General features: G+C 48.5%; 1 protein-coding gene across 3 annotated transcripts; it reads right to left on the bottom strand.

The window, feature by feature from the left end:
* Window positions 1–11,277: 11,277 nt before the first annotated feature.
* LOC311622198 (integrin alpha-M-like) lies at window positions 11,278–53,361 on the bottom strand. Of its 3 annotated transcripts, none has more exons than XM_084883100.1 (30): window positions 53,279–53,355; window positions 51,657–51,762; window positions 48,136–48,239; window positions 47,797–47,867; window positions 47,551–47,668; window positions 40,242–40,372; window positions 39,643–39,788; window positions 37,328–37,481; window positions 36,352–36,502; window positions 32,907–32,980; window positions 30,662–30,791; window positions 30,290–30,432; window positions 23,844–23,984; window positions 23,548–23,757; window positions 21,772–21,902; window positions 21,526–21,689; window positions 18,595–18,756; window positions 18,380–18,511; window positions 18,145–18,235; window positions 17,809–17,950; window positions 17,596–17,715; window positions 16,754–16,833; window positions 15,888–15,971; window positions 15,400–15,475; window positions 14,490–14,597; window positions 14,277–14,360; window positions 13,627–13,743; window positions 13,412–13,513; window positions 13,103–13,213; window positions 11,278–12,470 (listed from the first exon to the last, which is right to left on the bottom strand). In XM_084883100.1, exons 1-30 carry the CDS (start codon window positions 53,340–53,342, stop codon window positions 12,399–12,401), a joined length of 3,519 nt encoding a protein of 1,172 aa, XP_084739226.1. In that variant the 5' UTR covers window positions 53,343–53,355; the 3' UTR covers window positions 11,278–12,398. The 3 variants fall into 3 exon arrangements, with proteins under 3 accessions (XP_084739226.1, XP_084739228.1, XP_084739227.1); XM_084883102.1 differs by having other exon boundaries at window positions 11,279–12,470; window positions 37,328–37,460; window positions 39,705–39,788; window positions 53,279–53,361; XM_084883101.1 differs by having other exon boundaries at window positions 11,279–12,470; window positions 18,145–18,218; window positions 18,602–18,756.
* Window positions 53,362–70,829: the final 17,468 nt, after the last annotated feature.

Below are 70,829 nucleotides of genomic sequence, written 5' to 3'. Positions count from 1 at the left end.
GCTCCTAAGGGAGGCGGGAGGACAAGCGGGAGATGACCCCCGAGTAGCTCCTCGCCGGCCTCGCATTCTCCGTCCAGGAAGCTCGCAGGCTTTCTGCTGAGACTCGGGGAGCTGTGGTTCAGGCTGCTGCCTGGGTGACCAATGTGGCAGTGCCAGGAGCCAGGGCACCATGGGGGAGCTGTTCTCCCACATTCAGTGGCAATAGTGTCCTTCCAATGACTCAGACCAAAAGTCATCAGGAAATCCTATGCTGTCTTTGAATGTGTCCAAAATATGACCACTACTCACCAACTCCCATTACCAAAACAGTGGGAGCCACCAGCATCCATCTGGATGATGGAAGTGGCCTTTCCTGTGCCCCCCCTGCTTCTCTATCCCCCTTCACCAGAGTCAGTTTTCTTTTTTTTTTTTAAATAAATCTTTATTGTTCAGATTATTACAAATGTGTTCCTCTTACCCCCCCCCTCAATTGCTCCCCTCCACCACGTTCCCATCCCACCCTCTATCCTTTCCCCATCCCCCATTGTCCTCATCCATAGGTGCACAGTTTTTGTTCAGTCTCTTCCTGCACCCCCACTCCCCTTTTCCCCAAGAATTCTTAGTCCACTCCCCTTCCATATCTCTGATTCTATTATATTCACCAGTTAATATTGTTTATCAACTTTTTTAATTCCCTTGGCTTTTAGTTTCACTTGTTGATAGTTACGTATTTGATGTTCATAATTTTTATCTTTATCTTCGTCCTCTTCCTAAAGAACCCCCTCCAGCTGAAACCGGTTTGGCTCAGTGGATAGAGCATCGGTCTGAGGACTGAAAGGTCCCAGGGTGGGGAGAGGGGGGGATTCGATTCCGACCAAGGGCATGTACATTGGTTGCAGGCACATCCCCTTAGGTGGTGTATAGGAGGCAACTGGTCGATGTCTCTCTCATCAAAGTTTCTAGCTCTCTGTCTCTCTCTCTCCCTTGCGGAAAATCAATAAAATATATATTTTTAAAAATAAATAAAATAAAAAAATTTAAAACAAACCCTCCAGCAATTCATCTAATTCTGGTTTGGCGGTGATGAACTCCTTTAGCTTTTTTTTTTATTTGTGAAGCTCTTTATCTGGCCTTCGATTCTGAGTGATAGCTTTGCTGAATAGATTATCTTTGGCTGTAGGTTCTTGCTATCCATCACCTTGAATATCTCTTGCCATTCCCGTCTGGTCTGCATGGTTTCTGTTGAGAAATCAGCTGACAACCGTATGGATGCTCCTTTATAGATAACTACCTGCTTTTCTCTTGCTGCTTTTAATATTCTCTCTTTGTCTTTTGCTCTTGGAATTTTAATTATTATGTGTCTTGGTGTGGTCCTCTTTGGATTCCTTTTGTTTGGGGTTCTGTGTGCTTCCTGGACTTGTAAGTCTATTTCTTTCCCCAGGTGGAGAAAGTTTTCTGTCACTATTTCTTCCAGTATTCTTTCGGTATCTTGCTCTCTCTCTTCTTCTGGGACCCCCATAATTCTGATGTTGGTTCGTACACTATCTTCAACTTTCTGGATTCTCTTGTCTTCTTGCTTCTGTGGAGGAGTGTCCTCTGGCTCTTTGTGTTCTAAATCTTTGACTTGATTCTTGCTATCTTCCATTCTGTTTTTAGGATTCTGTATTATATTTTTTATTTCAGACAATGTATTCTTTATTTCTAGTTGATCCCTTTTTCATATCCTCATAGGTCTCATTTATTTTATTGGCTTTTTCTAGGAAATTCTTGATAAACCTTATAAGCGTGGTTTTGAACTCTATATCCAGTCGCTTCTTGTCCTCCATTTCTTTTGTTTGTGGTCTGTTTCCTTGTCTCGGCATTTCCACAGCTTCCCTGGGTTGGTAGGGTCGTTTTGTGTGTTAACATGTCCTATATGGTTCCGTGGGTCAGCCTCCCAGTTACCTGAGGTGGACAGTGTTGGTGTAGCCCTTTGTGGGCTGTGTGTGCAGACTTGTTATTAAGCCTTGCTTGTTGTTGGTATCACTGGAGAAGAGTTTATCTCCAAGCCAATTGGCTATGAGGATCAGAAATGTCTCATCTAGGAGGGATTCTGTATTCCGCTTGGATGGGGCGGAGTCTCGGGGTGGCACAGACAAGCCTTGGTGAGTCCCACAAGGTCCCAGGCATGCACACCTCTTTGGTCTAGGCACAGACTAGCTTTGGATTCCTGTCTGTCCCTCCCTAGGAGAGTCCTATTCGCGGAAAACAAGAAATCTAGCCACTAGAACGGCTTCTGTGCTCTGTTTGGATGGGGCGGAGTCTTGGGGTAGTGCAGACAAGATTAGGTCAACCCCTCCCTACGAGGGTCTGGTATTTGAGACCTGCAGTAATGGCCGCTGGCTTCACACACCTCCAAGAGATCTCTACCCTGCATGACAGTCTGGCCTCTCCCTGACCGGGGCCGTCTATCAGAGCAATAGGGTGGTTCTGTTTTCCTCCTGAACAAGAAAGCCAGCCGCGCATCAGCTGTCCGCCCTCTCTGAGCTTAGGGAGGAAGCCAGCAGCGAACTCGGCCCGCCCTCTCCATGCTCCACAATCAAGCCAGCAGCAAGCTCTGCAGCTGCCTTTTCGCGTGCGCAGTTCTCCGTACCTTCACAGTTCCTGAGGTTCAGCGTGCCTTCTCTCTCCTTCCCAGATGGTAGAGTCTCCTCACAGCCAGCCGTCCAGCGCTTCAGGGTGATGTTTCCCCATTTTCCAGTTCTAAATTCAAATTTGTTGTGGCAGGCTGCATTCAGGTCTCTGTATTCCACTTGGATGGGGCGCCATCTTGGTTTCTCCTCTAAGTTGGGAAGTTTTAATACTTTACTACTTTAGTCAATAATTTTCTACATACAACCTTTTGCTTCTTTGGAATTCTTTCCTCCAGATACAATTTTTTAAATGAAACGACTGGGGCAACTGAGATGCACATTTTGGGACCCTTCACACCCACTGCCAAATGGCTCTCCACGTGGGTGTGCCACGTGCATTCTATCATGAAGCCACTTGTATAACGTGCTTTGTGCTTTCAAACCATTTTAGACGTTTCAGCTCAACCATCTGAGCAGGTTGGTCAAACTCCAACCTCCTGAGGCAGATACTTGAGCAGATTAACTCCAGCCCCCGATCCTGTGCCTCTTTCTGATAGAGACTGGAAAAGCTACCCACAGGCTTTCCCAGCTGGCTTTGCAGCTAGGCGTGGCCATGTGACTCCATTATCACCAATGAGACGTCTGGGAAAGCCCTGATGGACAGAGGAGCTGACACCTCCCCTCCCTGAACCTCTTTCCTAGAAGGTGGAGTGACGACTAGAGCAAACAAACTAAGTTATGAAGGAGCAGAGGGGACAGGAAGGGGGTGGAACTCTTCACAGAGGAGCATTGATGCTGGGTAGGAGCCGGGAAGGGGGGAGCGGGAGGAGAGGAGAGAAACGGGGGGGGGGGGGGAGAGAGGGAGAGAGAGAGGTGCTTTCCAGTTTAGGCCCGCCCACACACCTGAGCCCTCCTATCTTCACCTCAAACCGCAGTTTCTTGTAAGACTTTGGGCAGGTGTCTGTTCCTTGCAGACAATTAAGCCTTCAGGGATCACAACTGTTACTCTCACAGTTTGTATTCTAGTTGGTGGAGTCAAAGGATCGGGGCCACAGGGGAGCGGAGGTGTCATGCACCGGGGCCACGGACCGCTGTCTGAACCATGTGTTGCAGGGCAGAGTGCAGGACGAGGCAGCCTGCAAGGAGGACAGCCACATACTGATTCTCCAACAAACCCAACTACAGTTTTTGTCCTGTTGTCCAAAAGGCCCCAAATTTGTAATCAAAGAATCACCAGGGAAACCCTCTTCGAAGCAGCCCCGGTTAGCAGAGAGCAGATTGGGCACAGGGTTGCTCTGTGAGACATACACACAATGCACCAGCTGTGAGTTTGGAAAGCTAGAGATCACCTCAGAGCCCAGGACCAAGAGCAAGAGCTGGCCCAGCCTGCCCCTGGGCGACCGGGCACTGGAGGAACTCTGCCATCTCTCCTGTTCTTCCCTGAGACTATCCTCTTAACAAACATTTACTGAGTGTCTGCTGTGTGCCAGGCGCTATTCCAGGTTCTAGTGATCTCTAGCTTTCCAAACTCACAGCCCGTGCATTTATGTGTGTGTCTCCACAGAGCAGCTGTGAATAGGAGAGGAAAAATCCCATGGACTTTTCAGTTATATGAGCCAATAAATTCTTTTTATTATTTAACTAGAGGCCCAGTGCACAAGGCTTATGCACAGCCAGGCCTGTGCCCTTTTGCAGTCCAGGAGCCCTCGGGGGATGTCCGACTGATGGCCTACAGGGAGTGGGCCTAAGCTGGAGTCAGACATCCTAGGACTACCATGGAGGCAGGCTGCTGCACTCACCAGCAGTCAGCCTGGCTTCTGGCTGAATAGCACTCCCCCTGTGGGAGCGCACTGACCACCAGGGGGCAGCTCCTATGTTGAGCATCTGCCCCCTGGTGGCCAGTGTGCATCATAGCAACCGGTCATTCTGCGGTCCAGTCAATTTGCCTTTTATTATATAGGTTTCGTTTTGAGTTAAACTTTATTTGCAACCAAAAGTCTCCAAACCGATAGAGATATTAAGTCCCACATATTGGAAGAGTGTTCAAGCTGACATATAATGCAAACTAACAGGTTCCAAAAACAGTTCAACACAAATGACAGAACGGGATATGTATAAGTCTACCTGAGGTTTCACACACCCCAAAGAAAAAGCAGAGAACATCAAGGGTCTTGCTTAAACATATTGGATGGCTTTTGCTGACAAATTTGGGTAATAAGAGACAGTTCAACCCCCTAAGTGCCTTCTTAAAAACCTCTCAACAGTTCCCTATTGATTAAAAGCCAACAGTTAAAAGCCTAACTCCTTAGCTCCTGACAAGTTAGCCCACAGATAACTTTCAGCTTTATGTCTAATCACTTAGAGTCCAAGGGCACTACATCAGTTTCATTTCACATGCCCTATGTGGAGGCCAGCATCAAGGATGGCCCCCAATGATATTCCTCTCCAAATATTCATACCCTTGTGTATCCACCTTCCTCACTAATCACGTCTGGCCTGTGTGACCAATAAAATACAGGGGAGCTGAAGGCGTGTCACTTCCAAGACTAGATTCTGAAAGGCTTTGCAGCTTCTGCCTCCTCCTTTGGAGTACTCTCCCTGGAGGCTGGAGGAAGCCACTCAGCATGCTGCGAGGATGCTCAAGCTGGTGGAGAAGAACTGAGGCTGCCCACCAGCAGCCGGAACCCCTCACCCTCCGAGTGAGTGAGCTGCTCTGGAAGCAGGTCCTTCAGCCCAAGTCAAGCCTTCAGGTGACGGTAGCCCCAGCTGACATCTGACCATGAAAGACTGCTCAGCCGCACCATCCCCGATTTCCTGACCCAGAGAACACATGGGAGATAAGAAATAGTTATTGTTGGGGTTTGTTCACCTGAGCTTTTTAAGCATAGACGTCATTTTTTAGAGCAGTTTTAAGTTTACAGCAAACGTGAGGGGAGAATTCCCCATATACTTCCTATCCCCACAAAACCCAGCAATTTTTAACCTTTTTCATTTGTAAACACATAAACTAATTACTGAAATTTTGTGGCACATCAAAAAATATATGCTTTAGAGAGAAACCAAGATGGTGGCATAGCTAAACAACTGGTCTGCTGCTCGCACAACAGTTTAAAAATTAAAATTAATATAAAGGACATCTATCATACAAAACCACGGATGGCTGGCTGAAACAGAAAGGAGCGCAAGCACTGAAAAGCTGAGGAGCCTGGGTACGGAGGCACGAGAATCAGGCTGGTGGCGGGCGACTGGGCGCACAGCTTTTCTTTTCAACCCTGAAAGGAAACAAGCTCCCGATCACTTTGAAATCCAGTTTCTGGGGTCACGTGGGGGTCCCAGACGACTATGGAGAGAAGCTGGTCTGTCGGCCATCAGGTCCAAAGTGAGGGCGACTCTTGCAGAGGTGCACGCAGCAATCATTGTTTACTGCGCTGGATCGCAGGGATGTGGGGCACTTGGAAACACAGAAGGTCAGGGACTGCTGAAGGCAGCCATCGCTGTGAGTCACACCCCAACCTAGTGCCATCCTGAGACCCCGCCCCCTGAGGCCCCGCCCACACATTCTACAGACCCGCGCAGGCACCACACAGCTGCTTTTACATATGAATGGCATGTATTGTGGCAGCTTAGCCCTATATAAACTGCAGCTCCAGCAACAAAACCCCCAAGTCCCAAGCAAACAGGAGAAAACTGTAGTTCTCGCTGTAGCACCTGCAGAGTGGCTTCAGACAGTAGCTGAACTGAATCCCATTGGAGATCCAGAAGCCAGTGTTCCTAATGGTCAATTTCAACCACTCACACCCATGAGTGACACATTCGGGAGACAGACTCAGTGAGCACCAAAGCCCCACTGAAACAAACCGTGTCTCCAGCGCAGCAGTTCTTCCTTTCTAGACAGAGCGGGTCCTCACAGACAATTGGCCTGGAGGTCAATTCCTCCCAGAATACCAACAGCAAACAAGGCTTAATTACACCAAGACTTTGCACTCAGCCCACAAAGGGATATACCAAAATCGACCACCCCAGATGATTGGGGAAGCTGATAGGTCACCTACCACACAAAGCCACTCCATCAACACAGGGAGGAGACACAGAAACATGTCACGAATGGGAGAGATGGAGGAAAGTAAACTACTGGACCCCACAGAGTTCAGAATTACATTTATAAGATTACTCAAGAATCTTCTAAAAACCTTTGGGGAACTTGATGAGACCTCCAAGAAGCTTGGTGAGATCTTCAAGGACCTTAAAGAGAATAGCAAAAAAATGGAAAAGTACCAGTCAGAAATTAAGCATACAATCTCTGAAATAAAGAATATACAGAAACTCAACTATAGATCAACATACACCAAGAATCAAACCAAAGATCTGGAATATAAGGAAGAAAAAAAATCACCCAACCAGAGAGGCAGAAAGAAAGAAGAATCCAAAAGTGTGAGGATAGTGTAAGGAGCCTCCAGGACTGCTTAAATCATACCAATATCCGGATTTTTGGGGTGCCAGAGGAGAGCGACGAGGATATTGAAGGCCTATTGAAGGAAATAATGATAGAAAACTTTCCCTACCTGGTAAAAGAAATAGACTTACAAGTCCAGGAAGCATACAGAACCCCAAACAAGAGGAATCCAAAGAGGAACACACCAAGACACATCATAATTTAAATGCCAAGGACAAAAGACAAAGAGAGAATCTTACAAGCAGCAAGAGAAAAACAGCTAGTTACCTACAAGGGAGCACCCATACAACTGTCAGCTGATTTCTCAACAGAAACTATTCAGGCCAGAAGGGAGTGGCAAGAAATATTCAAAATGATGAACAGCAGGAACCTACAACCAAGATTACTCTACCCAGCAAAGCTATCATTCAGAATTGAAGGTCAGATAAAGAGCTTCACAGATAAGAAAATGTTAAAGGAGTTCATCAATGCCAAACCAGGATTACATGAAATGCTGAAGGGTATTCTTTAAGGAGAGGAAGAAGAAGAAGAAAAGTAAAGGTAAAAACTATGAACAACAAAAAGACAAAAAATGCATACCTACCAACAAGTGAATCTAAAAATCAAGTGAATAAAAAATCTGAAGAACAAAATGGACTGTTGAACATAATAGAATCAGGGACATAGAAAGGGATTGGACTGACAATTCTCAGGGGGAAGAGAGTCTGAGGGGTGAGGGAAGGGATTGGACAAAAATCTTACACGTATGGAGGAAGACAGGGGGCGGGGGTAAGGACATGGGGTGGAGTTGGGAATCAGGTGGAGGGGAGCTATAGGGGAAGAGGGAGAAAGAGGAATACCTGAAATAATCTGAACAATAAAGATTTACTATAAAAAAAATAAATAAAGTTGAATAATAAGTAAAGCTTAAAAAAAAAAAAAAAAAAAAAAGAGCCAACACAACAATAGCCAGCCATCCGGTGTGAATGAGTCACAATCATACCCAAATTGTCACATGGGCAAAGAATTTATTTTGGGGAGCCACAGAATGTGAGTGACGCGTTTCCGTGTGCGTGAGGTGAAAAGGTGAGACTTTGCGGGGCTGACGGGCTCCGGGCAGCGTTCCGGGTTGTGAGAGGCCGCAGTGCTTCTGAGGGTGTGGGCCTCAGGTCGTCCCTCCTGCTGTGTCCTACCCTACGGGTCAGGGCTGCCAGGAGCTCACCACGGTGCAGGGCAGACAGGCCCACCACCTGAGGGAGGAATCGCAAAGGGGCGGGTGCAGGGAGGCGGATTCTCTGGGTCACTGGCTGTGACAATCTGCCACGGTGGCCAGAGGAGAACCCTATTTTAAGTGAGAAAAGAGACTGGACCCTGAAGGGATTTATTCTTTCTGAAGCCAGAGACCCCACTATGTGAAACCAAGCCCACTGGCCCGGGGTTTGGCTGCTCATCAGCAGAGACTTGCAGCCTTGTGAGTGCCTGTGAGGTCATCGGGTAATTTGTCACTAAAAGGATCTTCTGTGCTTCCTGAATTTGTATGTTTTTTTCTTTCATCAAATTAGGAAAGTTTTCAGTCATTTCTTCAAATTGCTCCCTTACCCTCTCTCTTCTCCTTCTGGTACTCTATGATGCGGATGTTGTTCGACTTCATTTTGTTTCTAAGGTCCCTTAAATTATCCTTTTTTTTTTTTCTCCTCTTGTTTGCTTCTTTTATTCTTTCTTCTTTTTTTAAATTAAGATATTATATGTGTACATATCTTACCATTTCCCCCCTCCCCCGCTTCTTTTTTTCTATCCTATCTTACAAATTGCTGATTTTATCCTCTCCTCATCCAACTTACTATTTATTCCTTCTGGTTTATACTTCATTTCAAATATTGTATTCTCATTTCTGACTTGTTCTTTTTTACAGTTTCTATGTCCTTTTTTATGCTTGCTATCTCTTTTCTTTAAAAAATATTTTTTATTAATTTCAGAGAGGAAAGGAGAAGAGAAAGATAGAAACATCAATGATGAAGAGGAATCATTGATGGTTGGCCTCCTGCTTGCCACCACGGGGGAACTGAGCCTACCACCCGGGCATGTATCCTGATCAGGAGTCAAACTGTGACCTACTAGTTTCAATTTTCAACCACTTAGCCACACTGACTGGGCTTGCTATCTCTTTGCTGAAGTTCTCACTGAGTTCCTTGAGAATCCTTATAAACATTTTTAACTTTATATCTGGTAATTGCTTGCCTCTATTTCATTTAGCTCTTTTGCTGGAGATTTCTCATGTTCTTTCATTCGGGGCATGTTTCTTTATCTCCCCATTTTGTCTGCCTCTTTGTGTTTATTTCTATCTATTAGCTATGTCTAATGTGACTCCCAGTCTGGGGAGAGTGTCCTTATGTAGTAGATGTCCTGTGAGACCCAGTAGCACTGTCTCCTTGATTACCTGATCTGGGTGCTCCAGAAATGTCTCTTGTGTAGGTTTTGTGGTGAGTCTTGATTGCTATTGACCCTCAGACTGGCTTATATGTGAGCTGCTATGCAGGTGCTGACCACATGAAGAGCAATCCGCCTCAGCAAGGTCTGATCCCATCCAATATCTCCATAGGATGAGCTGCTTGTGCAGCTAACTGGATCCTGCCATGATATTTTCTGAAGCTGGCCACTTGGGTGTGTTCTTTCTGGGGCCTTTGGAAGGTACTCTGGTGTAGGCCCATGCATGTGACTGACCCTGGGCAACCTGTTTGGAGCTACAAAGTAATCCACAGTTTGCTGACGGCCTCAGCGGAGGCTAAATGTGCAAGGGAGGGACCAAGCTATGCACCAAAGCCGGCTTTTACCAGCACAGGCCCGGGGCAGCTCAGCAAAAGTCCCAAGTCTCCCTGAGATCCGCCTCTGCCTGCTGGTTGCCTCTTAGGCTCAGTCACTGAAAGAGCCTCTGGCAATATTCCAGTTGCATGGGGTAGGTTCTCAGTGAGTCCCGAGTAAGGGGTGAGTGGTCTTCATCAGATTGATACAGGTTCAAACTCTGTACCCGTGCTGGTCCGAGGCCACTCAGCAAAAGCCCCAGGGTACACCTAGTCTAGCTGCCCCTGCCAGGCGTCTGCAGACCTGGGCTGTGTGGTGGGGACTCAGGAAGTTGTCAGAGTGAGGCCAGCAGAGTTTATCAGGGGCAAACAAAACAGGATGTGGCCATGTGAAGTTGCATGAGGTAAGCTCTCAGTAATCAGGTTCTACACTGGGTGGGCTTGGGGAGGTGTGTGCGGGGGGGGGGGAGAAATAGCCCCTGTCCTAGAGCCACACAACTCAGTCTGTCTGAGACTCTGCCCAGACCGTGGCAGAGTGGTGCCACCAGATGTTGAGAGGGTGGGCCAACTGGAGCCTGGAGGGTGGAGCATGAAGGGGAGGCACCAGTCAGGCTTGTGGGAAAGTGGGAGGAGAATGGCCCCTAACCCAAAGCCACACCACTTGGGCACTGACACCCCCCGAATCTACCCAGACAGCCACACCCAGCCCAGGCAGCTGACTACTCAACAGGGTGCAAGCTCTGCAGGGTGAGGTGAGAGGGAGTCCAGAGGGTGGGCCTGTTGCTTTCCCCCAGGCTAATGCCCTATGGAGGGGAGTGCTCCACCCAAGAAAGATCTACTGTATCTGAGGTGCAGTACAGGGACTCAGCACAGGGTTCCCAACAGCCGTCCCTTCAGCTCTCTCCCAGAGCCACAAACTCCAGGCTCTCCTCACATGATTCCAGTCTGCTGTACCCTCCCACTGCTAGAGCCCATGGAAGGATGGAGTGGGGGGGGGGGGGGCAGAGCTGCAAATGAGATTTTGTGCATTGGCCCTTTAAGAGGGCACCTGTGTCTCCAGCAGACTCCCATCTCTCCCTGGCAGACAGAACCCCTGCTGATGTTCACAGCCCGATGTTATGAATGAACCCCTGTGTCTGAGAGGGCGCCTGGCTCTGCTGTTCTGGGCTGGGAGCCTGGCTGGGGGTGAGAACCTGGGCCCCTCAGGGGACCTCTGCAGCTGAGCTAGGATTTCGGCTGCCACTCATGGAAGCAGGGCCAGTGCTTTCTGTGTCTCTGCCCTTCGTAGCAATCTCAATGCAGCTTCCTTTGCAAGTCCCCAGTTACAGGCTTTCTGCCCTCTATTGGTATTTCCTGATAACACTCTGAGATGAAATTCCTTCACTTAAATTCTTATCTTGGGTTTGCTTTTGGGAGAATACAAAGCTCTGGGAATATATCCTTTAAATTATCTTTACACATATGCAAAAGTGACATATATTCAATTTATTAGTTCACCATCATTTTAATCACAAGAGATTGGAAATAGTATATCAAAAGGAGACTGGTTACCTCAGAGGGAGAGTAGGGATGGTGGGGGTAAAGGGGAGAGATCAACCAAAGCACTTGTGTGCATGCATATGGGCCTAGCCAGTGGCCATGGACAACAGGGGGTGGAGGCATATGTGGGGAGGGGTTTGGGATGGGAATGGGGGGATGAGGACAATTATGTGATACCATAATCAACAAAATTTAAAAAAAAAAGGAGACTGGCTAAGTAGTTCATCATGACACAATGAACTACTGTTGAGCTGTATAAAAGAATGAAAGAGTACTTTATGTCTTATATGAAACAATGGCTGAGCTATATTAATGAAAAAGACCTGATGCAGAAGAGGATAAATAGCCTGTGCTATCATTTGTGTGAAAAGGTGTGTGTGTGTGTGTGTGTGTGTGTGTGTGTGTGTTGGCATATGCCTAGAGTCCTCGGGAAGGAGACCCGAAAACACGTGGCCTTGACTGGCCTTTAGAAGTGACTTAAATGGTGGGCGATCGGGCTGGAAGGAAAACTGTTGACTTACACTATGAACAGGTTTACCAATTCAAAAACTAAAGTGACATTGGGACAGTCAGAAAATGGTAAAGGGAGGTGTCATTGCCTTTCGGACGTTCTTAGCTCTGTGTGGAGGGGGTTGGGCAGGCTCCTGTCGGCTGGCCAGGTCTTGGCCTTAACGTGGATCCCGTGCGGCCTGGGTGGTGGCTGTCCAGCTGCTGCAGGTGTCCTCGCCCCGAAGGGAGGCCTCCCTTCCTTCAGCAGGGCCTGCCTTCACCACTCTCCTGGAGGAAGGCTGAACGGCGCCTTCAGCCCAAGCATTCCTCCTGAGAGGGTTTGCCAAAGCGTCTGGCCCCCGTGCAGAGACATCTGAGACACACAACCCACACACTCACACACAAGAATGGAAATGGAAGCCTAAGCAGGTCTTTTCTGAGTGAGACATCACCACAGTCTCCGGGTGGATGGACGGACGGGCGGACGTGTCTGTCCAGAGTCTGTGCGCTGGTCTACCCACAGGAGACGCCACGCAGCGGGAGGAGCGGCTACTGGGGCGGGGCGGCCTCAGGAGCGGCTTCACTCATCATGTCCTTGTACTGCCGCTTGAAGAAGCCGAGCTGTGGGCAGGAACACGGCTGAGCTGGATCAATGAGACACCACGGCCAGGGCCATGCAGGCCCCGAGTGGGGACAGAGGGACCAAGAGTGCAACGAATAAGTTGTCGGAGTATGGAAGGGACCTGGGGAAAGTGGGGCATGGAGCAAGGTGGCATCAATATTGGGGCCTTAGCTGGTTTGGCTCAGTGGCTAGAGCATCAGCCTGCAGACTGAAGGGTCCCAGGTTCCAATCCTGTCAAGGGCACGTGCCTGGGTTGTGGGCTCGATCCCCAGTAGGGGATGTGCAGAAGGCAGCAGATCAATGATTCTCTCATCACTGATGTCGCTATCTCCCTCTCCCTCTCCCTTCCTCACTGAAATCAATAAAATATATATTTAAAAAACACTGAGGGCAGGAAAGAAAGAAAATGAAATAGAAGGAGGAGAACTGCTCCTGATGTGGTGGTCATTCTGTCCTGGGCACTCTGGATTCTCCGCACGAATTAACTCAGTTCCCTTCGCCAAACGGGTATTTGTGCTCCGGTTTCACAGCTGAAGAAGCTGAGGCCCTGGGACTGGCCATGGTCACCCAGCGGCTGCCCTGGGCAGGCAAACCCAGAGGACGCAGCGAGGGGGCGGGAGGGCGGAAGTACCTTGTACATCGCCGCGGTGATGAGGGCGAGGAGCACCAGCCCCCCCACGGAGCTGCCCACGATGAGCGGCACCGGGTCGTGCACCACAAACGGCTCCACCTTGGTCTCTGTCTGGGGCAGGGCGGGGAGGACAGGGACACAGGCTCTGGTTTCTGGGGTTTCTGCAGACCTTGCACCCTGGACCCAATAACTAAGCCCTCCCAGTTCCCCCAACCCAGCCCTCCTTCCCCCTACCTCCCCCTCTTTACCAGACAGCCCCAAAGCCAGCCCCCTCCCCTCCCAGGAGCCTCCTGTGCCCCAGGCAGGTACCTGGGCCCTCACGAGGGCCTCCTGTCCGGGCAGCTGGACAAACCCCGGGTCGTCCAGCAGGATCTCCGCGGTGCTCACCACCTGGAGGTGCTTGTGCGGCGTCTGGGGGGAGAGGCGGCGCTGGGCCCGGGCCTGGGCGGCATGCAGACCCGCTGGGCCCGGGCCTTGGTGCCTCAGCGGCCCCGTGTGCAGCCCCGCTGGCTGGGCCCGCTTACCTCGATGTACCAGCCGAAGGACAGGCTGCCTGTGAGGTTGACGCTGAACCCCTCCTGGCTGCCGAAGGGCTCGTCCAGGGCACACCGGATGCGCAGGCACACAGCGACTGAGCAGTTCTGGGGGGCAGAGGGGCTGGGGGAGCAGTTCTGGGGACAGAGGGGCTGGGGGGCAGTTCTGGGGACAGAGGGGCTGGGGGGCAGTTCTGGGGGCGGAGGGGCTGGAGGGGCAGTTCTGGGGACAGAGGGGCTGGGGGGCAATTCTGGGGGCGGAGGGGCTGGGGGAGCAGTTCTGGGGATGAAGGGGCTGGGGGGCAGTTCTGGGGGCGGAGGGACTGGGGGGCAGTTATGGGGGCGAAGGGGCTGGGGGGCAGTTCTGGGGGCGGAGGGGCTGGGGAGCAGTTCTGGGGACAGAGGGGCTGGGGGGCAGTTCTGGGGGCGGAGGGGCAGGGGGGAAGTTCTGGGGGCGGAGGGGCTGGAGGGGCAGTTCTGGGGACAGAGGGGCTGGGGGGCAGTTCTGGGGGAGGAGGGGCAGTTCTGGGGACAGAGGGGCTGGGGGGCAGTTCTGGGGGCGGAGGGGCTGGAAGGGCAGTTCTGGGGACAGAGGGGCTGGGGCAGTTCTGGGGGGCGGAGGGGCTGGGACCCATTCTTACCAGCACCGGGGCCTTGCTCAGCTCAGCGCGGAAGCTGGAGATTGGGGGCTCCCGCTCCTCCTGGCGGCACATCCTGTTCAGGTCCTGCGGGAAGACGGGCCCTATGAGCGCTCCTGGGTGCACCCCAAGGAGGGGCGGTGTCCCAGGTCCAGGAGAAGGTCAGAGGAGACAGCTGAGGGGAGACCGGCTGTGGAGGGCGGCCCGCGGGCTTACCGGGGAGAAGACAGCGGCGGGGTCGCCCCACACGGGCTCCTGGTCCAGCCGGATGGGGATCCAGAGCACCACGCTGACGCGGGGGCCCCTCTGGCCCATGTTGTTGAACTGCAGGCAGTGGGCGGGTGTGAGGACCCGGCCTGGCTGCTCTCACCCCACCTGCCCAGGACCTGGGCCTGGCTGCACTCACCCTACCTGCCCAGGACCTGGGCCTGGCTGCTCTGCTATCACCCCACCTGCCCAGCACCCGGCCTGGCTGCTCTCACCCCACCTGCCCGGGACCCGAGGACCAGGCCCACGGGGACTAGGCACCTCCCGCCTGCGCCCTCTGGGGGGCAGGCAGCGGCCAGAGGGGGGGCCGGGGTGCTGTGAGCCCCACTGTGAGCGGGCCCTGCCCCCCCCCCCCCCGCAGTCACTGTGAAGGTAACAGGAGGGGACTGTGTGCGTGTGTCCAGCCGCCCTCTGCACCCAAGGGTGGGCGTGGAAAACACTCAGAGCAAAGGGTCAGTTGTTGCTGACGTGTGCCATGTAGCTAGGCTACGGCGGGGCCTGGCCTGTGCCGACTTCTTTGTCCTGTCGTTATTCCCGGGCAGCACAGAGCAGCCCTGTCCGCACCGCTTCCCCACCGCACCGGGTTCTCGGCGATCCGGGTGTGCGTGGTCATGTGCAAACGGCACCATTTATCCCCGGGCGTGAGCATCACCGATTTGGTAAAGTCCCGCGGACACCGAGGGGTGAGTGTGTGCACATACGTGCGTGCACGCCTGTGTGTGTGTGTGTGTGTGTGTGTGTGTGTGTGTGTGTGTGTGTTTGTGGAGTGAGAGCGAGCGTGGACAGAGCCTGGCACACAGCAGCCCCACGCCCCCTTCCCCTCACTATTCTGCACCCCAGCCCGGCCTCGGGGCCCCACCTGATACTGATGGCTTATGACCTGGCTGGTCTTCGTGGAAGCTGGGAAGCTGAGGAATTTGATGGAGCTCTCACGGCTGATGGTGGAAAGAAGAAGGAGCAGGTGAGAACATCAGGAAAGTTCTGGAAGGGGAGTCTCGGGCTACGTGTGTAAGGGGTCAATAGGCACATGGGTAATGCAGGCCTGAGAGGGTGTGAGCAGGATGGAGTGCAGGGGGTGATGTGTGTGGCTGGGCCTCACACACATGTGAACAGACATGCACATGCACACACACATACACCACGCACAGACACTATGCAAACACATGCTCATGCACACACAAGTTCTCTTGCACATACACACACACACACACCATGCACACGCACATGCTCGTGCACACACACTCGTTTATCCTCAGAGCACACAAGCACTCGTGTGCAGACTGACACACACAGGTGCTCAGTGGCCCGTCCAGCCCGTGTGCAGTGGGAGGGGCTCTGGGCATATACCTGGCCACCACCATGTACACGGCGTACTTCACAGGCAGTGCCAGCTGGGCCTCCGACTGGTTGGTTCTCGGCGAGTTGTTCTCACTGAAGAGAGACAGAGCTTTCCCTCTCCCTCCCCATTTCCCTCCCCCTCTCCCTCTCCCCTCCCTCCACCTCAAACCAACCACCCAGTTAGTTCTTTCTGCATCCCAACCACCACTGTTCTCCACCCCTGCCTCCCCCTGGCCCAGGCCCACCCCCACTTCCTGTACTGCCTTCTTCTCTCTGGTCCCTGGAATCGAAACTGCTCCCACCACCACCCGCTCTGGCCCAAGCCCCAGCCCTCCGGGGGTGGCCTTTCTCCATGCCAGTGTGACCCTGTCACGCCCAGGTCATGCTGCGGACGTCCTGACAGCACCCATCAGCCGGTCCGTGACACTATCCAGTTTGTGCCAACGTCTCCGCCTCCTCCAGCCCTGCGTCCTGGGCCTGGGCCACGCTCCCACACGTCCCATCTTTCCAGCTCCGCCCCTCCTCCGCACGCTCCTCCTTCATTCTGTCTTCACGGCCCCTCAATCTATGCCTTTGCTTGGCCCCTCACAGCCTCAGCACCTCTGGACTCCTCTCTGAGCACCGAGCTCCCGAGAACACGGGCAGCCGTGTCAGTTACGGAACCGCCCGCTCCTGCCTGCCTTGCCGCTGAGTGCTAAGCTCGGTGAGAGCAGCCAGGCCTCGTCCTCCCTGTCCCACCAGCCCGGGGCCCGTGCCTGCCACGGGGGTTCATTCAGTGTTTGCTGAATGAATGAGCTGAAGCAAGAACCAGCTGGGGTGGGGGCAGCGGTTCACGCTGGGCAGAGGGCGTGACCCAACGTGGAGGAAGCCTGCACCTGGTCACGTTGGCCGTGAGCAGCAGTCTGTCTCCCAGGGAGGCATCAGAGTCCACGTCCAACGTGATGTTAAAGGTGACCTGGCGTCGGAGAAAGGAGAGAGAACAGGAATAGGAGGAGAAACACCAGACGCTCCTCAGCACAAGCACGAGTGCGGCAGGTGAGGTGGCCCGTCTGAGAGCAGCACTGGGCAGTGAGAGGAATGAAGGTCTGCAGCGGGGATCCTGGGAACCTGCTGCTGTGAAAGGAGCCGGCCACAGGTGACCACGCGTACAGGGTGCACTGTGCCACACGTCCAGATGGGAGAGGCTGGAGGGGGGCGGGGCTAGAGGGGGAGGGGGCTGGAGGGGGACCGGGGCTGGCGGTGCCTGGGGCTGGGAGAAGGTGGGGGTGATGGCCAAGGGGAGCAGAGTCACTTCTTGGGGTAGAAATACCCTAAAATGGATGGTGGTGATGGACGCACAGTCTGTGAACCACCCAGGAGCCATCGAGTGGGAATGCTGTCAATGGTGGTGTGTGGTGTTTGCATTATGTCAGCGAAGCTGGTTCTCAGAAAAGGAAGCTATCGGAATAAGAGGAGGAGGAGGAGGGGGAAGGGGAGGAAGAGGAGAAGGAGGGGGGAGGGGAGGAGAAGAAGATGGGGGAAGGGGGGAGATAGAGGAGGAGAAGGGTGGAGGGGGAGGAGGAGAAGATGGGGGAAGGGGGGAGATGGAGGAAGAGGAAGAGGAGGAGGAGGTGGGGGAGGGGAGGAGAAGAAGGAGGAGGAGGAGGAGGGGGAGGAAGAGGAGGAGGAGGAAATTCAGAAGAAGACAGAGGAGAAAAGGTGAGGGGCCCAGCCTGACCTCTGAGTTGCCGGGGAAGATGGGCTGGTTTATGGTGCAGCTGCCGCTGTGCAGGGCCCTGGCTTGGGCGAAGGGATCGGACTCACAGTTGACACGCCAGGACCGCCAGGAGTGCCGGGACTGGAAGGCAAGGGGGGCAGACAGGGGGGTGACGTCAGCCATGAGCCTGGGGACCACAAAGCAAGGCCAGTGGAGCGGGAAGCATTGGGCTACCTGGAGCCCGGACACCCTCCGGTAGGACAAGCCGGGCGGGTAGAAGAAGGCGGCCCGCGTGCCGTAGGAGTCCTCGCCCTGGTTCCTCACCGTCACCGTCAGGTTGAAGTTCCGGGGACCGCCCACCACCAGGGCATGCAGGCTGGGGGACAAGCCGGCGTGAGACTCTGAGACTCTGAGGCCTCCCTGTGGGAGGTCGGCTGGGGGGGGGGGGACTGGGGGGAGGAGACAGCGGTGGGCAGCCAGCAGACACCCCCAGAGCAGCCGCTCCCGGCTCCGGGCGGGGAGGCGGCACTGGGCGGCCTAGGCTGGGCAGCAGCGAGGAGGGAAACGCACTTGGTGAAACTGAGGCTGATGCTGAGGGCATCCTGGCACACGCTGTCGTTGCCACAGTTCTTCTCAAAGGGAAGCTGCAAAGAAACGGGGTCTGGTGAAACAGAATGGGAGGAAATAACGAAACGATTCCATGGTGACAGGAAACAACAAAATAAAATGTCGAAAGGAAATAAAATGAGTTTCAACCCTCGTGGCCTCTGTCCCTCCCGGCCCAGCAGGACCCGCCGGGACTCACCGAGGCCGTGAAGAGGGTCTGAGCGTCCACGGCCAGCACCGGTCGCAGGTTCCCGTAGGAGGACAGGGGCTGCCCCTCCAGGGAGAAGTTGAGGCGCAGGACAACGGGGGTCACGGAGTCCTCCACACACTCCTGAGAGAGAGCGGTGGTTGGGGTCCTCCATTCAGCTTCCTACCCCCCCCCAACCCCGGTGCTGGAGCGGTGGCTGCCCCCACCTCTCACCGGCAACTGCAGCTTCAGGGTCTCACACGTCTGGCTCAGCCCCAGGACCCGCGTCCGCCGGCGTGTGCTGTTCTTCGTCTCTGCGAAGACGGCACGGGGCCGGGGGCGCGTGGAGTCCAGCGCCAGGTCGTAGAGGACGGAGCTCCGGATCTCTCCTGGGGGCAGGCGCACGGGTCAGCAGCCGCCTGGAGGCAGACAGGCAGGCGCGGCCCAGCTCCCGCTCCCCAGCTGGTGACTCTGGGCAGCTTCTCTGACCTCTTTGGGCCTCAATTCCCTATTTTTAGATTGAGGGCAATGATTGCACCCTCACAGGGGTGGAAATGAAGTGAAATAGTGTCTGCAAAGCACAGTGCTTGCCACACAGTGAGTGCTCAATGCATGGCAGCAGTTCTGTTACACACCGGAAAATGGCATGATTTTTCTGGCTGCTCTTAACTTTCTTTCCCTTTGGGCTTCAGCAGTTTGTGCCTGGATCTAGTATAATGAATAGTGTTGTGTGCACCAGTGTAACGTACCACAGTGTGATTCCCTTTCTATGTTCCCTACTTTAATAGAGAATCTTTTTTTTTAATATATTTTATTGATTTTTTTACAGAGAGGAAGGGAAAGAGATAGCTAGAAACGTCAATGAGAGAGAAACATCGACCAGCTGCCTCTTGCACACCCCCTACCAGGGATGTGCCCGCAACCAATGTACGTGCCCCTGACGGGAATTGAACCTGGGACCTTTCAGTTCGCAAGCCGATGCTCTATCCACTGAGCCAAACCGGCATTGGCTGATAGAGAATCTTGATATCTTTCACCAGTTTTAGAAAATTCTTCATCACTATTTTTTTTAACTGTTGCTTCTTTCTTATTCTCTCTCTCTCTCTCTCTCTCTCTCTCTCTCTCTCTCTCTCTCTCTCTCTTTTCCTATTGGAATTCCAATCAATGTTTATTAGATCTTGGATTTGTGTGGGTTTTTTCTTCTCTATCTCAGGAAAGTTTTCTGTCATTATTTCTTGAAATACTTTTTCCGTGTCTACCTCAGTTTCCTTTCCTTCTGGAACCCCTATTATTCAAATACAATTTTGTTTTGTATTGTCCCAAAGCTCCCGTAGGCTCTCCTCCTGCTTTTTAATCTTTTTTTCTAGAAGCTGCTCTAATTGGGTATTTTTTTCCATCTTGTCTTCTAGCTCACTGATGCGGTCCTCTGCTTCATCTAGTCTACTCTTGATGCTTTCTATTGAGTTCTTCATCGTAGTGATGTCATTTTTCATTTCTTCTTGGTTCTTCTTCAGTTTCTCTTGGTTCTTCTTCAATTCCTCTTGGTTCTTCTTCAATTCCTCATGGTTCTTCTTCAGTTCCTCATGGTTCTTCCTCATTTCTTCTGGGTTATTATCAAATTTCTCTTCCATTCTTTTTAGCCATCCTATGATCATTACTCTGAATTCTTGCTCTGGTAGGCTGCATGCCTCTGACTCGTTTACTTCCTTTTCTGGTGATGCCTGCTTTTCTTTCATGTGCGGGCTATTTCTCTGTCTCCCTGTGGTCTCTCTTTTCAGGATGTCTGGTTATGTGGTGTTCCTTCTCCTTATCATTGTAACCTTCCCTTTAAAATGTTTGCCATTGCCAACGTTGTCCTTTGAAGAACCCTCTTTGTCAGGACGACAACTCTTTTCTGATAGAGAATCTTGATATCTTTCACCAGTTTTAGAAAATTCTTCATCACTATTTTTTTAAACTGTTGCTTCTTACTTATTCTCTCTCTCTCTCTCTCGCTCTCTCTCTCTCTCTCTCTCTCTCTCTATTGGAATTCAAATCAATGTTTATTAGATCTTTCACCATGTCCCATACATCTCTAATGGTTTCTTTCTATAGTTTTCATCCTTTTCTCTCTGTTAATTTGTATATTTTTCATTGCTTTACCTTCCAGTTCACTACAGTGATTCTCTGTTCTGCTTCTAATCTTCTATTGAATCTATTTATTGAATTCTTAATTTCAGTTAGCATGTTTTTCAGGGCTAGTGTTTCCACTTGACTCTATTTTATGAATTTCAAGTCTTTTCTGAGGTTCTCCATCATTTTGAATTCCTGTCTGATGACTCTAATTTGTGAAATCACCTTTGGGTCTATTTCTATTGTCTGTTGTTTCTCCTGATTGCTGGACTCTTGGACATTGCCCCAGTAGAGCAAACAATTTGTATACTAAGGTGCCTCCTGAATCTCCATTTCCCCAGCAGCACTAGCTGCTGAATTTCTGCTCAGCTGTTGAGCTCTCCAGTTGCTGTCATCAGCTGAGCTCCTTGGAGTACTGACCTGCCAATGACTTGAAAGGCATTTCTATGCAGAGTTGGGGGTACTTTCTCTGCAATCCTCTAATCTCCAAGACTTTGCTTTCAATTTCTAGCCATGCTGGCTGCCCCAAACTCTGACTGCTTCTCCTCAGCCTCGTAAGATTCCTGCTAGAAACGTAATTCTATGAACTCCCCTCTTTCTCTCTAGTACCCTCACTACTATCCCTCACCCCAGCACAATGTCCCTCTTTAAAAATAGAAAAAAAGAAGTCAAGTTCCTTACGATGAAATGCATGTCTGGGTGCTTTGTGAATATGTTTTTAGCTTAATCAACACAAACTCCCCCTTAAAAGAGTTCCCCATTAAAAAATAAAAAATATCTCAGTTAATTCACAGGTGGTGGGGGGCGGTTATCTGGAGAACCGAGAGAGTAAGATGCTGCCAGAGGCTGGCTTCCTCCACACGGTTTGCTGGGCCTCCCTCCCAGCAGGGGACTCACCCTCTTCCTCCAGCCAAGCAGAGGAGGCTGGTGGAGGCAGTGAGCACTTTGCTCTGAACTGCCAAGAAGGCTGCGCCGCCTGTCAGTGCTCCCAGCCACTCAACCCTTCCCCTCTCTTGTTCCCTCTCCCTCTCCCCCCGTCCCCTCACCTGGTGGCAGCCGGTCCCCCGTGCCCTTCTGCACACGGAGGCAGACGCTGACCTCCCCCGCAGTCAGGCCTCTCACCACGTTTTCCCGACACTCAAACACACTCCTCGCCAACTCCCTGGGCGTGAAGGTCATGGTCGCCTGAACTCTCAGCACCGGCTGGGACCTGCAGAGACACCAGGGCTGTCTGTCCTTAGGCTGCTCCTCGAAAGGGAGGCCTCCCGGTGTGCTCTGAGAGAGGGTCTCACCTGAGCAGCAGCGCCTGCCCCTGCGCCCCCACAGCCAGGTCCATCAGGCCATCCATCGTGAGGTCCCGGCCCCCGCTCAGGGACTGACCGAAGTACTGGAGCGTGGGGGAGAGCTGGGAGCCTGCGACCCGCTGGAGACAGAGAGGAGGAGGGGAGAGAGGGAGCGGGAAGAACGGGGAGTGTGTAAGTCAGATGCCCCAGGGACCCAAGTCACCATTCAAGTCTCATCTCCTGTAATTTCTCAAGGAATCAGGGCAGCCATTCAGCTTTGGACCACAGTCTTGAGATGGCACCCAAAGCTTCCATCAGTCAGCTGGAGGTTTTAGGGAACAGTTTACAGGAACGGAGTGGCACAGCTGAATCTCATTTACATGGTCCCATAGTGCCAAGCCTGAATACTAACCAAATCACCGTGTAAATATGGGGACTGGGAGGAGGGGAGAAGGCGTGGCCAAGGAGGTCTGAAAGCCTCAGACCCCACCTCCCACGGCGGGAAGTCCATGCTAAAAACGACAATCCGGAAGCAGCAAACCACGCTGCTGGGAAGAATGGAGAATCAGAAACAGTGCTTCCTGGAGACCCGGGGATAGAGAGGAAAGCGAGTGGAGGTGTGGATATCGCTGTTTCCATAGTCAGTCTCTAAAGTCGATTTTGAGCCCGGCCAGCTGGCTCAGTGGTCACAGTTGGTTAAGCGTCAACCTATGAACCAGGAGGTCATGGTTCGATTCCCTGTGGGGCCACAAGCCCTGGTGTGCGGGAGGCTGCCCATCAGCGATTCTCTCTCATCAGTGATGTTTCTATCTCTCTCCCACTTTCTTCCTCTCTGAAATCAATAAAAACTTTTTTTTTTAAAGAGTGATTTGACTCTCTAGTCCATCTGCAAGATTAGCACTGAAAGTGTAACAGCCAAATAAAAAGAAATTCTATCTACACACTTTAAAACGGTTAAAATGGTGAGCTTTGTGTCATGTATATTTTACCACAATTTTTAAGTGATTTTGTCAGCTGACAGGAACCATGGGCTGCCGGAAATGTGTGTATCTTAATGTCGGTGCTGCTTACTGGATTCTAACTCTCTATCCCTCTCCCTTCCTCTCTGTAAAAAAAAATCAATAAAATATACTTTAAAAAAGAATAACAGTGAGCAAATGTTGAACTCTGGTTAATGATATGCACGCTGAAATGTTTACAGGTGGAGTGGACAAATGCTGCAACTTACTTTGAAATGCATTGAAAAACGAGAGGGACTGGAGAGAGAATGGCTATGTGGTCAAGCAAGTCTAGTAAAATGTCCATTGTTGAATGTGGGTAAATATATGAGTGTTCGCTGTACAAGTCTTTCAACGTTGCCTGTAAATCTGAATTTTTTTTCTGAATTTCCTGAGAGAGGGGCCCTGCGTGACCCACAAGCGAAAGCCCCCGAATTGCTCGGTTCTGGGAGGCGGCCGGTGGGAAGGCCTCCGGGGCGGGCGGCTCTCGGCCTAAACCCGGGACTGCCCGCTGCCTGCCGAGGGGAAGACGTCCGCCCGTCCAGCCTGCCGGAGTCCATGCTGCAGCCTCACCTCCCCGCACAGGGCGGGCGCTGGGCCCGGGCCTCCCGGGCTGTGTGAGAACTAACCTAGGACTGAGGAGTCAGGCTTCGTGCAGCGCGTCACTGCTTTTAAAGCTCCAGAAGGAGTAATGTGAGAACTAACCTGACAGCTGTGGGAACACTGAAGGAGAAGGGGACAGATCTGCAGGGTCTGCTGCCACAATGGAGACAGTGAGGGACCTCACCTGGCTGTGGGCGGGGCTGATGCCCAGCCCCGACGTTCCGTGGAACAGGTACACGGCTCCCTGGTTCTCCTGCTCCCCCGGGGCCCCGATGGCCACGTCCGCCAGCTTGTCCCCATTCACGTCCCCCAGCGCGGTCAGGGCCGCCCCAAAGCGGCCCCAGGGGTGGCCCTGCTCCCCGCGGAGCACGGCCTGGCACTGCCACCTGGCCCTCTGCAGAAGAGAAGCAGCGCCAGTCCCAACCCGGCAACCCTCCCCCCACACCCAGCCCCACCCAGCAGGTCCCCTCAGCCACTCACCCCCCGGGGCAAGGGGCACACAGACACCCGGCCCCCCCGGGTCGGCTCGTAGTAGTGGGGAGCCCCGACGAGGACCAGGTCGGAGCTGCCATCTCTGTCCACGTCCACGGAGCAGAGGGAGGCCCCGAAGTAGGAGCCAATCTGAAAGAGATGAGGCCAGGGTCACACCTAAAGCAGAGCGGGGGTTCTCCCTGTGAAGAGAAACCATGCCTGCTGGCTGGAGAACGGTTTAGGAGTGGGTGTGCACCTCCCTACTCTCTACACCGAGTGGCCAGATGATGATGATCTCTGAACGCATAATAATCTGGCCACTCAGTGCACATCCTATATAAGAAAAGGCTAATATGCAAATTGTCCCCTTGACCAGAAGTTCAACCAGTGGGCAGGCCGGCCAACTGCCCATGTCCCCTCCCCCTGGCTGGGCTGGCCGGACCCCACCCATGCACGAATTCATGCACCAGGCCTCTAATATAAATACATTAGACAAAAATCTTACACCTATGGATGAAGATGGTGTCAGGGGGTATCGGCATCGGGTGGGGTGGGGAATCAGGTGAAGGGGAGCTATGGGAGGAAAAAAAGAGGAACACCTGTAATAATCTGAACAATAACTATTATATTTTAAAAAATTAATTAAATAAAAATTTAAAAAATAAAATAAAATTTCTATGAAACCACAAAAGAACCTTAATACCCAAAGCAACATTGAGAAATAAGAATAAAGCTGGAGGTATCGTGCTTCTTGCTTTCTTTCCAATTTTAAGGGATAAATGTTCTCTTACTTTTAAATATGATGCCAGCTATAATTTTTTGTATAAATGCTCTTATTCAAGTTGAAGATGTTACCTTTAGTTCCTAGTTTGCTGAGAACTAAACATAATGAAAGAATGTATTTTGTAAAAAAAAAAAAAAAAAAAAAAAAAAAAAATCTGTATCTATTAATATTATGTTTTTTTTCTCTCTTCTAGTCTGTTGTTATGGTGAATTACATTGATTGCCTTTTTGTCACGATAGCTTTTTAAAAAATATATTTTTATTTATTTTAGAGAGGAAAAGAGAGAGATAGAAACATAAGTGTTTAGAATCATTGATCAGCTGCCTCCTGCATGCCCCCTACTGAGGATTGAGCCTTCAACCAGGTCACGTGCACTGACTGGGAATGCATCTGTGACCTCTGGTTACTATGCTACACTGGCTGGACTAATTGAGATAAAATTTACCATTTTTAACTATAACACTTAGTGGATGTTAGTATATTCACAGTGTTGTATAATCATCGCCACTAATTCCAGAACATTTCTATCACCCTGAAAAAAAATTTTATCTCTGTTAGCAGTCACTCCCAATTTCCCCACTCCTTCTATCCCCTGGCAACTGCTAGTGTACTTTCTGACTCTATGGGTCTGTCTAATATGGAGATTTCAGATGAATGGAATCATACCATATGTGGCCTTTTGTAACTGACTGTTTTCACTTAGTATAAAGTTTTTAAAACATATTTTTATTGATTTCAGAGAGGAAGGGAGGGGGAAAGGGAGACAGAAACATCAACGATAAAAAAAAAAAAAAAAAAAAAAAAAAAAAAAAAAAGGAGTAATTGGCTGCCTCCTGCATGCCCCACACTGGAGATGGAGCCTGCAATCCAGGCATGTGTCCTGACTGGGAATCGAACCATGACCTCCTGGTTCATAGGTCTATGCTCAGCCACTGAGTCACACCAGCTGTGCTATGACTAAATAGTATTTCATTGTACATATATGCCACATTTTGTTTATGAATTCATGAGCTAAGTACAATTTGGTTGTTACAGAACAGTCATGGAAAAGTAAAGTACAACATAGAGGATATAGTCAGTAATATTCTAATGACTATGTATGATGTCAAATGGGTACAAGAGTTATCAGGATGATCACTAAGTTATAAAATGTCTAATCACTAGGATTTACATGTGAAACTAATATAATATTGCATGTCAACTATAATTAAAACATTGAAAATAATAACCAATGAATAGTGATTCTAGTGAAATCTCTATTGTGTTTTTAATTTGCATTGTCCTAACGACTATATATGTTGAACATCTTCTCATGTACCTGTTGACCATTTGTATGCCTTCTTTGGAGAAATGTCTATTCAAAACCTTGCCTGTTTGAAACTTAGATTATTTGTCCTTTATTGTTGAGTTGTAAGAGTTCTTTATACAGGGGGGGGCAAAAGTAGGTTTACAGTCATTTGTATGGAAAATAATGCAATAATTAATAAATAACAATACAAGAGTAAGCTCAGTGTTTCACAACTGTAACCCCACTCTCTATTTTCTAGATACCAGACCTTTATCAGAGATATTATTTATAAATAGTTTCTCCCATTCTTTTCATTTTCTTTATAGTGTTTCAATGCTCACAAGTTTTTAATTTGATGAACTACAATTTTTTTTTTTTTTTTTTTTTTTGGTTTCTTATGCTTGCTGGGTCATATTTAAGAAATCGTTGCCAAATCTATGATTATAAAAATTCACCTATAGCTCCTTCTAAGAGGTTTATAGCCTTAGTTCTTACATTTAGGTCTCTGATCCATTTTGAGTTAATTTTTGTATATTGTGAAGTAGGGGGTCGAAATTTATTCTCTTTCATGCACATATCCATTTATCATAGCATCATTTGTTAAAAAAATTATTTGCTCCATTGAATGAACTAGGTATCTTTGTCAGAAGTTAATTGACCATAGATGTATTGGTTTATTCTGTACTTCTAGTTCTATTCCGTTGATTTATAGGTATATCCTTATGCCAGTACCATACTCTCTTAATTATTGTAGCTTGTAGTGCATAAGACTAACTGAAACTTTAAGCAAATGTAATTGGTTGGGAGGATCTATGGGAGAATCTAGGGCCTATGACAGTTCTCAAACTCTATGTAATGGGGAGGACCCTACTGGAAGAACTATTTATAGTAAGGCACTAAGGTTCTGATTTACTCAGCCCTTAACTTCCCTTTCCCTTCTATAAATACCCCTGTCGGGGCACACAGGCCAGAGTGTGCACTTGGCTTGCCATGTCTGCATGCACTGGGTTGCAGCCCTCCCTTTTTAATGAATAAGTCCTTTTTGATGACAAAATGCCTCGCTGATACTTTTCAGTCAACAGTAATTAAGCTTTTCCCTGGGCAGTGGTTGGAGCATAGGCCCCATGGACTGAAGGATCTTGGGTTCAATTTTGGTCAAGAGAAAGTGCCTCGGTTTTGAGCTCAATTCCTGGCCCTGAATCACTCTCTCTAAAAGTAAATGGAGAAAAATTTCCTTGGGTGAGGATTTTTTTTTTTTTTTAAATTTTGAAATTGGAAAGTATGAGTCCTCCAATTTCCTTTTTCCTCTCTCTCTCTTTTTAAATTATCTTTATTGTTGAAAGTGTTACAGATGTCCCCTATTTCTCCACTGACCCCTCATCCCACCTCCATCCCTTACCCTGGTCTTCACCCACTAATGTCTATGTCCATGGGTTTTGCCTATCCTATATAATGAAAGCCTAATATGCAAATCAACTGAAAGGCGGAACAACCAGTTGCTATGATGCACGCTGATCACCAGATGGTCAGTATGCTCCCATAAGGGGGATCACCACTCAGCCAGAAGCCAGGCTCACAGTTGGCGAACACAGCAGCAATGGCAGGAGCCTCTCCAGCCTCAGCCGTGCTAAGGAGCTGGGAGCTGAGCAGTAAGAAGCAGTGAGCAAGCAGGCAGGCGGTAAGGAGCGAGGGGTCCCAGACTGCGAGAGGGCGCAGGCCAGGCTGAGGGACCCCCACCAAGTGCCCAAATTTCATGCACCAGGCCTATAGGTTCCTTGGTTGCTCTCTTCCCTCCCCCACCCCCTTCCCTCTGAGGACCTTCAGTCTGGTGCATGTTTCCATGTCTCTGGATCTAATTTGTTCATTAGATTCCACATAAAAGTGAGATTGTCATTCTTCTTTTTCAAGATTATTTTGGCTATTCTGGGTCCCTTGCACTTCCATTTGAACTTTAGAATCAGTTTGTTCATTTCTGCATCATTGTTGAACAAGCCCTACATTCCTGGGATAAACCAGGCTTGGTCATAATGTATTATTACCCTTTTTGGAGCTTGCTGAATTCAATTTGTTAATGAAGTTGACCCCTGACAATGAAAGGGTTTCGACCTAACCCCTCTCATGTAAATGAAATCCACATAGCAAACTTAACTACTAATAGCTGTTGACCAGAAGCCTTACCAATGACATAAATAGTTGATTATTGTATGCATTCATGACACACCTTTTTCAGTATTTCTAGGCTATATAGTTTGTGAATTTTTCAAACTGTTGCAAATCTCCAAAATTTCCCCCCATATGCTATTTGTTGTGGGAGATAAAGTAGATCTATGCCGTTCAAACACACATAGTTCAAGAGTCAACTGTATTTTGTTGAAATTTTTAAAGTATTTATTGGATATTGGACTGTGGTCAAAGAATCTTAAACTGAAGACTGATAATAGTTTCTCACTTAGTGAGCTCACCCTCCCTCGATGGAGTAGAGGGAGGCAACATGGGACCTTGGGGGACCAGGAGGAAGGCTACAGCTGGGTCTACAGAGAAGTTGATGACGGCCTGGACCAGGCAGCAGCAGTGAAAATGGAGCAAGCAGGTAAACTTGAGATGAATCTGTTTCCTATCCTCCTTCTCAGTGTTTCCTCCCACCTCCTCCCCTTCCCCATGCATGCTCCAAACCCATACTTTCTCCTTCTGGCTGTCTTCTTTCCTCACTCTTCACTTCTCTAGTTCTTCCCCCTTACCACTGCCTTCAGGAAGCCTTCTCTAATGCCCTTGTGTGGATGCCCCTCCCATTTGCTCCCATTTGACTGTCACAGTTTAAGTATTGTGCGCCCTGGGTGGTAATTTGCATGTTTAACATTTGCATGTGGTGGGGGAGTTTAGCAGCTGGCCCTTCCCCACATGGTTCTGCACCACACACACAAAACAGAGAAGTAGAAGCACACCTCCCCTTGAATTCCTAGAATCCCCACATGTTCTGCCCTACCCTACCCCTCCTTTGTGTCAAGCTCTGGCACCATCCATGGTCAATCTGAGTCAGTAAAACCTTTAAAGAGTATATAAAGAACTTGGCTATTGACAAAGAATTACGACAAAATCATACAGAGCAAACTGGTTTCATCCACACGTGATGCATCAATTAAAGGAAACACACAGAACTACAGGCACAGTATCATGGATACAGTCCTATTTCAGGAATTTGCAAGGATGGTTTTGACTAAAGATTTTTGCCTCACACACCACATAAGATGCAACCACACTGCTTTTGCATGGGATGGGAAACCGTTAGGACTGCTCAGGCTCCGAGCAGGGAGTTAGCTAGAGTAGGTCGTGGACGTCCCCTGAGGTGCCCTACCTGATTTCATAGTTGCTGGGGAAGTTCAAAGAGTACGGGGGCCCTAGCTGGTTTGGCTCAGTGGATAGAGTATGGCTTGCAGACAAAGGATCCTGGGTGTGATTCTGGTCAAAGGCACCTACCTCGGTTGCAGGCTTCACCCTGGCCCCAGCCCTAGTCAGGATGCATGCAGAAGGCAACCAATCGATGTGTTTCTCTCACATCAATATTTCTCTCTGTCTTTCCCTCTCTCTTCTACTTTCTCTAAAAATCAATGGGTAAATATTCTTGGCTGAAAATTAAAAATAAAAAAAGGAGTACTGGGGAAGGGACCATTTTGCACGGTAGGAGCCACCACAGGGAAATAGGTATTTACTGACAGATATGGAATTATTTCAATGCTTTAATAACTAATGTGTTTATATTGACTATGTACTCTCAAATACCAGCTCCGTATACAGGAAAACTGCTAGAGAGCTCTGTACAGGTCAGTATTATTATTTACTAGAGGCCCAATGCACAGATTGCTGCACCAGTGATGTCCTCGGCCTGGCTTGCAGGGATCAGGCCGAAACTGGCTCTCCAACATCCCCTGAGGGGTCCCAGATTCTGGGAGGGCACAGGCCAGGTCAAGGGGCCCCATCCATGAACGAGTCTGTGCACTGGGCCTCCAGTATGTATATAAGATCTTTGGTTAATCTCTTCTCATCCTCCCTCCTCCCCGCTTCCCTCTGAGATTCATTAATCTGTTCCATGTCTCCATGCCTGTGGTTTCTGCTCCCGTGTTCAGCATCTGCCCCCTGGTAGTCAGTGCATATCACAGCTACAGGTTGGACAGCCGAATGGTCAGACGGTTGATTAGGCTTTTATATGTGTATTGTTGGGAGAGTATTCTCAAATGCAGAGCTGACCTGTGAGTCTCCAGCCCAAGGCCCTCTGAGGTGCCTTTCGAAGCCTCTGCCACACATGGGACCTGGCGATGCCACCCTGGAGTGTCTTCGTCCCCAGGTGCCTCTATGTGCACACCCATGGCCCACATGCCCTAAACTCACCTGGCTGCCCTTGACATCCCCGTTGAGCTCCCAGGCACCAGCGCTCTGTCTGAACATCACCACCCGGCCAGTGTGCTGATATCGAGGAGCCCCCAAGGCCAGGGTTTGCACCCGGCCCCGCAAGACGACTTCGGCAGCATAGCCTAAAGGTGATACCAAGAGAAGTGTGCTTTCTTGTAGACCCTGCCCCCTCTCGCAGGCCCACACTTGATAGGTTGGGGTAACTGGACCCCGCACTGCATTTCTCTTTGTTAACATAATTAAAATAAAACTTTGACATTTCTGTCTTAAAACCTATCCCAGAGGCCTATGAGAGATCCAACCACATCAGGCTGAGTTGTACCACATCGTGACCCTGTCCTCCCCACTTACCCAAGTAAGCATCGTTCATGTCTGAATCTACCCTGGTCATGTTGATGAAGGCGACTCTATCCTGTGACATATGCAGAAAGGCTCCACCAGCCCAGTCAAAACTGCCCACAGCACCCAGCAAGGGACCATTCTGGGAAAGAGAATAGAATGGGATTGAAAAATCTATAGTATCAGTGCAATCCATATCAAAATTGCAATGGTATTTTCCATAGAAAGAAAACAAACAACGCTAAAATTTGTATGGAATCACACACACACACACACACACACACACACACACACAAAAAAAAAAAAAAAAAAAAAAAAAAAAACCAACAACTAAATAACTAAAACAATTTTGAGAAAGAACAAAGCTAGAGGCACTACACCTCTTGATTTCAAGCTACATTGCAAAGCTATAGTAATCAAAAAGTATGATATTGACATAAAAACAGACACAGAGACAAATGAAAAAGAATAGACAGCCAGAAATAAATCCATGCATATGTGGCCAACTAATTTACAACAAAGAAACCAAGAACATACAATGGGGAAAGAATAGTTCCTTCAACAAATGGGGAAGGGGAAACTGGACAGCCACATTCAAAGGTATGTAACTGGACCACTGTCTTATACCATACACAACAACCAACTCAAAATGAATTAACTATTTGAGCATAGATCTGAAATCATAAAACTCTGAGAAGAAAAGAGAGGCAAGAAGCTCCTTCACACCTGTCTTAGCGATGGTTTGTTGTTGTTGATTTTTTTTGTTTTTGGATTTGACACCAAAAGCAAAAGCAACAAAGCAAAAATAAACTAGTGGGACTACATCAAAAGCTGTGCACAACAAAGGACCAATAGGATGGGAGAAGATATACTTCAGTTATATGTCTGACAACTGGTTAATACATTCAAAATAGGTAAAGAACTCAAACAACTCAATAGCAAGAGAACAAACGTGATTTAAAAATAAGTAGAGGATCTGAATAGACATTTTTCCAAAGAAGACATACAGATAGCCAAAAGGTACATGAAAAGTGCTCAACATGACTGAATAAAATCAAAACCTCAGTGAGATATCACCTCACAACTGTGAGAATAGCTCTCATCAAAAAGGTGAAAAATAACAAGTGTTGGAGAGGATGTGCACTGTAGTGGGAATGTAAATTGGTACAACCACTATGAAAAACAGCATGGAATTTTTTCAAAAAATTAAAGAAAGAATTACTATACAAACCAGGAAATTCACTGTAGGTATTTATCTGAAGAGAATGTAAACACTAATTCAAAGAGATAGCTGCACCCCGTGTTTGCTGCAGCATTATGTACAATAGCCAAGACATAGAAGCAAACGAAGTGTCTATCAGTTCATGGATGAAAAGAAAATGTGGTAGATACAATGGAATATTTCTCATCCGTAAAAAAGAAGGGAGACAGAGAAGCATCGATCAGACCGTCAAACCTCAGAGAGAAGGTAGGGGAAGGTGGGGGTAAGGGAGAGAGATCAAAGGACTTGTATGCATGAATTTAAGCCTAACCAGTGCATCAAAGGACTTGTATGCATGAATTTAAGCCTAACCAGTGGACACAGACACCAGAGGGCATGAGTGGGAAATGGGGGGCAAAGGGAGGATAAGAACACATATGTAATACCTTAATCAATAAAGAAAAAAAGAATTTTTTAAAAGAATGAAATCCTGTAATTTGTGACAACGTGGATGGACATGGAGGGCAGTAGGCTATGTGAACAAAGCCAGACAGAGAAAAACAGACACTATATTATCTCACTTATATATAGAATATAAAGAACTACTCACAGATACAGAGAACGAATTGATGGTTGCCAAAGGCAAGAAATGGGGAGTGGACAAAATGGATAAAGGTGATCAAAAGGTACACACTTCCAGTTATAAAACAAATAAGTCCTGGGATGTGATGTATAGCACGGTGACCATAGTTAATAATACTGCATTGTATATTTGCATGTTGCTAAGAGAATAAATCTTAAAAGTTCTCATTCCAAGAAAAAAAAGCTGTAACTACGTGAGGTGACAGATGTTAGCTAGACTTGCTGTGGTGGTCATTCGTTTGCCAGTGTGCACACACAGGCTCATCATGCTGCACACCCAACAGGGCTGACAAAGAAGCGAGGAGGAACCACTGCTGATCAACAAAGAGCTGCCTCCCATCGCAGAGAAGAGCCCCAACCCTTGGCCTCTTCGCCCCCTTCTCACTACCCCACCGTGAAGCAGAGGGCACTTACGGAGGTTATGGAAGCACTGAAGCCTTCCTGAGACATCTCATACTCGAAGGAGCTGCTACTTCCTGTCTGCGTGCCTGTGAGGAGGAGAACTTTCCATATTAGAGAAGGCAGAAGAGCCCGCTGGCTCAGTGGTTGAGCATCGACGTAAATGAGGAGGTCGCTATTGGTTTCCTGGTCAGAGTACATGCCCTGATTACAGGCTGAATCCCAGGAGTGGGTGTGCAGGAGGCAGCCGATCAATGAGTCTCATCATTGATGTGCCTATCTCTCGCTCTCTCTCCCGTCCTCTTTGAAATCATATATATATTTAAAGAAGGCAGAAAAGCCTGGAACACAGGCTGGAAATCCAAATGCTATAGCAGCCAGTCCCCCAGTCCCACCCCTCCCTTAGGATGGGGCTGGACTGCAGGTGGGCAGGGCCCAGAGCAGCTCTGAGGTGGAGAATAACTATCAAAGTCTGCAATAAAAAATGGTCTCCAGTAAAACTACATTCCAAAAAAATGGGAACAAAACAAAATGAAGGAGTCCAAAGCTGAAGAGACAGAGCCTGAAGAAGTCGTAGTGGGAAAAGTATTGGCTAACGCTGAGCAAATGGTCAGTGGGTCATTCCCTCGCGCCAGAGGGACTCACAGGCCGACGATGCTTGGGAACCTGAAGGGAATTTGGAAGATCCAGAGTCATGGAAGCATCTCTTCATTCTCAAAAAGCTGGTAAAGAAAATGTTGGCACAAAAAGAAAATCTTCATCTGCAGTGACTCTGATGACAGTAAATCGGGGAAAAGAGCTGCCGCCGCTAAGCCCCGTGGCTGGCAGAGGTGTGATCCTGAAGGACCACTCGGTGCCACAGACCGTGGGAGCCACTGTTTCTCATGAGACAGAGGATGCAGACGGCTTTTGCTGGCAAAAGAGGCAAATAGGAGTGTCCTCAATTGTAATTGCTTCAGGTGAGGAGAGTAACTTGGCATTCTTATCCAGAAGATGAAGCCCAATAATTGCATTTCTTTCCATATATAGTTATAATAGTTATAGTTTGCTTGTGGTTATGGTTATAGTATAGTTATGGTTATGGTTTAGTTATGCTTATGGTTATAGTTTAGTTATGGGTATGGGTATGGTTATAGTTTAGTTGTGGTTATGTTTATACTTATAGTTATGGGTATGAGTATGGGTATAGTTTGGTTATGGTTATGGTTTACTTATGGTTATTGTTATGGTTATGGTTTAGTTATGGTTATAGTTATGGGTATGAGTATGGTTATAGTTTAGTTGTGGTTATGTTTATAGTTATAGTTATGGGTATGGTTATAGTTATGGGTATGGAAGTGGGTATTGGTATGGCTATAGTTTAGTTATGGTTATGGTTATTTAGTTATAGTTACTAGCTATAGTTTAGTCATAGTTATTGTTACAGATGAATCTGGGTCTTGGGTTTTTTATTTGTTAGCATAAGAAATACCTATATTCTAATGAAAATCAAGTTTGATATCTGCTTTGAAGGAGCACTGGGGGAATGCCAGGGTGGTTGCATCTGTGGCACAGGCATTTTGGACAAAGGCTCTCTGTAGTCGCTTCCTTTACCAGAAAAGAACACCAGATACCATGGTGTATGTCTCCCTCTGCATCAGAGAAGCTTTTGTAAATGTAGTCATAATCATGACTCAGTCAGAACCTGTGTTAAACTCATTCCTACCTAAGGATCATTGCAGGTTTTCTGTTTATTTGGGTGGTTTGGTGTATATACATAAAAACATATGTAAGTGGTTTTTGTTTCTTTCTTTTTCTTAAACATTCACTAAAACAAGCACAGCATCCACAAATAAGTGTGCTTCTGAGCTGCCTAAGAAATAAATCACTACCACACCACTGAAATTTCCCCTGAGGCTATAACCTCCAGAATTAAGTAGATAATTGGTAATTAACTGGGAAATCCTATATAATAAAAGGCTAATATGCAAATCGACCAAAAGGCAGAATGACCAGTTGCTCTGATGCATGCCTACTACCAGAGGGCAGATGCTCAATGCAGGAGCTGCCTCGTGGTGGTCAGTGCATTCCCCCACTCAAGCCAGAATCTGGGCTCACAGCTGGCAAGTACAGCGTGGGTGGCAGGAGCCCCTCCCACCTCCACAGCAGGGCAGGAGAGGGGCCTAGGCCATCAGTCAGACATCCCCAGGGCTCCTGGACTGTGAGAGGGCACACGCCGGGATGAGGAATGCTCCCCCACAAAGTGCACAAATTTTGTGCACCAGGGCTCTAGTTTAAATATAATGTAAACAGATTAAATCGGACCATTTAAGAGCAGTCATATCAGAATCTATCCATATCTACAATCATAAATGCAAGTTTATTTGAAAAACTCCTGAAAGGAAAGTTTCGTCACTACCAACAAACTCCCACCCAAATGGGAAAACTAGTGGGTTAATCAAGGGGCTTACTCAAAGCCGCTTCCTCAGGAGAGTCCCTTTACCTGGAGTTGAAACCCCTGTGCCTCGCTGACTGCAGTGTCCTGACTCGTGGGCTGTGTAAGACTTTGTTCATGGAAGCCCAATCAGGTAGTTAGAGACCTTGGCCATGAGGACCTGCTGGAATGGGTGGTGAACAAGCTCTTGTCATCTAAACTCTTGTCCCGCCTGTTTTCTCTTTAGCCTGACTCATCCTTCACATGTAGGTCAGTCTCAGCATGTGGGGGACTGGTTCAGCGAAGCAGGAAAAACAGTCCCTTTGTAGTGAACGGTGTTAACCAACTATACTTTGTTGCCTTCATTGTAAGTACCGGTAAACAGAAGTCCATAAATAGTTTTATATTCCTGTAAAGCGTGCGCTCATGGGCACACACACACACACACACACACACACGCACACACGCATGCGCTTTGGTGGCCAAAGAGAGGCTCAGGTGAGAGCCATGTTAAAGGGGAAAGCATATGCCCCCCCCCTTTTAAAGGGATGGTGACTCTTTGGCTCCAGCCACTTTTTGCCAAGTGGGATTGTGGTCCTGTAGCTGTATAATGTTCCAGCTTTTCAAAAGTAGTCATAAATCCAAACTGCATGTGAACTTCTCCAATTTAAATTCTTTTACTCAGAAAACTTTCATTGAGCACCCTCTCTGCACCAGGCTGAGGCACCGGGAAGGCAGCAGTGAACCAAACAGACAAGTGTTGGCAACATCCACATTTTTAGAAAAATACGGGGGGGTCGGGGGAGTTGGCTCCCCTGCCCTCCAAATATTCAGCCTGTGGCCAAGAGTGGCAAAATTAGAGGGGGAACAAGTCTAGATCCGTCTGTTCCAAAGGCACTGACCAAGTGGAGCCAGAGTCGCTGGAAATGGAGGAAGCGGGAGAGAGCTGACGCTGAGGGTCAGGACACCAGAGGCTCGGAGGGGCTAGTGTTTCGGGGTGCAGGGCTGCCGCCGGGGCTGTTCCAGAAACACAGAACCTGAGCTCACCCTCGATCGCAAAGATCTTCTCCTGCAGCTGGTCCTGAATGGTCTTCAGCGCCTCGAAGTTGGTCACCTGGAACACGTGGTCGCGAGGCGGCTTGGACGCGATGATGTCCAGCTCCTCGCGGTTCTTCTTGCTGTTGAAGGCACTGCCCACCTGTTACCGAGGAACAGAGGCCGGATCAGGCCACGCACATCCCGGCAAAGAGCGTTCTGCAGGAACAGCTCCGGAAACCACGTGTGGCCCAGGACGCAGCTCCAGAGGCCGCGGGCCCGGCTGCCAAGGCGGGGAGAGCGGTTGTCCTCTCTGTCAGGGGGTGGGGGGCAGCTGGGACTGAACCCCGCCCTGGGTCCCTGAGCTGAGCCGCCTCCTGTGGGGGCTGGCTCCCCGCCTTTTCCCTTTAGGAAGGGGCACCCTTTCCTGTCACATGGCTCCGTGTGAGTCTGGTGACACTGGTGGTCCCGACCCTTTACCCATTCCCCAGCCCGAGCCATTTCCCCAAAGCGCTGCTGTGCCTCCTGCTCCGGGCCGAGGACCGCCTGCTCCTATCTCTGCGGTCAGCACATGCATGTCAGCAAGTGTGATGCAAACAGAGGCTTGAAACGGTGCTTGCAACATCTCCACTGGCTCTTGGTTCCTCTGTCCTGGCCAGGAGGCCCGGCCAGGCCACTGGAGGCTGAGGTGGAGCAGAATAGCCTGTTACTGCTGCCCCCACCCCACCCCCGCTCCCGGCCAGCAGAAGGCGCAGGAGAGCGCCCAGCCATGAGCAGGGCTGAGACCAGAAAAACTGTCCCCGGACCCAGGCTCCCTCACTGTCTTAGCCATGAATTGGGTGAGTTTCTGACACAGCATCCTGGACAGGGCTCAGCGGTGACTGCCGCCGCTCCCATTTTATTCCCTTTTTCTCATCGCAGTTGTGGGGGGTGGGGGGGTTAAACAGAAATCCTCGCAGAGGCAACAAGCCAGGAGCCCGTTTCCTACCCCGATGACATAGCGAATGATGCCCGCCCTGTCCGCCTCTGGGATGACATCCTGGTACTCCAAGGGGTCACGATACTTCTCTCCATCTGTGATGACCACGAGGATCTTAAGGGCGTTCTCCCGGGCGCCGCTGCTGGGGACAAACAGTTCTCTTCTGCGGGGAGAGGAGGGGGTCAGTGCGAGCGGCGGAGACGGGCTGATGCTGAGGGTCAGCCGGCCCAGCCGCTGGGGAGACGCAGCTGTGCCCGGCCCAGGGCGGCTTGGCTCCCGGAGCGAACACTGGGGTGAAGGCAGCAGGAGAGGGGAGAGCAGTGGCGCGAACGCCCTCACTGCTTCTCCATGCTTTTGCAGAGGGTGCGATTTTTAACTATTATTCCTTATAAATTAAATTAAATTCACACACACATACGCGCACACACACACACACACACACACACACACACACACACACACACTAGAGGCCCAGTGCATGAAATTCGTGCACCGGGGGAGTGGTGGGCGGGTGGGGGGGGGCGGTGTCCGTCAGCCCAGCCTGCACCCTCTCCAATCTGGGACATCCCTCTCACAATCCAGGACTGCTGGCTCCCAACTGCTCACCTGCCTGCCTTCCTGATTGCCCCGAACCACTTCTGCCTGCCAGTCTGATCACACCCCCTAACCACTCCCATGCCAGCCTGATCACCCCTTAACCACTCCCCTGCCAGCCTGTTTGGTGCCTAACTACTCCCCTGCCAGCCTGTTTGCCCCCAACTTCCCTCCTCTGCTGGCCTGGTCACCCATACCTGCCCTCCCCTGCAGGGTTGATCACCCCCAACTGCCCTCCCTGGCAAGCCTGGTCCCTCCCAACTGCCCTCCCCTGCTGGCCATCTTGTGGTGTCCATCTTGTGTCCACATGGGGGCAGGATCTTTTCCACATGGGGGCAGCCATATTGTGTGTTGGGGTGATGGTCAATCTGCATATTACTCTTTTATTAGATAGGATAGAGGCCTGGTGCATGGGTGCAGGCCAGCTGGTTTGCCCTGAAGGGTGTCTCGGATCAGTGTGGAGTTCCCTTGGGGTGTGGGGTGGCCTGGGTGAGGGGCCTGTGGTGGTTTGCCCGCCAGCCAGGCTCCCCAGTTACCCAAGGGAAGGCCCTGGTATCTGGAATTTATTTACCTTCTATAATTGAAACTTTGTAGCCTAGAGCAGAACCAAGCCTCCTGTTCACTCCATGGCAGCAGCCATTTCTGTTGGAATTTATGTGTCTTCTACAATTGAAACTTTATAGCCTGGAGTGAAGGCCTGAGCCGGCCAGGGCTGCAGAAGCTTGGCTTTCTCCATCACCCAGAGAAACCCTAACCTCCTGCTCTTCCAGCTCAGTGGCTGCCGCCATTTCTGTTGGAATTTATTTACCTTCTGTCATTGAAACTTTGTACCCGTGAGTGGAGGCCTGGGCCTCCCAGGGTGTGTGAAAAGCTTGGCTTCCTCCATTGCCAGGGAAACCCAAGCCTCCCTCCTGCTCTCTGTGGCCACAGCCAACTTGGTTGGGGTTAATTTGCATACTCGCTCTGATTGACTGGTGGGCATGGGTGGTGGGCGTGACTTGTGAGTATAGCAAAGTGATGGTTAATTTGCATATTGCTCTTTTATTATATAGTATATTTAATAAGCTTAATTGCTTATTTAATAAGCTTATCTCCTGCATTTTTGTCCCACCCCACCTTTGACTCTACACATACACACATACTCACACATACACTCACACACTCTCACACACATAGTCACACACATACACACATACATACACACACTCTCACACATACACACTCACACATAGTCACACACATATTCACACATACATACACACTCTCACACATGCATACACTCACACACATATTCACACACACATAAACCCACTCTCACACATACTTACACCACACATACACTCACACACACACACACTCACACACACTCACACACATATACACACTCACACTCACATACACACATAAACACTCACACTCACAGAAATCAGAGTGAACATTCCAAATAGAGTGATTGGTCCGGTCCATCTTCCCACTGTTTAAAACCTCCCACGGATCCTCTCTGGCCTCAACTGATCTCTACAGCCTCCCTCCAACCTTCCTTTCACTTTCCCCTTCACTCCCACCTTTACTCACAACTTGTTTTGTCATGAATTGTCCCTCCTCCACACGTTGGCATGCTGTTCTCTCAGCCAGAAATATCCTTTACTCCCTCCCTGCCCCTCCTCTCATCCTTCAAAACCCAGCTAAAAGGGTCACCCCTGCTCACATGCCAAGCAAAAAGAGCTTACACCACTTTGCGGATTCCCGTAGCTGTGTGCGTCCACCCTTCCAGCTGACTGATTGGCCTCACCAGTAGCGTCGGGTCCGGGTTAGCCTTGAAATCTTTAAAGGTGAAGTGCGTCCTGAACGCATCAGAGAACTGCATCAAAGAGAACTGGGGGCGGGGACCTGGCATTACACCAAAGAAGAGGAGGCCTCCACCACCGCCCTCCCTCTCCCCCACCCCCCTCCCAGCCATCTCCCAGAAAGCCCTGCAGAAATCTTAAAGCACTCTGGTCTCCAAATCCTACACTGCCCCCCTCTTTCTGCCCCACCTGGAAAGACACCTGCCATCAGCTCTCAGTACTAGAACTCAGGCAGAGACGACACGGGGTTTCATCTCCCATGCCAACAACTATCCAACAGTCAGAGCTGCCCATTTTACAGAGAGTTGGAGGAGTACTGAGGCTTCACCCAGATAGAGCAAGAAGGAGACTCATGGAAAAAAACCACGACCGACTGACCATTTGTCAAAGTCTGTAGTTGAGGGAGGAGAGGAAAGCGGTGGCCGGTTGCTGTCCTTGCAGCCTTGCATAGGCTGTTCCCTAACCTCCCCATTGGCCCTCACCAAGGTGTTGGACTTTGTGAACTGATTCATCACAGTTGAGACGAACTCCTTCATCCGCTGAAAGTCATTTGGGATAATGCTGCCAGAGCCATCAATCAAGAAGGCGATGTCACTCTCCTGCCGGGGGCACTCTGGACCATGGAAAGAGTGCAGAGTGATTAGGTACCCGCCCATGTTGCTTGCTGGTTGAGCATCAACCCATGAACCAAGAGGTCAATGGTTTGATTCCCAATCTGGGCACATGCCCGGGTTGTAGGCTTGATTGCCCAGTAATAGGCATGCAGGAGGAGCAATCCATGATGTTTCTCTCTCATAGATGTTTCTCTCTATTCCTCTCATGGCCTCTCTTTCTCTCTCTAAAAATACATTAAAACATATTTTTAAAATAAAAATATGAACAAATTGGAATGTGTTGGTGTCCCTCGTTAGGGCACCATAATGCCGGAAGTCTTTTCCCAGCCTTTCAAAGGGTTCAGCATTCTGGAGAAAGGGGCTGTGCATAGATTATTAAAAAGGAGTCCAAAGACGAAAGATATTTTTGAAAGACATTGGGGGGTCAGGGGAGCTTCAGCTAAAAGGAACTGAAGACTCTTCCTTGACCAAGGACCCAAGCTTTTATTCAACACAATTTGTCCCAAGGCCAGGTGGAAATATACACTTCAAAGGGTAAGGTATCAAAGGGTAGAATACAGAAGCATTATCAGTTTGGGGAATGGCCTACAGCTGTTCAGGTGTTTGGGCAACAGGAGGCAATAAAATGCCCTGAGCTGTCTAGCAGCAAAAAATCCTATTCAGGTTTGGTGTGTTGTGGCCAGCAAGACCCGGTGGATGCGGGGCTCCAGATGGCTAGCAAGACCCTCTCGAGGCAGGAATCCAGGCCAGGGAAGGAACCAGACCCACAACAAAGAATGTAGCATAACTGTTAGTCATAAAATAGTTCTGTTGCAAGGCTCAACCCCCAGGCAGGCATGTCCTGTTTTCAGTAGCCGCAAGGCAGGACAAACAGACCAAACCTGGTCAAACACAGACTGCTTAAGCTGAAAATAAACCCCCACCCCAGGTGTTGTATAAACTTTCAATGTTACTGTACTAGTGGAATTTTTCTATAACTTATAACTGACCTTACTTTGTTAAAACTTTAGCCAATCATAATCTGCCAGGCATCCCTAAGACGGGGATAAAAGTAGCATGCTTAGAGTGGGTCGGGGCTCTCGTTGCTCACTGCTGTGTCAGTTGAGACTTGAGCCCGGACTCGTAATAAAGGCTTCGTAAATTCCAATTTGGCTGACTGGTGGTCGTCATTCTCAGGACGCCCGTAACAGGGGGAAGTGCCTTTTAGCCATTTCCAACAAGTAAATTACATATGTGGCTCACCCTTGTTGAGCCTCCCAAGTCCCATCAACCGTTTGACTCTTGTAATTATTACATGCTGGACTGGGTTCTCGGCAGTATGAAAAACAATTGGTTAATTCTGCCCAAGGGAGTCAGGAGAAGCAGTGACATTAAAGCTACTTCATGAAGAATGAGAAATAATTTTCCAGGAATATCATGAAAGAAACAAGTTATTGGGGCGGGGGTGGGGGGGGAGAGAAGGAAGGAATAGCATCTATAAAGGTTTGCTGGATGTTCTTCCTTCTGCCCTCAGCCCCAAATCTACTTTCTCCCTCCCCACTCCGCTCCGCAGCCTGGGAGAAGTGGCCCACGTGGTCCAGAGCAACAGGGCTCTTACCCTCTGGCTTCTCGTTGGATTTGCCCAGTCAGGAGCTTCCCCAGGAGACTGGAGGGAGGGAGGAAAGTGAGATCCTCTTGGCTCCCTCCCTGCAAGGTTGCTCTAGCCGGCTGTGTCCCTCAGCAGATCGCCCTTCCTCTCAAGGAGGCCCGCTCCACACACTTCCTCTCCTCTGGATTCCGGTGACTTTCCCCCTCCTTGTCTTATCAGCTTAGGGGTGGTGACAGCTCTGCTGGCCCTGGGTTCCTGGACTGTCCCTAGTAGCTTAGACCCTACCACATCTTTATGATTAGTCCCTTTGTAAATAGTCCCTTTGCGTTATCTTAGCTGGAGTGTGCCACCTGTCCCAGTAGAGACCCCGACTGATACAAAGGGGATGGGCCTCAAAGAATTCTGGCAGAACCCCATCATGGACCTGGAACTACCCGGGTAAACCGGTATGAGGGAGATGGAGACGGGGCTATGACATTAGCAGAGAGCAGTTGGAAAGAGCCTCTCTATCCAAAAAGAAGTTTGACTTTACGCCTTCGGCAGTTGGGAGCCACAGATGGTTCTTAGGGAAGGGAGAGAGATGATGTTTTTATGTTGTAGAAAGGCTGCCGTAGCAGGGAAGACTTGGAGCAGCTTTATTCATGATGTGAAATATGGGAAATGACCCAAACGTCCTTCGATGAGTGAATCGGAGAGTGGGACTGTGGGAAATCCGTGCAATGCAATACCACTCAGCAATAAAAAGGAAAGAACTACTGACACACACAACAATGTGAGTGAATCCCAAATGCAAACTCAGAAGCTTATGATTCCATGTAGGTAACATTCTTGAAAAGACAAACTATGTGTATATAGTGACAGAGAGCAGAGCAGTGAGTGCCAGGCCAGGGGTGAAGGGGTGGAGACAACTGACTGTAAAGGCAGAAAGGTTTTCTTAGGGGGCCTGGGGCTCTCTGATATCCTGTTCATGTTGTTTTCACACAAATAGATACATCTCTTAAAATTCATAAAACTACCCTAAAAATAGCCATGGGGATGTAAGGCAGGGCAAAGGAAAATAGTCAATAATATTCTAATAACTATGTATGATGTCAGATGGGTAAGAGATTTATCAGAGTGATCCCTTCATAAGACATATAAATGCCTAATCACTGTGTTGTACACCTGAAACTAATATAATCTATATCAACAGTAATTGAACAATACATTATTTTTTAAAAGAAGAAAAAAAGTCAATTTTATTGTAGGACATTAAAAAACTAAAATTACCCAAAAAGTATTGGCTTTTTAAAAACAAACAAGCAGCCGAAACTGGTTTGGCTCAGTGGATAGAGCGTCAGCCTGCAGACTGGAAGGTCCCAGGTTTGATTCCAGTCAAAGGCATGTACCTTGGTTGCGGGCACATCCCCAGTGGGGAGTGTGCAAGAGACAGCTGATCGATGATTCTCTCTCATCGATGTTTCTAACTCTCTATCCCTCTCTCTTCCTCTCTGTAAAAAATCAATAAAATATACTTTTTTAAAAAACAAACAAACAGACAAGCAAAGCCAGGCAACTGTCTCGGTTGCTTGGTGTGTCGCCCACTGCACCAAAACCGTTGTGAGTTCAAGTCCCAGTCAGGGCACATGCCCAGGTGGTGGGTTTGATCCCCAGGAGGCAACCAATCAATGTTTCTCTCTCAGATCTCTCTCTCTCTCTCTCTCTCTCTCTCTCTCTCTCTCTCTCTCTCTCTTTCTCTCTCTCTCATCAATAGACATACCCTTGGGTGAGAATTTTAAAAATACCAGTAAACAATCAGATTCTAAGGTTTATATGGAATATATACAAAAATTAGCCAGAAAAAAAAAATTTGTCTCAAAGATACATTAAAAATCATCAAGGCACAGTGCAGTGTGTCAGCATGCCACCATTGTCATACATGGAGCATCTTCAGAGACGACACAGAAGGAAGCAGACGCTGGGGACCAAGAGGGAGAGTCTCCCAGTCCACCCCTTAGTGCCACTGCATTTCCAACCACGTGCATTTTAGGAGAAACGGAAAGGCAGGAAATGGTTTCCAAAGAAGAGTCTTGAGCTCCTGAGAGTGAGGACGGAAGAGAGAGATGTGAGGATGGGAGCTGAAGCCACAGAAGTGGAGGCGTCAGGCAGGAAGAACACATGGAGGGAAGAGGAACTGTCACCGGTGCCCTGGGCAGGCAGGGCAGGAGGGCAGGCATGGAAGGTGGGCAGGAGGGCAGGAGGGGCAGGTGGGCAGGCAGGGAAGGTGGGCATGCAGGGCAGGCAGGGGAGATGGCCTGGCAGTGATGCTTAGCAGCAACCCTCTGCAGGGGAGAAGCAGGAAGGGATGCGGAGGGGAGGGGGCGGGACCCCTGAGGCTGAGTGTGGGGAAGGAAGGTCTGCGGGTCACCTTAGAGAGGCCAGTGACCATGAGGACAGAAAAGACGCTCCCCATTCAGGGTCACAGATGCCATTTGCTAGAGTCTGTGCAGGGATGGGCAGAAGCCAGATGTCTGAGCGTGAGGCCAGGACATGGGGAGAGGGAGTCAATCAGACAAAGAAAGCCCTTTGAAGGCATTTGGTGAAGGGAAGGGGAGCGAGGGGGCGGGGGGGAGGGTAGGGTGGCGAGCAGGAGGGGAAGGTTATGTCGGTATAAAGTGTAGTCCTTGATTGTGTCTAAGATGCAGGTATCAGCAGCAGGTTTCCATGAAAGGAAAGGGAGACATTTAAGGTCCCTGAGGGAATGAATGATTGGCCACACGAGCCCCAGGTCAGGGGAGTGAAAGAACCTCTGAGGCCGAGGCAGGGCCTCCTCCAACCCCAGTGAGAGGTTCCTGGTGCCCTCGAGGGGGGTGGGACGCGGAGAGGGGCCTGGAGGGAGGTCCCGCCTGCGGTGTGGTTTTCTCCGGGGAGAAGGAGGCAGCTCTCCGGTGAGGGCTGAGTGAGAGGAACAGACGTAAGGGGAGAAACTTACACGGAGGACACTGCCCTTGGTCCCAGATCCAACGTGGAGAGGAGCAAAAAGAAGGCTCGGCAATGAAAGGAAGCAGCGGCTGAGAGCAGCTTAGAAAAGGTCCACTCCCTCGCTCCTTCCATCACAAGTGTTTGGGGAACCAGGCACCTCCTCTTGAGTTTTATTTTTTATTTTTATTTATTTATTTATTTGTACAGAATGACACTCTCTTTGAGTGAGTGAGTTGTCAATCCTCACCTGAGGATATTTTTCCATTTTTAGAAAAGATGGGAGGGAGAGGGGGAGAGACACAGAGAGGAAAACATCAATGTGAGAGAGATGCGTTGATTGGTTGCCACCCACATGGGCCCTGATCGAGCCTGCAACCAAGGTTCATGCCCTTGACTGGAATCGAACCTGGGACCCGTCAGTCCACAGCTATGCTCTACGCATATAGCCAAACCAGCTAGGGCTTAGCTAAACTTTTTTTTTTTTTTTTAATATGTTCTTATTGATTTCAGAGAGGAAGAAAGAGGGAGAGAGAGATAGAAACAACAATGGTGAGAGAAAATCATTGATTTGCTGTCTCCTACATGCCCACACTGGGGATCAAGCCTGCAACCCAAGCATGTGCCCTAACCCAGAATCAAACTCTAACCTCCTGGCTCTTAGGTCAACACTCAACCACTGAATCATGCCGGCCGGGCTCAGCGGAACTTTTTGACTCACTTCGAAGAAATTGCAGAAGTTCTGAGCTGTAACTTCTGAGGTTAGTTTAAGAAAAGACCGTGACTTCTGCTTAGGTGCCTGCTCTCTGTTCTCTCTCAGTCTTTTTTTTTTTTTTTTTTAATATATATTTTATTGATTTTTTACAGAGAGAAGACAAAGGGATAGAGAGTTATAAACATCAATGAGAGAGAATCATTGATCAGCTGCCTATTGGGGATGTGCACCCTCTACTGGGGATGTGCCTGCAACTAAGGTACATGCCCTTGACTGCAATCAAACCCGGGACCTTTCAGTCCTCAGGCTGAGGCTCTATCCACTGAGCCAAACTGGTTTCGGCTATCTCAGTCTTTATCCCCACCCTGAGGGAAGCCAGCTGCGATGGTGCTCGCTGCTCGCTGTGGAGGTCCCTGTGACAAATAGCTAGGGGGAGCCTCTGGCCACCAGCCAGTGAGGCTCCGGGCCTCCGTGCAACAACCTGGAAGCGTGCTTGGAGGTGGTTTTCAGGCCTTCAGATGAGACAACAGCTCTGGTGTGACAACTTAACTTCCATCTCATGAGCAAGCCCTAGGCCAGTGGTCGGCAAACTCATTAGTCAACAGAGCCAAGTAGCAACAGGACAACGACTGAAATTTCTTTTGGAGCCAAATTTTTTAAGTGGCGTTAAACTTCTTCTAAATCCACTTCTTCAAAATAGACTCGCCCAGGCTATGGTATTTTGTGGAAGAGCCACCCTCAAGGGGCCAAAGACCAGCACGAGGCTTTCGAGCTGCAGTTTACCAACCATGGCCTTAGGCAGAGGCACCCAGCTAGGGCATGCCCAGACTCCTGATTCCTAGAAGCTGCAAGATAATTAATCTTGTTGTTTTTAGCTGCTACCTTCAGAGGGAATTTGTTATGAAGCAATCAATACAAACGCATAGAGCAGTGAGCAAGCTAGGCGACAGCCTTGCTGTCATGGAGCCGACATTGCAGAGGAAGGGGCAGATGAGAAACCGTAGAAAATGGAAATGCAGACATGAGGAAGGTAGCTGGGCGATGTGGCAGGGAGTCCGGGTGGGGCCGGCCCGAAGGGCCCTCAGGGAAGGCCTCTGAGGAGGCCACTGGAGCTGAGATGGCGCTAATGGGCTGTCAGCTGAGGGCTGGGGAAGAGCACCCCACTTGAAGGAAAGGTGAACGGTGAGCGCAAAGCGTGGAGGCAGGGCCCTTGGGTGTGGTTCTTAAAGAAGAAAGACAGCCAGTGTGGCCAGAGCACAGCAGCTGCTGGAGAAGGGGCAGGAGAAGAGAAGTGGCGAATGAAGAGAAGAGGCAGGAGAGGAGAAGGGTCGGGAAAAGAGAAGGGGCGGGAGAAGTGGTGGGAGAAGAGGCGGGGGAAGAGAAGGGGTGGGAGAAGTGGTGGGAGAGGAGGCGGGAGAAGAGAAGGGAGAAGGGGCAGGAGAAGAGAAGGGAGAAGAGAAGGGAGAAGAGAAGAGGAGGGAGAAGAGAAGGGGTAGAAGAAGGGGTAGGAGAAGGGGCAGGCGAAGGGGTGGAAGAAGGGTGGGAGAAGGGGTGGGAGAGGTGTGCAGGGGCCTCACCACCTAAAGCTCAGGAGCTTCTGGCCAGGTGACAAGGCACTGACTCTAAGGACAGTGTTTGGAATGTCACCTTACAAAGACGAGTGGCTGTGTCAGGACTTTTCTTGAAGTGCAAGACCTTAGCACTTGGCCCAAGTCTCTTTCCCTCTCTCTCTCTCTCTCTCTCTCTCTCTCTCTCTCTCTCTCTCTCTCTCCCTCTCTTTCTCTCTCTCTCTCTTTCTGTTAGAACCTTCTACACCTAGACTTCTAAGTCACACTCCAGACTCTGAGCGGCTCCAGTCCAGGCTGCCCTGCCTCCAGCCTCTGCTGCCCACCTTCACTGGACACCACGCCGCCTACCTCGCAGGGCCTTGGGGAACCGCTGGGGCGGCTGCCGCAGGTTGGATCCAAACAGGAAGCACAAGCCGTTCAGGTAGGTGTTCTCCTGGCACATCTGGTGCAGGGTGGGGCCGCAGGCCTGGAAGGCAGGGTGTGGGGGGCACTGTCCTTTTACCCCGACATCTCCATCCTCTGCAAGACCCCAGCCCCAGCAGCCCCAGGTCTCCACACCTCCCCTCAGACCCTGCGTAACCCAGGGCAACTCACAAGCAGCCGGAAAGGGTTGGTGGCAAATGCCAGAGACAGACCCAAGGACATGTTCACCGCCTCCGGGGGCACTGAGGACAGACACGGTCAAGGTCACAGTCAGGAGATGAAAGGGCCCGAGAGAAGCTAGACAGGGGTCACCTCGACCTGGTGACACAGGCTCATGGGAAAGGAGTGCCTGAGGGTGCGGGGGGTAGAGGCGCCCTACCACACAGAGACTGGAGCTGACCCCAGCGGCCCCAACCACAGAGCCTCCCCCAGAACAAAGGGAGTGAAGGGGGTGCCGGGCCAGTGCAGGGCCGTGCCCCGCAGGACCAGCCGGCCTAGGGAGGGGCTCACCCTGCAGCTGGATGGGCTCACAGGCGGCCGTGCTGTAGTCACACTGGTACAGGCCTCCCGTCTGGTTGGCCGTCTTCACCTCCTGGGGGGCTCCCACCACCACCCTGCGGGCAGAGCAGGAGCAGATGGCCACGGGACCCGGGGAAATGGACACGTGGGGGGAGGAGAGCAGGCGAAGTCCTGCCGGGGAGTGGGAGCCAGCCTGCACAGCGTCTGCGAGTCCTAGAGACGCTCAGAGAGAAAGCCTGGGAGAGGCTAACTCGGGCCGAGGACACAGAGCGAACGGGTCGTTTACAGACGGTCCCATTCGCTCTCCTCGGGCACCTGGTGGCGCTGCTCAGAGGAAACAGCCACTGAGGAGAGCAAGGAGGAGGCTGCAGGCTATGCTCAACTTCTAGCCAAGAGGATGAGGGAGGTCACAGGGAAATGTAAGGAACAGATTGCCGATAGACCAAGGCCGTGCTCTCTGAGAGCTCTCCCTCTAAGTCAAAAATGAGGTGTTTCCTGGCCCTGGCGAGGGTGGCTCGGTTAGGTGGAGGGTCGGCCTGTGCACCAAAAGGTTATGAATTTGATTCCCAGGTGGGGCACGGACAGAAGGCAATCGATGGATGTTTCTCACATTGATGCTTCTCTCAGTGAATAGAGCGTCGGCCTGCGGACTGAAAGGTCCCAGGTTCAATTCCGCTCAAGGGCATGTACCTTAGTTGCGGGCACATCCCCAGTGGTGGGTGTGCAAGAGGCAGCTGATTGATGATTCTCTCTCATCGATGTTTCTAACTCTCTATCCCTCTCTCGTCCTCTCTGTAAAAAAATCAATAAAATACATTTAAAAATATTTCTTTGATTTCAGAGAGGAAGGGAGAGTGATAGAAACATCAATCATGAGAGATTGATTGGCTGCCTCCTGCACACCTGGGTTAGGGTTAGGGTTAGGGTTAACCTGCAACCTGGGCTTGTGTCCTTAACTGGAATCAAACCTGGGACCCTCCAGTCTGAGGCCGACACTCTATTCACTAAGCCAAACTGGCTAGGGCTGTTTGTTGATTTTAGAGAGGGGGGTGGTGGTAAGGGAGAGAAAGAGAGAGGGATAGAGAGTTAGAAACATTGATGAGAGAGAATCATCGATCAGCTGCCTCTTGCACACCCCCAACTGGGGATGTGCCCGCAACCAAGGTACATGCCCTTGACCGGAATCGAACCCGGGACCTTTCAGTCCGCAGGCCGACGCTCTATCCACTGAGCCAAACCAGTTTCGGCAATAAAAATATTTTTTAAATAAAATAATAAATAAAATCAATAAGCACATACTTGGGTGAGAATTTTTATGAGATTTTTGTCAAAAATAACAAATAAATACAATCAGACATCAAAAGTTTTTAATTAATAAGTAAATATGGTTAAGTTAAACCACACTGTCATTTTAAATAAATTTCTGTCTGTGATAAATTACCATAAACAATGTTAAAAAAACAAATGATAAACTGGTGGGAGAGAGGTTAGCATACTCAGCCTCCTTCCCTCATTATAGTCATAGCTCCAAAAACCTATAAGGAAAAATAATAATAACAATAACCCCAAAGAAAAATGGGCTACAGATAAGACTAGAAGAGCATTCACAGAAAAGGAAATAATCTCTCATTTGTACAGAAATGCAATTTACAATTAAATCGAGACGCCATTTGTCACCTGTTCAGTTCACAGAGATCAGTAACTTTGATAACACACTGGATTGGTAAACGGGCAGCGAAGTAGGAGTCCATAAATTTCTGGTGTGAGTTTAAATTGCTGCCACCTCTATAGAGGGCAGTTGGCAAAGTCTATTAAAATTACACACATATATGTACCCTGTGAGCCAGCAATCCTAGCTCCAGGAATTTGCTTCCAAATATATTTGCTCATGTGCAAAATGACAGCATTGTCATAGAAAAAGTGTGGAAATAATGACACATGAAGAAGAGATTTAGCTGAAACCGGTTTAGCTCAATGGATAGAGCGTTGGCTTGGGGACTGAAGGGACCCGGGTTCAATTCTGGTCAAGGGCATGTATCTTGGTTGCGGGCATATCCCCAGTAGGGGGTGTGCAGGAGGCAGCTGATCGATGACTCTCTCATTGATGTTTCTAACTCTCTATCTCTCTCCCTTCCTCTCTGTATAAAATCAATAAAAGATATTATAAAATAAAAAAAAAAGAGAGAGGTTTAGCCAAAACCGGTTTGGCTCAGTGGATAGAGTGTCGGCCTTCAGACTGAAAGATCCCAGGTTCGATTCTGGTCAAGGGCATGTACTTTGGTTGAGGGCACATTCCCAGTAGGGGATGTGCAGGAGGCAGCGGTTGATGTTTTTGTCTCATCAATGTTTCTATCTCTCTATCCCTCTCTCTTCCTCTCTGTAAAAAAATCAATAAAATATTAAATAAAAAAAGAGGACATACAGATGCCCAAGAGGCATGAAAAGATAAGACAAGATACTACAGATAAGTAGTATCCACTAACCATCAGAGGAACACCAATTAAAACCACAGTGAGATATCGGCTCGTGCCTGTCAGAATGGCTACCATCAACACACCCACACATGACAGTGATGGCCAGGATGTGGAGAAGAGAGAACCCTCCTGCACTGTTGTTGGGAATGTAAGTTGGTACGGCCACTGTGGAAAACAGTATGGGGGGGGGGGGTCCTCAAAAAGTTTAAAATGTAATTGAAAATGTAATTGCCTTATGACCAGTGATTCCATTTTTGGGTCTATGTCAGAAGAAACCCAAAATACTGATTTGAAAGAATATATGCACCACTATGTTCATTGCAACATTATTTACATACAATAGCCAACCTATAAAAGCAACCCAAGTGCCTATCAATAGACCAATGAATAAAAAATTGTGGTTCATATATACAATGGGATATTACTTGGCCATAAAAAAGAATGAAATCCTGCCATTTGTGACAGCATGGATGGACCTAGAGGGGAATATGCTAAGTGAAATAAGTCAGTCAGAGAAAGACAAATACCATATGATTTCACTTACATGTGGAATCTAAAGAACAAAACAATTAAACAAACAAAACTGAAATAGACTCATAGGAACAGAGAACAGACCAATGATTGCCAGAGGGGTAGGAGGGTGGGGGACTGGCTAAAAATAGTAAAGAGATCAAACACAAATTGGTAGTTACAGAATAGTCATGGGATGTATAGCATAGAGCTATAGTCAATAATATTTTAATAATTGTGCATGGTGTCAGTGGGTATTGGCAATGTCAGGGAAACCCTTAATAAAGTATATGATTGTCTCACCTCTGTGCTGGTGTACGCTGTACACCAGAAACTAATACAAAATAAAATGGAATGAAACTGTAATGGGGGTGGGGGAGGAATGTGTAAACCCGCGTGGGATAGGAACTGGGAGCAAGGAGTGTGGGAGATATAGTAATAGATAATACTCCTTGGCATTAACTATTCAAAAATAACCCAAGAAAAACAAAACAAAATAAAAGACAAAGGAAATGTGGGGGCCCTTACCGGGATCCCTCAAGCTGGACCACGCTCTGCCCGAAGCTCCTGGCATTCCCTAGAAAGACCACTGGGTTTTCAGTGTCCAGGTTGAACCCATGACATAAGGCCAAGGCTGGAGGGAAAAGAGGGGTGAGGGTCAGGAGGAGAGAAGCACGGAGTTAAGACAGCAGCTCGCCCCCCGCCCCGTGCACCTTCCTGTGGGATTCACCCTCACCCAGGGTGGTAATGTGGGGCTCCCACATGCAGCTCAGAGCCTGGGCAGAGCTCAGCACACTTTTTCCACAAAGGGCCCGATAGTAAAATTTTAGGCTCTGTGGGCCATAGGCAAGTAGAGTATATTATGAACTTATATAATACTTACATATTATACTAGAGGCCTGGTGCACGAAATTTGTGCACTTGGAGAGGGTGATCCCTCAGCCCAGGCTGCACCCTCTCACAGTCTGGGAGCCCTCAGAGGATGTCCGACTGATGGCTTAGGCCCACTCTCCATGCTGCTGCCGAGGCGGGAGAGGCTCCCACCACCGCTGCTGTGCTAGCCAGCTATGAGCCCGGCTTCTGGCTGAGCGGTGCTCCCCCTATGGGAGCTCACTGACCACCAGGGGACAGCTCCTGCATTGAGCATTTGCCCCCTATGTGTCATAGCGACCGGTTGTTCTACTGTTCGGTCTATTTGCATATTAGCCTTTTATTATATAGGATATTATATAAGTATTATATAGGTAGGCGCTTATAAACAAGAAAACAAATGCATTTCCACAAATTTTTCATTGAGGAGATTCAAAATATAATAATAGAGTACACTTTTTGATATATAAATTTGCTAATGACACAAAGGGAATTCTTTGGGGGATATAACATTTCTCACTCCACTGGGATTAAATCAGCGTCCCCGAGCATGAACCGATTACAAACGTCCCTCTGCAACCCAAGGCTCCCAGGCTCTACAAGTCTGTGGTGGAACCTTTGCCTTATGCCCATTGACCCGTTTGCTGACCCTGGCCTAGCCCACCCCCACGGGGGCTTCCAGCCCCTCTCTGAGCCCCACCCTATGTCCCCACCCTGCTGATTTGCCCAAGACCAAGTTCCTAAAGTCTCTTCCTTAGGCAATTTCCTTCCTAGGCAACCCTCAAGCATTTCATTCCCGGTCTTTGGCTCATTCGCCACAAATCACAGGCATACAAGGAAACCAAACTTAAATCATTTGATCCACCCGTCATTCAACAAACATCTACACCTGGGTCCGTAGCAAACAGAGCTGGGGGCAAAGTGGTGGTGAGGTGGGATCCAAGAAGAGACCCTCCGAGAAGAGGACCCGGTACCTGCTGTGCACACTTTGGCCCGTCCTGTCGCCTCTCTAGTCTCAGGTTCCTCGTCTGTGCAGCGGAGGGGCCAGCCGAGCCCCCTTGCACAGCCTATGCATTCAGTCCTTCCTCCAAGCTCTCTGCTTATCTCATCTCGGTCTAGCTCTACTCTCCGCTCTTTTGTGAATCTCTATCCTCTCCCAAATCCTCTTTGTCTCTCCCCAATCTAACTCTGTGATATTTGGCACCCCTTCTCTCTACTCCCGGACTCATAAGTGCTCCTCCTCCTCACCCTTCACCTCCCAGCCCCAGTCCCCGGCACACCTGTGAACAGCAGGACTTGGGGGGTCATGGCCGGGGAGAGCAGGCACCCTGTGACTGAGTGCATCACCAAAGCCAGGAAGGGCATAAAAGAGAAGTAGTTGCTTTTGAAATAAGCTAGAGACTCAAAGGAAGAGGGCGGGGGCTTAGTTAGCACATAGCGCCCTTGACCTCCCTCCTGTGGCCACACTCAGTTCCCTCCCACCCTAAGGACCTCCCCCCCTCGCCCAGCTCCCTAACCCAAACCAGAAAGACCGCTATTTCAAAGGTGGTGTTTGCCCACCAGCTTCTGGGCTGTGAAAGCATGTGAAAAGCAAGCCAAGCAGCCTCAGGGCCTGCCTCCCAGGAACGCGTGTTCTAAGCATAAACACAGACCTCACAAGTGTGGGGGTAGGTCGCTGGGTCTCCCCGAAAGCTCACTTTGCCAAATGCCCTACCCTCCTGCCCAAGGAGACAGGAGCACCCTTCAGCCAGAATTGTCCTCCTTAAGCCACCCATAAGGACAGCTCAGACTCAGACCTATATTACTTTGTTTTAAAAAAATAATAATAATAATAATAATAATAATAATAATAATAATACCTCAAACCCTGTGCCCAGGAATTTTCACTCCCAAGAAGGTATCCGAACAAATAGCTCAGAGTACAATCAAAGCGGACGTATAAGCTGGTGCGTTTTTTTTTCTTTTCCATTTGCCTGAAAAAGTTTTTTTTCATTCCTTTACTCTCATCCTGTGTGACTCATTTGTCTTGAGGTAGATCTCTTGTAGACAGCATATAGTTGGGTCATGTGTAGTCTACTGTTGAATCTCTGCATATTATTCTTTATTTCAGTCAATGTATGCTTAATTTCTGATTGGTCCTTTTTCATATCCTTCAGAATCTCACTAAATTTCTCAGAGGTTTCTAGAAGATTCTTGAGTAACCTTATAACCATGGTTTTGAACTCTATATCCAGTATTTTGCTTTCATCCATTTCTTTTATTTGTGACTTGTTTCTTTGTCTCTGCATTTTGGAGGTGTGTTTGTTTCTATGTACTGGGTAGTTGCTAAGTCTCCTTGAGTTGATAGAGTGGCCTTGTGCGGTAGGTGTCCTATAAGGCCCATGGCTCAGCCTCCCCAGTCACCTGAGCTGGACGCTCTTGGTGCACCACTTTGTGAGCTATTTGCACAGTCTTGTTGTAGTTAAACCCTTTATAGTTATTGGTTTCATTGGGAGTAATTGATCACCAGGCCAATTGGCTGTGATGATCAGCTGTGTCTATACTAGAAGATCTGTTGCTCAGGAGACACCCTTATGGGGCAGGACTTGCTTCAGTGGGGCTTTGGTGCTCATTGAGTCTGCCCTCTGAGTGTGTCTTTTATGGATGTGAAGAGCTGTAATTTAGTATGGTCTCACTCTGACCACTGGGTACACTGGCTCTTGGATCTCCAAGGAGGTGCAAGGTCAGCCACTGTCTGGGGCCTCCCAGCTGGAGCTACAGAGACATCTGCAGATTCTTCCTCTTTGTATGGGGTTTGGAAGTTCCCAGAAAAGGCCCAGGCTGCTGCTACCAGGCCTTAGGCCTTATTTTGGAAGCTATTGGGCTCTCTGACCCAGATGCAGTTTGACAGGTTTTAGGCAGAGAAAGTACAGGCCATTCATATGCAAAAAGCCTATGTGCACAGCTTGGGTGGGGTTGTAAATTGGGTGGGGTGGGGTCTCTGAGAATCACCAGGGCAGAACAAACAGCAATGGCTGCCAGTCATCCCTGAACCTGAGGTCCCCGGGTCTCCACACCCAGTGCCCCCATGCAAAGGGATCAACTTCTCCCCTTTGTATTGGTGGAGTGCACCATCAAATACTGCATTTCCCCAACTTCAGCTGTCTCACTGGGGCTGTAACATTTGAGCTGTGACGCTGGAGCAGCAACACAAGCTGTTTTGTTTTAGCTGCTTCACTGGAGTCATTGCACTCCAATCAAGTTTCTGCCATCGCTGCATTCCACATTGGGGACTTGTGTTGGCATTGAACTGGTGGCAGCAAACTTTTGTCCACAAAAAAATGCCTTATTATATAATCCCATCCCACAGCCAGATGTTCCATATCGAATCGATACCCTAAAGCTATAGAAACTAAGATTATTTATTATTGAATAAACACATAAGGCCAATGGAAAGAATGCTGGGTGTATATACAGAAATCTGATATTAAGACATCATAAAGGCTTGGGCCCAGAAATGGGAAAATACTGTATGCTCAGCCATTGTGGTTCAGTGGTTGAGCATTGAACTATGAACCAGGAGGCCTCATCTGCATAGAAATGGATGAAAACAGGGCACATGCTGGTTAGAAGCCTCAATCTCCTGTAGGAAGCATGCAGGAGGCAGCCAATCTATAGTTCTCTCTCATCATTGATATTTCTATCTCTCCCTCTCCCTTCTTCTCTGATATCAATATATATATATATATATATATATATATATATATATATATATATATATATATATAATATTTTCTTTTTAAAGAAAAATACCAGGTGTCCAGAAGGTGTCAAAACCACTGTTCTACCCTGGCCAGTTTGGCTCAGTGGATAGAGCATCGGCCTGCAGACTCAAGGGTCCCAGGTTCGATTCCGGTCAAGGGCATGTAACTTGGTTATGGGCACATCCTCAGTAGGGAGTGTGCATGAGGCAGTTGATCGATGTTTCTCTCTGGTTGATGTTTCTGCCTCTCTATCCATCTCCTTTCCTTTCTGTAAAAAAATATGTTTAAAAAAAACACTGTTCCACGAGTGCAGTTGTCAAGGTTTGATCTTCCTGGAGTGGCGGTAACCAGCAACAGTACTATCTTGCTCCCACTTCACAAACATGAAGTCAGTTGCCAAGCAACCCAACAAGAGGAAGTAACCGCACCTTGACATGGAACCCTTCACCAGCACTTCTTTTTGTACAAGCCTACCTTTAAAAAAGCCCGCCTTTTCATGCAGGTCCACTTTGTCCCAGCTTACAAAAGCAGCCACGCAGAGCCAGCCCACCAGCCAGTCCAGAGGACCTTCCTCTCCGCTGGGCTGCCTCCCTGGGCTCAAGCATAAGCTTAATAAACCTGCCTGGAAATTTATCTGAGGCTTCCTCTCAATTTTTATCTCTTAATGAAAAAGCAGCCTGGCCCACGTGGCTCAGTGGTTGAGTGTACCGGGAGGTCACGGTTCAATTCCCGTCAGGGCACATGCGGGAGTGTGGGTTCAGTCCCCAGTAGAGGTCATGAAAAAGGCAGCCGATCAATGATTCTCTCATTATTGATGATTCTATCTCTCCCTTTTCCTTCCTCTCTGAAACCAATAAAAATATACTGGAAAAAGAAAACAAATTTTAATCCCACTTCCCACATCAACTACTGCCCCACTTTTTTAAGCCTTTGACCTTTGACCACTTCTTCCTGTGAGACAGGCCAGTGAGCTAGGACAAGCGAAAAAGGAAAATTGGAACAGATAGTTGAACATCAGTTTGTAGCCCTCTAGAAAATCTAGGTACCAAGCGGTTTGCAGCCACCTACTAAATCATATCTTCTTTAAACCAAGAACACTTAAGAGTGAATAGTTTGCATCTCTCCCCAACCAGAGTTAACAGTTTAAATCACCAAACTCAGAGAGACAGACAGCAGAAATCCAATTACCAAAACACTCAAGGACAGATGAGGCTAAGAGAATAAATCTCATTTTGATACATCAGCATAAAGCTCCTGAATGTTCCATTATCTTCCCCTAAGACCTCCCCTAGCAGCCTGGCCTTTAAAACCCCTAAGAAACCAAGGTCCCAGCTCCAGCTCTTCCTCCCAGAAGCACGCCTGCACCTTCCCGCCGCTCCCCACCTCTTTCCCCAGATGTGCATCTCCTCAACCTACAGGACCCGTGAGGCCGGCAGCCAGGGCAGGGCAGCTCGTCCTGGGCCAGCCTCTGACCCTGTCCCAAGGCCCCTTTTCTCCAACTTCTTTGTGAGCAAAGCAGCCCAGCCTCGGCTCACTGCCCGCCTAGTCCCTCTCCTGTTAGCCCAGGCCTTTCCCATTGCACTGTCCTCAGCTTTAATAACTGCCCTCTAAAACTCACCTGGACTCCTGTGAAATTTTTCCTACATCAGGTCAAGAATCCACATATAGCCTTAGCTGATTTGGCTCAGGGGATAGACCAACAGCCCACGAACTCAAGGGTTCCAGGTTCAATTCCAGTCAAGGGCATGTACCTTGGTTGTAGACACATACCCAGTGGGGAGTGTGCAAGAGGCAGCTGATCAATGTTTTTAACTCTATCCTTCTCCCTTCCTTCTGTAAAAAATCAATAAAATTTATTTTTTAAAAAGAACCCACATACATTTTGCCCGCCCTAGGAAGGCCCACTCAGGGCCAGGCAACACCTGGACCCAATTTGAACATTGGTTTCTGGGACCCCACGCCTCCCACCCCCCCAAACACACACACACACACACACACACACACACACACACACACCTCTATTTTCCTCATTCTCTTTCACCCTGGCCCCTCTTCCCAATTTCTTTTGCCAATCCCTCCTTTTCTCTCCAACTGCATAAGGAGGATCTCAGAACTCAGATCTTGGTCCTATTTCTTACCTACACCCTGTCCTTATAAGTAGCTGTAAATAGCATCTCTATGCTGATAACACTGAGGTTTACATCTCTATTCCAGACCCCTCCCCTGAGCTCCAGACTCATATAGCCAACTAACTGCCCAATCCATGTCTAACAAGCACCCCTAACCAAGTATGTTCAAAATGGACTCCTGATCACCCCCAATCCTCGTCCCCTCCAGCTGGCCCCAGCTCAGTCTCAAGCACACAAGACAAGGCTAGGCCAGACCAAGGCCTCACTGATTCAACCAGTAAAGATACAATGAGCCACATTTAGGTACAAAAAAAAGTGTTTTATTTTGTTTTTGTTTCTTTTTTATTATTTAGGTTGCATTGGTTTATAACGTTAAGTCCTCACTTAACATCATCAATAGGTTCTGTGACTTTAAGCAAAATGACATATAATAAAATCAGTTTTAGCATGGTCTGATTGATATAAATAAGAGTTAATCACCATCTCATCAACCTCATAATGAAGTGATGTTGAACAAAACGATGTTAGTTGAGGACTTGCTGTTTATAAGTTTGAGGTGTACCACATTGTAATTTGACATCTATAATATACTACAGTGTGCTCACCCACCAAATTAGACAATTTCCATCCATCACCACTCAATTAACCAACCTTTACCCATTTTACTATCCCTCACCCCTTCCCCTCTGGGAACCACCAATCAAACTCGTAGATTCAAACACTCCATTACTTACATAGACAGCACAACCTGTGCTTCTTGTCCTGCACAACAAAAATGACATAAAAAAAAAAAAAAAAAAAGAGCCGAGACCGGTTTGGCTCAATGGATAGAGCGTCGGCTTGGGGACTGAAAGGTCCCGGGTTCGATTCCGGTCAAGGGCATGTACCTTGGTTGCGGGCATATCCCCAGTAGGGGGTGTGCAAGAGGCAGCTGATCGATGATTCTCTCTCATCGATGTTTCTAACTCTCTATCTTTCTCCCTTCCTCTCTGTACAAAATCAATAAAATATATTAAAAAAAAAAAAAAAAAAAGAGAGAGAGAGAGAGAGAGAACAAAGATGGTGGCATAGGTAAACACACCTAATCTGCTGCCATGCACAACAATTCAAATATACAACTATAAAATAAAACATTTATCGCCCTAAACCCAAGGGAAATCTGGCTGAAAAGAAGCCCTACAACTAGTCTGAAAGAGAAAGAGGAGAATTCAGGGCACAAGTGCTGAAAATCTGAGGTAGGAGGGCATGGATGGGATATGGGCTGGCGGCGGATCCCCGCTGGCAAAGGGTGTTGCTTTCTTCAACCCAAAGAGAGACAAGCTCCCAATCTCTCTGAAATCCAGTTTCTGGGGAGAGGCTAGACTGTCTGCCATCGGGTCAGAAAGTGAGGGTGGCTGGCTTGCAGAGCTTCTCGCAAGAATATTTGTTTGCTGTGCTGTGGTGCAAGATGTGGGGAGACACGGAGAAGCGGGGAGACTCGGAGACGCGGGGACTCGGGGATGTGGGGACGCAGATGGGAGAGGCGGCTGTCGGGTAGCCATTGCTGTTGTCCACGCCCCAGCCTAGTGATGTACTGAGACTCTGCCTTGAGACCCCGCCCCTCACAACACATCCAAGCTTCAAGCAGCGGCTTTTGCATACGAATGGCCCTCTCAGTTGCAGTTTAACCTAGCAAAGGAGGAGAGGACTGTGGTTCACACTGTAGCTCCTGCAGGGTACAGTAGCTGAACTGCACCCATTGGAGATCCAGAAGCCAGTGTTCCTAGTGCTCAGTTTTAACCTCTCACACCCATGAGTGACACATTCAGGAGGCGGCCTCAGTGAGCACCAAAGCCCCACTGAAACAAACCGTGTATCCAGCGCAGCAGTTCTTCCTTTATAGACACAGCAGGTCCTCACAGACAATTGGCCTGGAGTCAATTCCTCTCAGTATACCAACAGCAATCAAGGCTTAATTACACCAAGACTTTTCACTCAGCCCACAAAGGGATATAGCAAAAGAGACCACCTCAGGTGATTGGGGAAGCTGAGCTACTGACCTCTATAGGTCACCAACCACACAAAGCCACTCCATCAACACAGGGAGGCAGCCAAAATGAGGAGACACAGAAGCATGTCACAAATGGGAGAGATGGAGGAGAGTAAACTACTGGACGACACAGAGTTCAGAATCACATTTATAAGATTACTCAAGAATCTTCTAAAAACCTTTGAGAAATTTGATGAGACCTCCAAGAAGCTTGGTGAGACCTTCAAAGACCTTAATGAGAATACCAAAAATATGGAAATGGATCAGCCAGAAATTAAGCATACAGTCTGAAATAAAGAATATACAGAAACTCAACTATAGATCAACATACACCAAGAATCAAACCAAAGATCTGGAATATAAGGAAGCAAAAATCACCCAACCAGAGAAGCAAAAAGAAAGAAGAATCCAAAAGTGTGAGGATAGCATCAGGAGCCTCTGGGATGGCTTAAAGCGTACCAACGTCTGAATTTTTGGGGTGCCAAAAGAAGAGAGAGAGCAAAATATTGAAGGCCTATTGGAAGAAATAATGACAGAAAATTTTCCCTACCTGGTGAAAGAAATAGACCTACAAGTTCAGGAAGCACACAGAACCCCAAACAAAAGGAATCCAAGGGGGACCACACCAAGACACATCATAATTAAAATCCCAAGGGCAAAAGACAAAGAGAAAATCTTACAAGCAGCAAGAGAAAAACAGCTACAAAGGATTACCCATAAGACTGTCAGCTGGTTTCTCAACAGGAACTATGCAGGCCAGACAGGAATGGCAAGAAATATTCCAAATGATGAACAACAAGAACCTACAACCAAGATTACTCTACCCAGCAAAGCTATCATTCATAATTGAAGGTCAGATAAAGAGCTTCACAGACAAGAAAAAGGTAAAGGAGTTTATCAACACCAAACCAAGATTACATGAAATGTTGAAGGGTACTCTTTAAGAAGAGGAAGAAGAAAAAAGGTAAAGGTAAAAAATTATGAACAACAAAAATACATCAAATACATAGCTACCTAAAAATCAGGTGAGTAAAAAATCTGAAGAACAAAATGGACTGGTGAATATAATAGAATCAGGAACATAGAAAGGGAGTGGACTGACAATTCTCAGGGGGAAGGGGGTCTGAGGGGTACGGGAAGAAATTGGACAAGAATCTTACACCTATGGATGAAGACAGTGGTGGGGGTAAGGGCATGGGGTGGGGTTGGGAATCAGTTGGAGGGGAGCTATTGGGGGTGGGGGAAGAGGAACACCTGTAATAATCTGAACAATAAAGACTTATTATATTTTTTAAAATTTTTTAAAATGACACCAAAAAAAAGGGAGACCATAGACTATCAGACAAAGCTGTCTTGGTCTGTAGCTCTACCAGGGGATGAGGCAGAAAACCTCCAACCACATCAGAACCTGGGAGACCACCGAAACTGGTCTCCCAGTTTTGGTGGTCTCCCAGGTCTCCCGGGAGGACAAGTGGGAGATGACCCCGGAGTAGCTCCTCGCCGGCCTCGCATTCTCTGTCCGGGAAGCTCGCAGGCTTTCTGCTGAGACTCGGGGAGCTGTGGTTCAGGCTGCTGCCTGGGTGACCAATGTGGCAGTGCCAGGGGCCAGGGCACCATGGGGGAGCTGTTCCCCCACATTCAGTGGCAATAGTGTCCTTCCAATGACTCAGACCCAAAGTCATCAGGAAATCCTATGCTGTCTCTGAATATGTCCAAAATATGACCACTGCTCACCAACTCCCATTACCAAAATGGTGGGAGCCACCAGCATCCATGATGGCAGTGACCTTTCCCGTGCCCCACTGCTTCTCTACTCCCCCTTCACCAGAGTCAGTTTTCAATACAGTGGTGAGAGGGATCCTTTTAAAACACAAGACACAGACTGCTTGCTGCCAAAACCTTACAAAGGCTTCTCACCTTCCTGGGGGCCAGCCAGTCTTTTCCATAATCTGCAAGGCCCTGCATGATCTGTCTATCCAGACCCTGCCCCATTGCCACCCTAAGCTCATCTCCTTCTCTTTGGCCCCTTGCTCCTTCCACTCCAGCAATGCTTGCCTCTTCGCTGTTCTTCAAACAGGCAAACACTTCCATCTTAAGGCCTTCACACTGGCTGTTCCCTCTGACTCAACTATTCCTTCCCCAGATTTCCTCAGGGCTTACGCCCCCACTTCCTTCCTGTAAGTGGGTTTTGCAGAACATGACTCTCTCTACTCAGCCTCACAAACCCCTGCTGTTATACTTCTCCTCCCAAGCTTTTCTGGCTTTGCTCTCAAGAGAACGAGGGTAGCAGGGTTGCCCCACACATTACCCAGGATCACAGCTCCTCTCGTCCCAATCTCTCAACCAATCTCTCCAAACCTTTTCCCCTGACCCACACTAATAGTTTATGTCCATCTAGAACCCTCCAAGTTGCTTGGCCCACCGCATTCAAAGGAACTGTCCACTCAGATCCCCCTGAGAAGGTTCTGAGAAGTACAAATAAGAAAGTCCTGTTTTTCCATTACTCTGTATTGCCAGTAAGAAATTTCACCTGAAAGTCATTCTCAATAATCGCATTAAGCCTTTGGGGTCTGAACCAGACTGCATGGAAAGTTAAACTCCTAACTCTACAAGTGACCTTGAACAAGGTACTCTCTGGACTTCACTAGCTTCCTTTGGGAAACAATGGTAACAATAGACATATCTCTTGGGGTTGCTATGATGATTGAATGAGATAACTGATGCCAAATTGCATGTAGTGAATACTCAGTCACTATCGCCTATCATTTTCTACCCACTGAGCCTTGGGTTGACCAGCCCTGAAGACATGTAAAGAGCATTGGCCTCCAAGTTGCCTGCTGCCCAGCTGGAAGCATCCGGACGCTCCACCTTCTCCCTCAGTGGTGTAAGCAAGGGGCCAGGCATCAGGCAGGTCAGGAAAACAGGCGACCATAGGCTTTGTGGAAGGCACAGGTGCTTCCTCCAAGAGCATGCTAAGAGCATGGTTGGCCAGAGGTCACTTGCAGGGCAGGGACAGCCATGAGTGCCACCACCCTGACGTGCTTCCTCTTGCTCCCATCTTTGAAAACAGAAGTCTCTGAGGGCCTGACCTGAGCAGTTCAGAGAAGTGCTCATTCCTGGAATGGGACAGGAAGGACACTCCTCTTCCAAGGAGCAGAACCACACTCTTTCGTGTTGCCTATTTTGCTTTGCGGGTGAAGAGGGTAGAAGCAAACGTCACAGAGCAACACCACCCCACGTGCACAGACAGGCCATTTTTGGATCCGATGTGTCCTAAGATCCTGACTCTGTGCAACCCCTGAAAGGTCTAGGGAGCCACTGTAATCATGTTTCTTCTCCCAATTTTACTAATATTAACAATACAAACAGTATTGTAACACTATTAAAGAAAACAACCAAAAAGAAGACGGTCCCAGCACCATAATATATCCACTTTTCTTCATTCACGTCCAACACAGATATCATTAACAAACTTGGCATGACAGGGTAGGTTTGATTTTGTATCATGGTTTTGTCATATGAAATTTTAGCATAAATATTTTGTGTAGCTTCACAGGACTCCATTTTAGTGCATATAAAATATTTCAGTAAGTTGGGAAGTTTTTTTTAAAATAAATCTTTATTGTTCAGATTATTACAAATGTTCCTCTTTCACTCCCCCCCACCCCCCACAATTGCTCCCCTCCACCAGGTTCCCACCCCACCCTCTGCCCTTTCCCCACCCCCCATTGTCCTCATCCATAGGTGCACAGTTTATGTTCAGTCTCTTCCCGCACCCCCCACTTCCCTTTTCCCCAAGAATCGTCAGTTCACTACCCTTCCATACCTCTGATTCTATTATATTCACCAGTTAATATTGTTCATCAGGTTTTTTAATTTTCTTGGCTTTTAGTTTCATTTGTTGATAGTTACGTATGTGTTGGTCATAATTTTTATCTTTATCTTCTTCCTCTTCCAAAAGAACCCCCTTCAGCAATTCATATAATTCTGGTTTGGCGGTGATGAACTCCTTTAGCTTTTTTTTATTTGTGAAGCTCTTTATCTGTCCTTCGATTCTGAGTGATAGCTTTGCTGGGAAGAGTATTTTTAGCTGCAGGTTCTTGCTATTCATCACCTTGAATATTTCTTGCCATTCCCGTCTGGCCTGCATGATTTCTGTTGAGAAATCAGCTGACAATCATATAGGTGCTCCTTTATAGGTAACTACTTGCTTTTCTCTTGCTGCTTTTAATATTCTCTTTGTCTTTTGCTCTTGGAATTTCAGTGGTGATTTGTCTTGGTGTGGTCCTCTTTGGATTCCTTTTGTTTGGGGTTCTGTGTGCTTCCTGGACTTGTAAGTCTATTTCTTTCACCAGGTGGGGGAAGTTTTCTGTCACTATTTCTTCCAGTATTCTTTCAATATCTTGCTCTCTCTCTTCTGGAACCCCCATAATTCTGATGTTGGTTCATTTGAAGTTGTCCCAGAGGTTTCTTACACTATCTTCAACTTTCTGGATTCTCTTATCTTCTTGCTTCTGTGAAGGAGTGTCTTCTGGGTCTTTATGTTCCAAATCTTTGACTTGATTCTTGCGATCTTCCATTCTGTTTTTAGGACTCTGTATAATATTTTTTATTTCAGACAATATATTCTTTATTTCTAGTTAATCTCTTTTCATATCCTCATAGGTCTCTTTTATTTTATCAGCCTTTTCTAGGAAATTCTTGAAAAACCTTATAATCATGGTTTTGAACTCTATATCCAGTCGCTTCTTGTCCTCCATTTCTTTTGTTTGTAATCTGTTTCCTTGTCTCGGCATTTTCATAGCTTCCCTGGGTTGGTAGGGTGGCTTTGTGTGTTAAGGTGTTCTATATGGTTCAGTGGGTCAGCCTCCCAGTTAACTGACCCACTGGACAATCTTGGTGTAGCCCTTTGTGGACCGTGTGTGCAGACTTGTTGTTAAACCTTGCTTGTTGTTGGTATCACTGGGAAGCGTTGATCTCCAAGCCAATTTGCTATGAGGATCAGAAGTGTCTCAGCTAGCCGGGACCGGTTTGGCTCAATGGATAGAGCGTCGGCTTGGGGATTGAAGGGTCCCGGGTTCGATTCCCATCAAGGGCATGTACCTTGGCTGCGGGCATATCCCCAGTAGGGGGTGTGCAAGAGGCAGCTGATCGATGACTCTCTCATCGATGTTTCTAACTCTCTATCTCTCTCCCTTCCTTTCTGTATAAAATCAACAAAATATATATTTTTTAAAATTAAAAATAAAAAAAGAAGTGTCTCAGCTAGGAGGGCTTCTATATTCCGCTTGGATGGGGCGGAGTCTCAGGGTGGCACAGACAAGCCTTGGTGAATCCCACAAGGTCCCAGGCATGCGCACCTCTTTGGTATAGGAGCAGACAAGCTTTGGATTCCTGTCTGTCCCTCCCTAGGAGAGTCCTATTCGCAGCAAACGAGAAAGCTAGCCACTGGAAGGGCTTCTGTGCTCCTCTTGGATGGGGCAGAGTCTCGGGGTGGTGCAAGCTTAGGTCAGCCCCTCCCTACGATGCTCTGGTTTCTGAGTCACACAGTAATGGCCGCTGGCTTCACACACCTCCGAGAGATCTCTGCCTGCTGCCTGACTGGCCTCTCCCTGACTGGGGCCGTCTATCAGAACAATAGGGTGGTTCTGTTTTCCTCCTGAACAAGAAAGCCAGCCGCGCATTAGCTGTCTGCCCTCTCCGAGGCTCAGGGAGTAAGCCAGCAGCGAACTCAGCCCGCTCTCTCCGTGCTCAGCAAGCAAGCCAATAGCGAGCTCTGTGGCCGCCTTTTCACATGCACAGTTCTCTGCACCTTCACAGTTTCTAAGGTTCAGCATGCCTTCTCTCTCCTTCCCAGATGGTATTGCCTCCTCTCAGCCAGCCGTCCAGCGCTTCAGGGTGATGTTTCCCTGTTTTCCAGTTCTAAATTCAAATTTGTTGTGGCAGGCTGCATTCAGGTTTCGGTATTCCGCTTGGATGGGGCGCCATCTTGGTTTCTCCTCTAAGTTGGGAAGTTTTAATATTTTACTACTTTAGTCAATAATTTTCTACACACAACCTTTTGCTTCTTTGGAATGCTTTCCACCAGTTACAATTTTTTAAATGAAACGACTGGGGCAACTGAGATGCACATTTTGGGACCCTTCACACCCACTGCCAAATGGCTCTCCTCGTGGGTGTGCCACGTGCATTCTATCTTGAAGCCACTTGTATAGCGTGCTTTGTGCTTTCAAACCATTTTCGACGTTTCAGCTCAACCATCTGAGCAGGTTGGTAGGACTCCAACCTCCTGAGGCAGATACTTGAGCAGATTAACTCCAGCCCCCGATCCTGTGCCTCTTTCTGATAGAGACTGGAAAAGCTACCCACAGGCTTTCCCAGCCGGCTTTGCAGCTAGGCGTGGCCATGTGACTCCATTATAACCAATGAGACATATGGGAAAGCCCTGATGGACAGAGGAGCTGACACCTCCCCTCCCTGAACCTCTTTCCTAGAAGGTAGAGTGATGACTAGAGCAAACAAACTAAGTTATGAAGGAGCAGAGGGGACAGGAAGGAGGTGGAACTCTCACAGAGGAGCAGCGATGCTGGGCAGGAGCCGGGGAGGGGGGAAGGGGAGAGAGAGAAAGAGAGAGAGAGAGAGAGAGAGAGAGAGAGAGAGAGAGAGAGAGAGAGAGAGGGAGAGAGATGTGCTTTCCAGTTTAGTCCCGCCCACACACCTGAGCCCTCCTATCTTCACCCCAAACCGCAGTTTCTTGTAAGACTTTGGGCAGGTGTCTGTTCCTTGCAGATGATTAAGCCTTCAGGGATCACAACTGTTTCTCTCACAGTTTGTATTCTAGTTGGTGGAGTCAAAGGATCGGGGCCACAGGGAAGCGGAGGTGTCATGCACCGGGGCCCACGGACCGCTGTCTGAACCGCGTGTGTCCTGCAGGACAGAGTGCAGGACGAGGCAGCCTGTAAGGAGGACAGCCACATTCTGATTCTCCAACAAACCCAACTACAGGTTTTTGTCCTGTTGTCCAATGGGCCCCTGATTTTTAGTCAAAGAATCACCAGGGAAACCCTCTTCGAAGCAGCCCCGGTTAGCAGAGAGCGGATTGGGCACAGGGCTGCTCTGTGAGACGCACACCCAATGCACCAGCTCTGAGTTTGGAAAGCTAGAGATCACCTCAGAGCCCAGGACTGAGAGCGAGAGCTGTGTCCAGCCTGCCCCTGGGCGACCGGGCACTGGAGGAACTCTGCCATCTCTCCTGTTCTTCCCCGAGACTATCCTCTTAACAAACATTTACTGAGTGTCTGCTGTGTGCCAGGCGCTATTCCAGGCTCTGGGGGTACAGATGTGAAGAAGAGAGGGAAAATCCCTGCACTCAGAGAGTTTATGTCCTCAGGGGACAACCTGAGTCCCAGGCCTTCATAAAAGCAGGGGCGATGTTGTGTTGGCTCTAGCCAAGTGCCCAACACGATGCCTGGATAAGGCTCAGTCTGTGTTTTTTAGATAAACCACATCACACCTTTGGATTTGTATCCAATTTCCAGCACCCTCCCAGCATGCAATTTCACTCTCCCAAGAAACTCTCAGTTTCCATGTGGAGGACTGTGTTATTTGGGGAACATGACTTCACCCCCAGCTCCACAGGGGGAGCATGTGAACTAAGCTAAGCCAATCTATGTATTTCGTACCCCTCACTTCAATGATTCGTTCAAGTATGTGCCTGTGGCCCAAGCCAGGCCAATCAAAGTGGAACTGAGGACCAAAATGCCTTTTCTCTGTCAGTGTAATGTAAAAATCTGGAACCACTGCAACTATTTTTTGCTACCGTGAAAAAAAAAAAAAAAAATACACTTAAGGATGAACCTACACATCACCAAAACGGAGCCAGATCCCTCATGAAAGTGTGAAACTCTGGATCAGACCACACCTGAAATCCTTTCTATTGATGGACTTTTCAGTTATATGAGCCAATAAATTCTTTTTGTTACTTGACTAGAGTCCCGGTGCACAAGACTCATGCACTCCGGTGGGCAGGGGGTCCCTCAGCCAGGCCTGTGCCCTTTTGCAGTCCAGGAGCCCTCGGGGGATGTCCGACTGATGGCCTGCAGGGAGTGGGCCTAAGCTGGAGTCAGACATCCTAGCACTACCATGGAGGCAGGCTGCTGCACTCACCAGCAGTCAGCCTGGCTTCTGGCTGAGTAGCACTCCCCTGTGGGAGCACACTGACCACCAGGGGGCAGCTCCTGTGTTGAGCATCTGCCTCCTGGTGGCCAGTGCACATCATAGCAACCGGTCATTTCACCGTTCAGTCAATTTGCCTTTTATTATATAGGTTTCATTTTGAGTTAAATTTTATTTGCAACCAAAAGTATCCAAACTGATAGAGATATTAAGTCCTACATATTGGAAGAATGTTCAATCTGACATACAACACAACTAACAGGTTCCAAAAACAATCCAAAACAAATGACAGAACGGGATGTTTCACACACCCCAAAGAAAAAGCAGAGAACATCAAGGGTCTTACTTAAACATATTGGATGGCTTTTGCTGACAAGTCTGGGTAAGAAGAGACAGTTCAACCCCCTAAGTGCCTTCTTAAAAACCTCTCAACAGTTCCCTATCACCAGCAGTTAAAAGCCAAACTCCTTAGCTCCTGACAAGTTAGTCCACAGATAACTTTGAGCTTTATGTCTAACCACTTAGAGCCCAAGCACACTACATCAATTATACTTCACATGCCCTATGTGGGGGCCAGCATCAAGAATGGCTCCAATGATATTCCTCTCCAAATATTCATACCCTCGTGTAAGCCACCTTCCTCACTAAACACGTCTGGCCTGTGTGACCAATAAAATACAGTGGAGCTGAAGGCCTGTCACTTCCAAGACTAGATTCTGAAAGGCTTTGCAGCTTCTGCCTCCTCCTTTGGAGTACTCTCCCTGGAGGCTGGAGGAAGCCACTCATCATGCTGCGAGGATGCTCAAGCTGGTGGAGAAGAACTGAGACTGCCCACCAGCAGCCGGAACCCCTCACCCTCCGAGTGAGTGAGCTGCTCTGGAAGCAGGTCCTTCAGCCCAAGTCAAGCCTTCAGGTGACGGTAGCCCCAGCTGACGTCTAACCGTGTGAGACACCTTGGTTGGGACTGCTCAGCCGCACCATCCCCAAATTCCTGAGCCAGAGAACACATGGGAGATAAGAAATAGTTATTGTTTGGATTTGTTCATCTGAGTTTTTAAGCATAGACGTCATTTTTTTAAATATATTTTATTGATTTTTTTACAGAGAGAAAGGGAGAGAGATAGAGAGAGAGAAACGTCAATGAGAGAGAAACATCGACCAGCTGCCTCTTGCACACCCCCTACCAGGGATGTGCCCGCAACCAATGTACATGCCCTTGACCAGAATCGAACCTGGGACCTTTCAGTCCGCAGACCGATGCTCTATCCACCGAGCCAAACCGGCTTCGGGCATAGACGTCATTTTTTAGAGCAGTTTTAAGTTTACAGCAAACTTGAGGGGAAGATTCCCCATATACTTCCAACCTTCACAAAGCCCAGCTATTTTTAACCTTTTTCATCTTGTAAACACATAAACCAATTACTGAAATTTTGTGGCACACCAAAAAATTATTATATGTTTTGCTGATCTCATACAAAAATAAATAGGTATAATTTTTATTCATTCGCACTAGATGGCGATTGAGTTGGCTGTTATCATGTTTTTATCTGCCAATCTAAGAGAAAAGAGGTCAGGGCCCCTGACAAAATAGTAAGTATTGCAAGCTTTAAAAATTCTTGCGGCACACTGGTTGAAAATCACTGGCATAGCCTTTCCGATTATTAACATCCTCCACCAGAGTGACATATTCACTGCCTTCATAGTTTTGCCTTTTCCAGCGTGTCATGTAGTTGGAATCATACAGTGTAGCTTCTTTTCAGACTAGCTTCTTTCACTTAGCAACATGCATTTAAGTTTCCACCATGCCACTTCAAGGTTTAATGACTCCCTTTCAGTACTGACTAATACTCCCTTGTCTGGATGGACCGTACTTTATCCCTTTGCCTACTGAAGGATATCTTGGTTGCTTCCAATTTTGGCAACTCTGAATAAAGCTGCTATGAACATTCATGTGCGGGGTTTTGTGGGGGCATACTTTTTGGGCCTTTGAGTGAATACCAAGGAGCTTAATTGCTGGATCACACAAGAATATTAAGTTTGTTCTATAAGAAACTGCCAAGCCATCTTCCAAAGTGGCTGCACCATTTTTGCATTTTCACTGGCAACGATTATTGTTGTTTTAAGTTGGGGGTAATTTGTTATGCAGTTTTAGATGACTAATACAACCTACCGCTGAGCATGTCTAAAATGGCTCCTGCATCTGTGTGTAATCCTTAAGAACTCCTCATTGCTTTCCAAGTGCCACCTCAAGCTGTCACTTTTTCTGAGAAGCCTGCCCTGATTTCCTACTCAGACCCACAGCTTTATTAGAAATTCTCACACCCTGACCGCATTAAATGTGTAATCGGGTTATTTCTTCCATTATAGCCTATTGAAGGCAACAGTTTTCAATTATCCAAATGGGTATTCCCAAGGCTGAGAATGGTACACGCCACATTAAATGTTGCTTGAATAAGTAAATAACTAAAATTTTAGCTCTGGACAAGACAAAAAATGCCTCACTCTAGTCTGAGGAGCCAAGAAAGGGTGAGAAGGAAGGAAACAGTGGCGAGAATGGCCCAAGATGTCATTGCAGGACTCATCTTGCTCCAAGCTTTTTAGTTCACTTTGAAATCTTCTTCCCCTGGTCACAAAAATGTCTACAAAACCTGGATAAGCAGAAGTGGGTTGTTCCATTTTTGCTCTAACACAAAAAATTAACCTGCATGTAGAAAAGTGTAAAAGCCATCGCAACAGAGAACTGGAGCAATAACGT

Source organism: Pipistrellus hanaki (assembly GCF_964339955.1).
Source record: "Pipistrellus hanaki genome assembly, chromosome: 4".
NCBI classification, from domain to species: domain Eukaryota; kingdom Metazoa; phylum Chordata; class Mammalia; order Chiroptera; family Vespertilionidae; genus Pipistrellus; species Pipistrellus hanaki.
The sequence above is the reverse complement of the archived record's forward strand: the minus strand, read 5'-3'. Positions and strand labels throughout refer to the sequence as shown.

What these genes read in the sequence shown, in the direction of transcription:
- LOC311622198 (XM_084883100.1), bottom strand. Translation starts at nt 53,342, where the DNA reads ATGCACTCAGTCACAGGGTGCCTGCTCTCCCCGGCCATGACCCCCCAA. An exon ending in TCAGCCCCGCCCACAGCCAG is followed by an intron (nt 21,903 to 23,547) that starts GTGAGGTCCCTC and finishes CTCTGTCTCCAG; the next exon opens with CGGGTCGCAGGCTCCCAGCT. An exon ending in TCACCGCGGCGATGTACAAG is followed by an intron (nt 12,471 to 13,102) that starts GTACTTCCGCCC and finishes TCCTGCCCACAG; the next exon opens with CTCGGCTTCTTCAAGCGGCA.